We start from the raw sequence: 71,732 nt of genomic DNA, 5'->3' as shown, positions 1-71,732 counted from the left end.
TCTTAAGAAAGATTTTATTTATTTGAGAGAGCGCAAGAGCGAGAGATCACAGAGGCAGAGAGAGCAGCAGACTCCCCGCTGAGCAGAGAGCCGGATGCAGGACTCGATCCCAGGACCCTGAGATCACGACCCAAGCCGAAGGCCGACGCTTAAACAACTGAGCCACCCAGGCGCCCCTGCAGTCTACTTTCATGAAGTCGTCCGACTCTGGGCTGAGATAATCCTGGAAGTCCTGAGTCTTTGGTTTACTGGAACAGTCTGTCAGTTTTATGCACCTGGTAGCAGTATCAGCTTACGGAGAAACAAGCTTCTAGTAGAGCCCTTCCTACCGCGAGCCTCGGAGACTGTTCTTTGTCAATTCCTTCTGGGACTCCCACTCCTTCTACAGTGATGGAAATGTTCCCGGTCCCTGCGCTCTGACACGGTAGGCACCAGCCACAAGTGGCTATTGAGCATTTGACATGTGGCTAGGAGGACTGAGGAAACAAATGTTTTATTTAATTGTAATGCATTTAAACTTAGATTAAATGGCCACATGTGGTTAGCGGCTACTGTATTGGATAGCGCAGCTCTGTTTAAATTATAGCAGGGACCTCATGGAACTTTACGTCAAAAACCAGGGATGTACTGTATGGTGACTAACATAATATAATAAAAATATTATTATTTAAAAAATAAATAGGGGCGGGGCGCCTGGGTGGCACAGCGGTTAAGCGTTTGCCTTCGGCTCAGGGCGTGATCCTGGCGTTTCGGGATCGAGCCCCACGTCAGGCTCTTCTGCTATGAGCCTGCTTCCTTCTCTCCCACTCCCCCTGCTTGTGTTCCCTCTCTCACTGGCTGTCTCTATCTCTGTTGAATAAATAAATAAAATCTTTTAAAAAAAAAAATAAATAAATAAATAGGGGCGCCTGGGTGGCACAGCGGTTAAGCGTCTGCCTTCGGCTCAGGGCGTGATCCCGGCGTTGTGGGATCGAGTCCCACATCGGGCTCCTCCGCTGGGAGCCTGCTTCTTCCTCTCCCACTCCCCCTGCTTGTGTTCCCTCTCTCGCTGGCTGTCTCTATCTCTGTCAAATAAATAAAATCTTTAAATAAATAAATAAATAAATAAATAAATAAATAAATAAATAAATTATAGCAGGGACCTTTGCGCAGAGACCATCTATGGAAAGACCAAGTTTTTCTGTTTGTTCCTTACAGTAATCAAAAGTACCAGAACGGAGGTGAGTGGAATACCTTATGAGGGAACAGTACACAAGCGAATGGACCTGCTTGTAACTAGGAGTGTGCGATAACCCCAAGGCAAGAACATTGCATGAACAGAGAAGGCCTGGGGTAAATCTTCAGGGTGTTAAAATCTGTCCTGTACAACGTGTGCTACAATCATCATCGCACAACGGAACTATTTTAACTGCGCAATAAAATTCGTTAGAAGTCAATTTGTTAACAGTCACTTCATTAGGGCCGCCTGGGTGGCTCGGTTAAGCGTCTGCCTTCAGCTCAGGTCCTGGGATCGAGCCCCGCATCAGGCTCCTTGCTCAGTGGGGAGCCTGCTTCTCCCTCTGCCTGCTGCTCCCCCTGTTTGTGCTCCCTCTCTCCCTCTCTCTCTCTCTGACAAATAAATAACATCTTAAAAACAAAAACAGTCACCTGATTAGCCCTTACACACATGAACGTGAATATATGTCACCACAATCCTTGAAAAGAGATACAATTTCCTATAGTAATAAAAAGTAACCTAAAGTAACTTGAGCTGCTTTCTTTGACTTGACAGCTTTCCCTGCATTGTGAGCCTAAAACATAAGACAGTTTACTGTTGATCTCATGAAAAATATGTGAAGCATACCTATTATACCTAACTATTTCTAACACACACCCCTCCCCACCTTTGCTTGTGAGGCCACGTTGGGAGTCAAGAGAGCAAGCAAGCCTTTGGTGCTAGCGGCCATCCAGGAGAATGCTAAGGATGGTTTTGGGGTGTAAAATACCTCAAGGGTTTTACTATTCTGAATTTGGGGCCTGATCCTAGAAAAGAGCAACAGGGGCGCCTGGGTGGCTCAGTCATTAAGCGTCTGCCTTCGGCTCAGGGCGTGATCCCGGCGTTCTGGAATCAAGCCCCACGTCAGGCTCCTCTGCTGGGAGCCTGCTTCTTCCTCTCCCACTCCCCCTGCTTATGTTCCCTCTGTCACTGGCTGTCTCTATCTCTGTCAAATAAGTAAATGAAATCTTTTTTTTTTTTAAAAAAAGAGCAACATTAGAAAGAGTTGTGGGGTTGGGGGGGAGGTTAATTGGGGGATGGGCATTAAGGAGAGCACTTGTTGTGATGAGAACCGGGTGTTGTATGTAAGTGCTGAATCACTACATTCTATACCTGAAACTAATATTACTCTACATGTTAACTAACTGGACTTTAAATAAAAACTTGGGGAAAAAGATGTCAGCATGTCAGTCTCAGCTGAGCATCCCAAGTAGCCACAGCCTTAGTAAATTAATAACCAGAGTAACAGTGCTTTCTGAAAACCCCAACAGGAGGTAACTTAACCTTGGGGACTTCTGGCTTCTGTAGAAGCAAGGAACCCTTATAAAATCCTGTTTTATTTGATGATTTTTCTACAGTTGTCTATAGCAGAAACACTCAAATGTAACACAGAGGCATGAAAGTTAGCAGACCTTTTTCAGAGTATGCATTAAAGCCGGGTAAGGCAACCGCTCTCCTTTCTGTGTACAAAGTGAGTCAACTTGAAGTTTATGCATAAGGTTCTCCTTCCAAAAAAGAATTCAATATATCTCAATATATACACATTTAAACATATAAATTTAAACATACATATACATACTAAATGATGATAGGTGGCATTACTTAAGCTTTAAACCTTAGTTTTAATTTTTAAAAATTTTCCCCTTTTCTGGTAAGTAATCTCTATGTGGGGCTCAAACTCACATGCTGTGCCAACTGCGCCCACCAGGTGCCCCTAAACCTTAGTTTTTAAAATATAATGACTCTTAAGCTTATTTATACGACACTGTTGCTTTTCACCATCATGATTTAAATGTTACAACCGAATGCCCAGAGCTCGGTTTCTAATACTACTGATACTAATAATTTCTCCTACTTCTAGTACTACTCTCCAATGAAAGGAACCAGGGCTTTTTGGAAAAACAGCCAATTCCAAGGCTAGGACAGGAAAAGTACAGAATGAGCCTGGAGTATCTTGTGGTGCCAGAAATTAAGGAAGTGCAAAGAATGATGGGAAAATAACCACAAAGACACAGGAGCCAACACGAAGGGATTCCCAAGAGCCAAATTTGGGGCAATTGGGGCACAAAAGTAATTAATGCTCCTGAGAGATCATTACCTACAGGACAAAACGCCTGGGTCTGCTGTGATGTAAATAATTTAAAACTAATGAACAGGGAGGAGGGAATTCTGTCTATTACAGTGGCATTCCAAAGAGTAAGCGAAGAAGGAACGATATTAATGGAAAAAGCAACATTCGACAAACACCCCAGTAATAATTGTTGCAGTCAAGAATCACCAATGGATGCCAGAATTAGTCCGTGAAAGTCTGATGAGGAACAGAATATTGACGGATTCTCAAAGTAGCATGCCTCGTGATCCTTATTAATTACAAAGAGGAAAACCGTGTAGTGAAGAAACGCGGCAGACGCCGCCTTAACTGAGTAATCCAAATTAGCATCAGTAATGGGACAGCCTGACAAGCATGCGCCTCCTAATATACAAACACACCATCATGACTGTTGTTTCTGGCCCCAAATGGAACACCTGAAATTCCGTGGTGTGGTAACATCAGACAAACCTGAACTGAGGGAAATTCTACAGAATAACTGGCCAGTGTCCTTCAAAAAACGTGAAGGTCATAACAAAGACAGGAACTGTTCCAGAATAAAGGAGGTCAAGGAGATTGAAGGAAAGGCGACATGTGCTCCCAGATCAGATCTTGGTCCAGGAAAAGAACATTAATGGGACAATTGATGAAATTTAGATAAAGATTCTAGATTAGTTAGTAATGTCATATCAATGTTAATTTCCTGACTTTGATCATTGTACTGGGTGTGGTTGTATGAAATGTTAACGCTGGGGAAGGGTGTACACGCCTTGCTCCACTTACGGTGGGGTTATGCCCTGATAAACCCATTGTAAATTGAAAATACTGTAGATAAAAAATGCATTTACTACACCTAACCTATCAAATAGCTCCGCCTAGCCTACCTTACGCATGCTCAGAACACTCGCGTGAGCCTACGGTTGGGCAAAGTCATCTAACGCAAAGCCTATTTTATAATACAGTGTTGGATATCTCACGTAATGTATTCAATACTGTACCGAAAGTGAAAAACCAGAATGGTCGTATGGGTGCGGAATGGTCGTCAGGGTATGGGGTTGTTTACCCTCGGATCACGTGGCCGACTGGGAGCTCCAGCTTGCTGCCGCTGGCCAGCATCACGAGGGAGGACTGTACCGTATGCTACTAGCCTGGAAAAAGATCCAAGTCCAAAAATCCAAGTACACTTTCTACCGAATGCGTACTGCTTTCGCACCATCATAAAGTCAAAAAATTGTAAGTTGAACCACTGTAAGTCGGGAACCATCTGTACTGAGAAGGTGGAGAGAGAAAACCAGAGTCGGGAGGCAGGACAGTCAGGATGGTGTCCCAGAAGCCAAAGGAATAGAGTCAAAAGAACACAGTGACAAATAACATCAAATGCAATAGGGAGGACGGTTTTAGGCCAAAAATAGCATCCATTGGATTTGGCAAGAGAACAGTCAACGGTGTTGTCCAAGCCAAGCTATTCTGGCACAACTGTGGGTACAGAAGACAGATCGCAGTGAGTGGGGAGGCTAACAGCAAGTGAGCAAGTCTGAACAACTCAAGAAGCTGGGGCTGTGACTGAAAAAGATTTTTTTTTTCTAAAAGATTGTACTTATTTGAGAGAGACAGCAGGGGGAGGAGAAGAGGGGGAAAGAATCTCAGCAGACTCTGTGCTGAGCGCGAAGCCTGATGCAGGGCTTGATCCCACGACCCTGAGATCATGACCTGAGCCAAAACCAAAAGAGTCTGATGCTTAACCCACTGAGCCACCCAGCACCCCCTGAAAGAGAATTTTTTTTATTAAACAGTTTATTTTTAAAAATCCCAGGGAAGCAGAAAGCAACTTCTATAAGCCATGTGGGATTTAGAAAGTTCTAGAAATCGGTCTATATAAAAGATGATTTGCAGTAATACTAGAAGGCTCTAACAGATGTAAGACAAGGACAGTAGGCAGCTAGTAGAAAATTAAGCCCTGCAAATAATAGTTTAACGGCCATTAAGAAGGCCCTGATACAGACATGGAACATTAGCATTGAGATTTAATGAGGGAAACTGATTGGTGGCTGACAATGTTGAGATGAATAGATACAGAATTTTAAAAGAATTCAATAAGAATACATGGTCCTATAATAGTACCTGGCCTTACTTGTTAGAAACTCATTTCCTGGGGCGCCTGGGTGGCACAGTGGTTAAGCGTCTGCCTTTGGCTCAGGGCGTGATCTCAGTGTTCTGGGATCGAGCCCCACATCAGGCTCTTCCGCTATGAGCCTGCTTCTTCCTCTCCCACTCCCCCTGCTTGTGTTCCCTCTCTCGCTGGCTGTCTCTGTCTCTGTCGAATAAATAAATAAAATCTTTAAAAAAAAAAAGAAACTCATTTCTTTGTTCCAACTAGTGACTTCATGACAGCAGTTAACTTGCTATAGACATTCCTGTCCTAAAATGTTTTACAAACTCAGATTTTTCTGAGAACCTCATGGAAATTTTTCTGAGAACATGAGGTATGACATCAAGAGAGGACTTTCTACATGCTCATTCATTCATTCACTCAATTATTCATTTACTTATTTATTTGTAGGATAAGAGAAACTTGAGTCTGTATAGGCCGAAGGGGGAAGATTCGAAGGAAGGACAAAAGCTGTGGGAGAATAAAAGTAGCTATTGGACAGAGGCGCTGGCTTGCAGGGCACAGGTGAATCTGCGGGTCAGAGGAGGGGCTCCTCACCTCTGGGCCTGGAGGAGAGAGAAGACACAATGTCGATGTGGGTGGACGGACTAACGTGCTTCATCCCTTGTTGCCCTCATTCTCTTCATGAGTTAATGGGTCGAGTCTACCCTTCTAGAGTAAGGACCATGAGGTTGAAGGGGGACAGATGTTCAGAACATTACTGAGAGGATCGCTTCTCGGCCTTTTGGCTAAGATCAAGTGTAGAACATTACTGAGAGGAAGAAGAGGGGGTGCTGACCAAGGACTTGTGAAGGATTGTGGAGGGGTGTTTAGGGCCCAGTAGAGACCTGAGCCCATGAATCCATGGAGGAACCGATCTCCACGGTTGTGGGATTTTTCTCCGGCGGCACTCTGCAGCCTAGTAGGGGGAGATAGGACGCCGTGGGGCTGAGCCACGGTGTGGCTTTGCCATCTTGGCAAAGAATAATTAAGAAGGGTACGAAGGACTTCCAGCAGTTGGCAAGAGAGTGGTTTAGGTGGGATCCAAACTGGAGAGGGAAGTAACAGAAGCCAGGGGCAGCGTGGTACCCAGGGAGCTGGAGGTCGCCCGTGAGTCTGAAGCACGATTCCGCTAGGCAGGGTGGCCAGGGACAGGTGGAGAGGAAGAAAACTGTGGTCAGAGATTGGACCACAGCAGTGAAGAGCTGCTGTCAACAGTATTGGAAGGCAACCCCAGCCAGGCCCTCTAGCACTGCAGGGGGACTCTACGTTCCGGTTTGCCCGGGACTGTCATCCCGGCAACCTGTCCAATTTAGCATTTGTCCCAGACTTCTCATTTTCCCACCAGGTGGAAGTATGAATCACTGAATCGACCTGAGCCAGGATGGGTCTGGGGGAGCACCACTTTCTAATTCCAGCTTCTGCCTTGGTCTCGTCTGCTAGCTTGCGTGGTGCATGTAGAGAAGCAAATTCTCCCGTTAACACAGAGTTAAACCTAGATGGCAACCACTGATAACCCTTCCCCCTTTTTCTAATCTTTTCCAAATGCAATGTAACCCTCTCAAGGACAGCATGCTGGGTGTTCACAGGTAACAAAGCAAAAGCGCTCAGACGTTAGAGTTCCAGACAACCGACTCATTCTTGTCCCGGGCGGGGATGAGAGGAAGGATTCACCATTGTGCCCCTTGCTGGACACTTGGGTGTCCTGGTAGGGTACGCCGGCCAGTTGTGCCCATGCCAAAGCCAACGAGATAGCAGGAAGCTGCCCGGCCACGAGTGTGCAGGCCAGTGGATGTAGTAAATTACATCTTTACACGTACGTAAAATATATTTAGGGAATAGAGGCTGAGGGGTCCTGCCGTAGAACACTGTAAGTCATCTGAAGGCTCTTGGTACGATGGTCATATCATTCATTATATGGTGCAAAACTACGACCCGTTACTTTTTTAAAAAATTTGCAATCCACCCTTTGAGCATGGGAGTTCAAAAAATAAAGTGAAAAACTAATGAAAAATTAAACACCATATTTGTTACTCTAGAAAATTGATCCTGACTGTGTAACACAAACAGAACACCTGTCAACACTTGTCATCTGCGCACACGCGACACTAACACCACTGACCACATGAAAACCGGAAAACCCAAATCTGCAGAGACGGCGTCAGCACCCCCCTCAAAGGTAGTTGTTTTGAGAAGACTGTGCCCAAAGAAGATGATTTAAGGATTTTTTTTTTTTAAGAAATTGGCTCACGATTGTGGAGGCTTGACGAGTCCAGAATCTGATGGGAGAGGCCGGCAGGCTGGACGCTCAGGGAGGAGTTGTCCAAAGGCAGTCTGCGGGCAGAATTCCTTCTGGCTCAGGGGAGGTCAGCCTTTGCGCTATTCAGGCCTTCAGGTGATTGGATGAGGCCCACCCACATTGTGGAAGGTAATCTGCTTTAGTCAAAGTCCACTGATTTAAATGTTAATCTCATCCAAAAAAAAAAAAAAAAAAACACCTTCACAGAAACATCCAGAATGATGTTTGTCCAAATTATCTGGGCACTGTGGCCCAGCCAAGGTGACACAGAAAATTAACCATCACATTAGTTAATTCCAATACTAGTTCAGTTTTCATCCAGTTCGTGGAGTCTCAAAGCAAAGTTTATAGACATTTATTCTGATGAAGATGGAAATAATCCAAGATTATTGGGAAAGCTACTCTAAATTCAATTTAAAAATTCAACATTTAGGATAAGTACTTTTGTGGTGATTTTTTTTTTCACAGAAATACAAGTTTTGGTGGAGCATAGCACCATGATAAAAACCAGGTTCTTACTAAATGAAGAAACATGCGGAGCAGAAATATAGTCAAACTTGGTTGTGGTACATAAATAATTCCTCATTATGTCCAAGCAAGTAGACTACAAAATTGTTTCTGGAAAGGCAGGAGCGAGGAAGGGAATCTTGGGTTACACCCATGCTTTCCTTATCTCTTCCTGCATGCAAATATTCTAGTAAAAAAACAGTGGCATACCTAGCATATTTGACACCCAGAGCAGATAATTTTTTTATTTAAAGATTGCATTTACTCATTTGACAGAGATAGAGCACAAGCAAGGGAAACAGCAGAGGGAGAGGGAGAAGCAGGCTCCCCGCCGAGCAGGGAGCCCGATGCGGGGGGTGGCGGGGGGGGGGGGGGGTGGGGGGAGTGGGGTGTGATCCCAGGACCCTGGGTTCATGACCTGAGCTGAAGGCAGACACTTAACTAGCTGAGGCATCCAGGCACCCCAGAGTAGATAATTCTTAATAAAAAAAAATGACAAAGTTGGGGTGCTTGGGTGGCTCAGTCGGTTAAGTGTCCTAGTCTTGATTCCGGCTCAGGTCATGATTTCAGGGTTGTGAGTTCAAGCCCCAAGTTGGGCTCTCTGCCAGGCGTGGAGCCTGCTTGAGATTCTCTCTCCCTATCCCTCTGCCCCCCGCCCCTACTGGCATGTGCCTGCAGCCTTTCTCTCCCTCTCAAAAAAAAATGGCAATTATTTTGTCTATATGAAAATTTTATTTTCTGTAATGATGAGTAATAATTATTTTCTTGATTTCTTTTTTGGATTTAAGATGATTATAGCTTTAATTTTCCAATTTTTTTAAAGTAGGCTACACACCCAGTGTGAGGCTTGAACTTACGACCCTGAGATCAAGAGTCACAGGCTTTACTGATTGAGCCAGCCAGATGCCCAACTGTTATAATTTTAAAATAACACATTTCAATTTTAAATATATTGTCCAAATTCAGGAAAGTATTGCATATGTGAACCAGATTTCCACTTGCCAAATACAAGTATTACATCTTGCAAGTTGCTGTTTTAAATTATAAACACAAACAAAAGGTCCAAGTTGTCATAGAATGACAGGATTAAAATAATAGTACTGTTTGTCTTACAATCACCAGGCTATCACTGTTTATTTCAAACCTCTGTGAGAATACAAGAGTATGTGCTACCACAGGGGTGGGAGAAAGATACCGCAAGTCACAGACAATCCCAAAAGGGCTCTGGAAGTATTGGATACCTAATTTAGAAACAAACACGGAGGGTGGGGGGCGCCTGGTGGCTCAGCTGGCCCGGCTCTTGATCTTGGCTCAGGTCTTGATCTCAGTGTCTTGAGTTCAAGCCACACATTGGGCTCCGGCCGGGCTGGGCGTGGAGCTTACTTAACGATAAAAAAACAAAGAAACAAATGTAGCTGAGTCCACATGTGCTGGGGGCCCAATGTATACACTGGAAGTGCTCTGAATTAACTCCTGGTGGAACACAATGTTTGCTGAAAGGAGAAGTAATAAAAACGTGCTGATAATGAACCTCAACGTCTATATCCAAGAGAAATACATTCATGTGTTTATGGACAAAATATGTATAAAATGTTCATAGCAGCACTATTTGCAATAAACCAAACCTAGAAACTGCCCAAATGTCCATCAACAGGAGATTGGGTAAGAGGTCTTAGATGCTAGAAGGATAAATAGAGTGAAGAATTGTTTAAGACAAAAATATGGAACACACTGCATTGATATTAACATTTTTTGAAGCAAGGACTATACTAGGCACTCTTGCATTGTTTTAATCCTCGCCATGCCCTATGATGGAGATATTATCTTCATTTGACATATAAGGAAACTGAGGCACACGGAGGTCAAGAATCCTGCTCAAGGTATAACCCTGGTTAGTGGTGAACTCGGGATTTAAACTTAGATCTTTGTCAATCCAAAGCCCGCATGTACCTTTTCCATTATAGTCTTATCGCTCCACGATAGATAGGGGCAGAGAAACTCGGACACTATGGCGTTCACACACTCATACACGCTAAAATTGTAACTGCTACTATTTCTTGAGCACCTACCACAAGGCAAGTAGTATGCTAGGTGCTTTACATAAATGATTTTTACAATTCTCGTAATAACCCTTCACGGCAAGAATTATTCTCATTTTTTTGATGAAGGCTCAGAGGAGGTCAATAACTTGCCCAGTTTCATAATCTCTTACCATCGCATATCCCTCAGTGGCCCTAATAGAGAACACCTACAATGTGGGGGCACTGTGGTGGGGGCGGGAGCTGTAGGAACGTCAAGAATGGCACAACCGTTTATTGGCTTACCTGACCTTATGTGAGACTAGGGGAAGATCCCCCGCCCAGTTCCATGCAGGGAGTGGTGGAGGCAAAAATAAAGATCGGTAATAGCAAGTTCCCATTTACTGATTAGATACTGTACCACCTCTATACGTATGCACACACAGACGCCACGTCTAATCCTCCCAACGATCCTGTTAATATCCTCCCTTTACTGAGACGAAAAGAGAGGCACAGTGAGTCTGATTCGCACAAGGTCACACAGCAGTTAGGTGTCCGCCGCCGGATTTGTACCCTGACCTGCTGACTCTAGGGCTCTAGGTCTCAACTCGCACACCCAGTTAAAGTGTTTTGGTAGAACTGGGCCACCAGTCGGGAAAACGGAATCCGCAATGCGGTCCAAGGTCTCAGGAAGGGGAGGCCGGGCGAGATAAGCGCGCGGTGACTGCAAAGGGAAGAGCCGGCGCCCAGTTTAGGGCCACCAGGAAGAAGCGAGGCGGCGGCAGGTTTGGGAAATCGGGGGCCCTCCGGCCGGGAGACGCAGGGAAAGCGGGACACAGGCTGCGCCGGAGAAGTCACGCTTCTTCCGGAGGAAAATTCCCACCTCTGGAGCGTGGCAACCCGCAGGCGCCGGCCCAGGCGTCCGGGCGGAGCCGGGCGGGACCGGGGCGGGGCCGGGGCGGGGCCTGTTCTGCCTCTGCTCCCGCGGCGGCCTAGAGCGCTACAGCGAGCACATCGCTCGGCTTTCCCGCGTGTGGCCACCTCCTGCGGAACCTCCGCCTCCCGAGCTGCGCCGCCGGCTTCCTCCTCTCCAGGCTGCCGTCAGCCCGCGCGCCCGCCGGCTCCGTCATGGCGACCCGCAGCTCCAGCGTGGTGGTGAGCAGCTTGGCCCGCCGGGCCGTGGCCGTGGTGGCGGCGGCGGGCGGCCCGCGAAGCGCGCGACCCGCAGTGCGGCCGCCGGCCGGGGTGGCTCGGGGAAGCCCGGAGGGGCGGGGGGCGGCCGCCGCGTCCCGGCTCGGGCTGTACGTCAGGCGGGGCGGCGTGGGGGACGGCTGGCGAGGTGCGGGCTGGGTGCCCCTGGACGGCCCTGGCAAGGAGGGCCGCGTGAGGGAGGAGAGGGTGGAAATGGCGTTTTGGTTGACTTGTGCCGCTGGGGAGTGTGCTGCGGGGAATGGGCCGCGCGGGCCAGTTCGGGAATGATCTGGCGCGCCGCGGGTCGGTGGCGGGGGGGCTGGAGGGCTTTCTCCGGAGAGGCCCTTCTCTAAACTGGGGGTATGCTGCCCGGGTCGTCAGGGTTCCGGTGTGGAGGGCCCAGGCACGGGAACGACCACATGGGAGGGCACGCGGGGACTGGCATTTGTACCTAGTTCCGCAAATACCATAATGACTGTGCGAATGCGCATTGCCTGATGGACTCCTCACTGCAGCCTTGGTAGCGGTAACCATGCCTGCAATTTTACACACGAGGAAAATAGTGAGACGATATTAGGTAATTTTCCCACGGCCCAGAGGTAGCCAGGCCTCGAATTCAGATATGCTTCCACCTGGATCCTATGCTCTTTGATCCTGCAGGGACAAAAAAAATGCGAATCTGGTCCTTACCTTCAAGGACATTCATACCATCATCAGCCTCCCGTATCCTGTCTCCAACCTCATTGGTGCTTTTTGTTTCTCGAACAAGCTAAGCTGCATTCCCCTCCCACCTTTCGGATCACGCTTGCTAAAATGGCCAACGCCCCTCCCAAACAGTTACATGCCTTAGTCTGCTGCATCATCGTCGTCGTCGTCATCGTATTTTCACAGTTACCGATTACCTGTTGATTGTCTCTCCCACTAAACGATAAACTTTATAAGGTGAGGCATCACCACCCTAACCCCAGCACATAAGACAGTGCCTGGCATGGAAGGAATTATCAGTAATGGTTTGTTGAATTAATTAATAATTAGCCACTTGAGCCCTAAAAAAGGAAGGATTCTGTTGATGTGAGGCACTATGGCTTAAGGTAAAGACCAATGTTCTTAATGGAGTCTGGCCTGGAATCCTGCTTGGTTGGGATGTTTACCAGCTGTGTGGCCTTGGGTAACTTACTTCACCTTTCTGGGCTTAAGTGTCCTTAATGTATTCTTGAGGTGCTATTGAAAAGATTGTAAGACTGTCCACAGTCTAACTGACTGAACAACCTTTCTGTGGTCCTTGACTGGGAATAGTAATAGCTATCATTGTGTTTACCTATATAGTCCTATTTAGTCCTCAAAACAACCCTGTAACAATAGCATGATTATTTTTTAAAAGATTTATTTATTTGAAAGAGAGAGAGAGAAAGAGAATCCTCAAGCAGACTCCTGCTGAGCACGGAGCCTGATGTGGGACTCCATCCGAGTACCCCGAGGTCAATTAGCATGATTATTACCATTTTACAGAGGAGGAATCTTTGAAGCCTCTGAGAGGTTACCTCTCACCATACCCATATGACACAGTTACTAAGAGGAACTCAAACTCAAACCTAGGTCTCTCTCCAGAGCCCGCTCTTAAAGCGGCACACTAATAGTAGGTACTCAAAAAATGGTGGGGGCTGTTGTTTTTATTCAGTTGCTGAGGAAGTTAGAGACTTTCAGCTTTGGGGTATGATGCCCCGCCCCAGCATGCAGTGAATTATTATTGCTAGAACTGGCTGTTAGTTTTGTTTGAACATTAAGATCTTCATTGTGTTTGCAATGTTTGCAAATTCCTGTTCCTTTTTTTATTTCCTTCCCAGAAATTGTCTGCATGTTAGTAATAACAAACACTCACGTAGTGCTTACGATGTGCTGATTTCTTTTCTAAGAAAAGGACAAAAGGACCAACCAGATCAGCAAAGAAGAGGGGTTTTGGAGTTTTCGTTTAGTTTTCTTGTAGTTCATGAGGTAGTAACTGGGCCTTGTCATGTGAGGAGAGGCTAAAGATGCACTCGTGTAGCCTTCTTTCTTTCTGTAGTTTTTTTTTTTTTAAGATTTTATTTATTTGACAGGGAGACAGCCAGCGAGAGAGGGAACACAAGCAGGGCGAGTGGGAGAGGAAGAAGCAGGCTCCCAGCGGAGGAGCCTGACGTGGGGCTCAATCCCAGAACACCGGGATCACGCCCTGAGCCGAAGGCAGACGCTTAACGACCGAGCCACCCAGGCGCCCCTCTTTGTGTAGTTTTATCCTGTGTGGATTCAGTAAGATTCACATGCTGTGAGAGTGTCAACCACCTTTGTTAATATCAATAGTGAGATTCCATTGTTACTGTGCCACCAAATTACTAACATTTAGAATAATTTGCTACTGATAAGAATTCATACACACTTTAAATTGCTGTGGACCTACTCTCTCTAACAGTGTGCTTCTGATAATTGATAGGTGTATATATTTGTGCACACTGCACACTAATGAAAGATCATAGTGTAGGGTAAATTCATGTACTTGCACATGTAGTAGTTTTGGGCCAACTTACCTGGGAGTAGCTACTAATTTACCCCTGGGCTGAATAGTCAAGAAAGCTGATTTTAGGGGTGCCTGGGTGGCTAAGTCAGTTGAGCGTCCAACTCTTGATTTCTGCTCAGGTCATGATCTCAGGGTCCTGGGATCAAGCCCGGCATCGGGCTCCCCACTCAGTGGGGGAGTCTGGGAATTGATTCTCTCTCCTCTTCTTCCCTCCCCTAAAATAAATTTAAAAATCTTAAAAAAAGAATCCTGATTTTAATTCTTATAATCCTTACATTCTTATAAACCTTTTAATTCTTTAACCCCAGAAGGGAGGGCAAGCAATTTATATATGTAATTTATCTGTAAGACTATATAAAATTGGAAGATGAACATACTTACTGCTAGCTTAAATTATTTTCACATTAAGAATTATGTGCATCAATGACTCATAATTTTAGTTTTGTGATACCCTGGGTTATCACAAATTATCCCAAGGGGGTGGCACAGTCTCTGCTTTGGTGTTTTTTAAGAATTTTAATATTTTTTTCAAGTTTTTTAAGAGTTTTAAAGTGTCTGAATATAAAAGGTAGAAATATGCTACCTAGCAATTTCTGCCCGTTTTAGAAGCTTGGAATTGTTGTTGATTACTAGGAATAAAATAAAATGTATTTTATCTATTATTGTGCATCTTCTAATTCACATTTTAAGCTCATTTTAAGACTCACTTCCATTTGGTCTTGTCTGGACCCCTGAACATTGCTGTATTTTGACCACAAAGAGACTTAAGCAGTCATAGTCACAGATGATGAATTGATGTTGCTAGTGTTACCTTAGGTTGAGTTAATTTCCTTGCCTGCTGTAATTTTAGATAACACATTTTTGTAATTAGAAATTTTATGTGTAAGCCACAAAAATTTCCCTGTAAAAATCATTATCACAGATGAGACACACATAATATTAAGAATTTGTGATGCCAGTTTTACTGGGAAGTAAAGTTGTTTTGGTAATCTGTGATAGCAAAAGTATTGACTATGATTCTAGACAAATGGTAGATGCTAATGTTACATTTTCCAGTAACCTTACATAGTATTGAAAGTACCCGTGTAGAGTTTACCATTAACAAGTATATTACAGATAGGCTAGAATTTGAGAGCTGTGTTCTAAAGCTGAGGAGATGCAGTCAGATTTCTGAACTGTCTGAGTACATGGTAAGTGACTCAGAGCTGTGAGTGACCTGTTCTTTGATTTCCAGTTCAGCCAGTAATGGCCGTAGTGGGAACGGTGGATCCGGAGACAAACCATTTTCATCTGTTTACCGCTTCCTGTGCTCACTTCTGGCGGCACATATACCAGCACTCGTTACCACGACTTGCCCCTCCAAAGTGCTCCCCAAATATTTTTGGGTTGGGCTCTCCCCAGAGCCATCTAGAACCATCTTTGTGATCTTCCTTAGCCATTTTATGTCAGCTTCTTGTTATGGACTGAATAATAGCCACTCCTGCCCAAATTCATATGTTGAAACCCTAACTGCCAGTGTGTGGTATTTGGTGATGGGCCGTTTGGGAGGTAATTAGGAGTAGATGAGGTCATGAGGTTGGGTCCCTGGTCTTTTAAGAAAAGACACCAAAGAGCACCCTCCCCACCCTCCACTGTGCACGTAGCTAGGCGAAAGCAGCTGCCTACAAGCCAAGAGGAGAGGCTGCAGAATGAAACCTGCTTTGCCGGCATCTTGATCTTGGACTTCCCAGCCTCCCAGCCTCCAGAACTGTAAGAAATAAATTACTGCTGTTGAAGGCCCCCAGGCAGTGGTGTTCCGGTGTGGCAGCTTCAGCAGACGAATACAGTTGTTTCAGAAGGTGTCGGTGATAACCGGGTGCTTAGACATGCAACACCACGTCACCAACAATAATAAAACAGACGTGGTTTACATTCCTACAGAAATGTTACACATTCGTAATCGGCTGTTGCCTAGTTGATGTAGAGGCTGTGCTAATTCAGTACCGGACATGTGCCAGTGGACTTGACTCAATTGGCAACAGAGTATAATGACTAAGCTCCATACTGCTTTAGGGGGAGTCATTGGTGCTGGCTTCTGGGTTTGCCTGTAGTGCGTATGTAACTGCTTTTGATAACCACAGGTTTGCGGGCTTGTCAAATTCGATTCAGGTACAAATGACAAGCTCTATTGTGCTGTAGAGTGTGTGTGTGTGTGTGTGTGTGTGTGTGTGTACGCGCGTGCATGTATGTATGTCTTTTCCACTAGATGATCAGCTCTTTGAGGGCCCTAAATTTAAAACCATCTTTCTATCACCCTACAAAATTGATTGCACGGTGCCTTAATCAATGTGGATGTTAAATGCATTTTTATGTAATTTAATATACTGCGATCCCTTCCTATCAAAGCAGCCACTGGATTGTAAAGTAATCCGTATCAGATGAGGGTAATAGCAGATATTAACCAGTGTCAGATGGGGTACCTAAGGGCTAATAAGGTGAAAGGCCACCAGGTATATTTCTGTCTTGTGGAGATTGAGGTTATTGGACCTGTTTAATGGGCAGCTTTGGTGTTGGGATGATTAAAAACAAGTTCCTGTTCATTGAGTTGTATCTTATTTCTTACCAGTGATCCAGGTGCAGGCGAGGCTTCTGAGAATTTGAGTGCTCTTCTAAACTCCCACAGTACTTCACCTGTTTCTTTTTCATAGAACCTTACCACCGTCTTACGGTTATTCGTGTACATGTCATGTCTTCTATACTGTAAGCTCTTCGGGGGTAGCTGTGTCAGCTTTATCTAATCCTCTGGTACGTACAACACAGTAGGCTCTCACTAAGTATTTGAGTATTAGTAACAAGAATACAGGTTCTGGATAAGGTCATCACCATTTGAAAATTAGTATTCTAATATTTGGTCATTATACATGGGATTTAAAAGACTTGGACTTTTCATTAAATGTAAAATTGGGAAAAGTGATGTTGGTGCCTTGTCATCATTTAAATAAATTGCTCTGTATTTAACTGTATATTTGAAATATCTGTAAGTAGACATAATAGCATAACAAACCCTCATATATCCATTGCCCAGTTCTGACAACAGACTGCCTGTGGCCAGTCATCTATTTCTTTAATTATGACCCCCATGAATATACCCCATTTATTTATAGTGAATTATAACAAACTTGTGAATTCATGCCTAAAGTACCTCGCAGTGCAAGGTGTGTGTGTGTGTGTGTGTGTGTGTGTGTGTGTGTAAAGCGATTGAAGTTAAGTGAAGATACAGAAAAAACTCTCAGGAGAGGGGTCCCGAGAGGGTTGCCTACAAGCGCCTTTAGGGTTGGTCTTTTATAGAAAGCTAACCGGGGAACTTAAATCCTTTTAACATCTCTTTTGCTAACACCTTCTGTGGCTTACTTCCTTTTTAGGGGCTGGTTGGTCTTTGTGGGTCACAGGTGATTATCATAAAGACACCCGCCTCACACGACCCACCCCGCAGGCCTAGGGCAGGGTAGTCAGATTTGTCCCCTTATCTCTGGTTTTCCCACACCTCCACATTTTTGGGATGTCTGTGAGCCTGATCACTTAGCCCGCCATCTATCTCTCCCTGCCTAGCCCCCCACACCTGCCCCTTACTCATTACTCCCCCTGGATTAGTAATGCTAACCGCCGTTAGGGAATGGCACGATGACTGCTCTAGCTGCTTCCTGCTGAAACGGGGCAGTGGGCTGTATGGCAGTTGGACTCTATCCAGGGGTTGGTCCAGGGGCTTGTAGTATGGCTCCAGGGGGTCATGATAGACAGCAAACGGTACATGCATCAGCAGCTGGAAAAGGATGAACATGAAAGGGGATCCCTCCTACACTGTTGGTGGGAGTGCAAGCTGGTGCAGCCACTCTGGAAAACAGTATGGAGGTTCCTCACAAAGTTGAAAATAGAGCTACCCTACTACCCAGCAATTGCACTACTGGATATTTACCCCAAAGATACAAATGTAGTGATCCGAAGGGGCACCTGCACCCCAGTGTTCATAGCAGCAATGTCCGCAATAGCCAAACTATGGAAAGAGCCCAGATGTCCATCAACAGATGAATGGATAAAGAAGATGTGGTACACACACACACATATATACACACAGTGGAATATTACGCAGCCATCAAAAATGAAATCTTGAATTTTGCATCAACGTGGATGGGACTGGAGGGTATTATGCTAAGTGAAATAAGTCAGTGAGAAAAACAGCTATCATATGATCTCGCTGATATGTGGAATTTGAGAAACAAGGCAGAGGATCATAGAGGAAGAGAGGAAAAAATGAAACAAGATGAAACCAGAGAGGGAGACAAACCATAAGAGACTCTTTTTTTTTTAAGATTTTATTTATTTATTTGACAGAGAGACAGCCAGGGAGGGAGGGAACACAAGCAGGGCGAGTGGGAGAGGAAGAAGCAGGCTCTCAGTGGAGGAGCCTGACATGGGGCTCGATCCCAGAACGCCGGGATCACGCCCTGAGCCAAAGGCAGACGCTTAACGACTGCGCCACCCAGGTGCCCCAAACCGTAGGAGACTCTTAATCTCAGGAAGCAAACCGAGGGTTGCTGGAGGGGAGGGGGGTGGGGAATGGGGTGGCTGCGTGATGGACATTGGGGAGGGTATGTGTTGTGACTGCTGTGCATTGTGTAAGACTGATGACTCACAGACCTGTACCCCTGAAACAAATAATACATTATATGTTAATAATAAAAAAAAGAACTACAAAGGAAAATTTCAATAAAGGTTCATTTGACAACCAAAAAAAAAGTATTAGGCCCCAAATTATGATCACATCCCTTAGATAAGATCTCCCATTACCAATTATGTCAAATAGATCAGTGGATATCTTGATCTTAATTGATCACAAATGTCCCCTATTAATTGAGACACCTTCAAGCAATGCAAGTTTTAAGAATTTTTCTTTTTGCCTTTTGGGAAGAGTTACATTAACCTGTTTTTTTATGCTTGAAAGAACAAATCAACCCTTTTTAAAAATGTTATTTAAACTTTTTAAATTTTAATTCCAGTATAGGGGCGCCTGGGTGGCTTAGTAGGTTAAGTGTCTGCCTTCAGCTCGGGTCATGTTCCCGGAGTCCTGGGACTGAGCCTGACATCCGGCTCCCTGGTTAGTGGGGAGCCTGCTTCTCCCTCTGCCCCTCCCCCCACTCATGCTCTCTCACTGGCGTGCTCTCTCTCAAATAAATAAAAATCTTAAAAAAAATTAATTCCAGTATAGTTAACATAGTGTTATAATTAGTTTCAGGTGTACAATATAGTGATTCAGCAATTCTGTACATGGGCCAGTGCTCATCACCGTAAGTGTACTCTCAGTCCCCATCACCTGTTTCACCCGTGCTCCCTCCCCCCTCCCTCCCCTCTGGTAACCAGTTTGTTCTCTATAGCAAACAGTCTGTTTCTTGGTTTGTCTCTCTTTTTTCCTTTGTTTTCTTAAATTCCACATATGAGTGAAATCATATGACATTTGTCTTTCTCTGACTTATTTCACTTAGTATATACTCTCTGGATCCATCCATGTTGTTGCACATGGCAAGATTTCATTCTTTTATTTTTTTTTAATTATGTTACGTTAGTCACCCTACAGGACATCCTTAGTTTTTGATGTAATGTTCCATGATTCATTACTTGCATATAACACCCAGTGCTCCATGCAATACGTGCCCTCCTTAATACCCATCACCGACCTATCCCAATCCCCCGCCCCCCTTCCCCTCTGAAGCCCTCAGTTTGTTTCCCAGAGTCCACAGTCTCTCGTGGTTCATCCCCCTTCTGTTTACCCCCCTTCATTCTTCCCTTCCTTCTCCTACCGATCTTCCTATTTCTTATGTTCCGTAAATGAGTGAAACAGATTTCATTCTTTTTTATGGCTGAATAATATTCCATTGTGTATATATACACATCTTCTTCATCCGTTCATCTGCTGCTTCCATAATTTGGCTATAAGTAATCCTGCTGTAAACATAGGGGTGCATGTATCCCTTTGAATTAGTGTTTTATATTTTTTGGATAAGTACCCAGGGGTATGATAATTAGATAATAGAGTAGCTCTATTTTTAACTTTTTGAGGACCCTCTGTACTGTTTTCCACAGTGGCTGCAGCAGTTTGCATTCCCACCAACAGTGCAAGAGGGATCCTTTTTTTCTACAACCTTGCCAATACTTGTTGTTTCTTGTATTGTTGATTTTAGCCATTCTGACAGGTGTGAGGTGGTATCTCGTAATTTTGACTTGCATTTCCCTGATGATCAGCGATGGTGAGCATCTTTTCATGTGTCTTTTGGCCATTTCTATGTCTTCTTTGGAGAGATGTCTGTTTGTGTCTTCTGCCCATTTTTAAATTGGATTATTTGGTTTTTGGGTGTTGAGTTTGGTAAGTTCTTTATACATTTTGGATACTGTCCTTTATTGGATATGTCATTTGCAAATATCTTCTCCTGTTGGGTAGGTTTTCTTTTAGTTTTGCTGATTGTTTCCTTTGCTGAGCAGAAGCTTTTTATTTTGATGTAGTCCCAATAGTTTATTTTTGCTTTTCCTTCCCTTGCCTCAGGACACATAACTAGAAAAATGTTGCTATGGCCGATGTTAATTATTGCCTGTGCTCTCTTCTAGGATTTTTATGGTTTCAGGTCTCACATTTAGGTCTTTAATCCATTTTGACTTTATTTTTGTGAATGGTGTAGGAAAGTGGTCCAGTTTCATTCTTTTGCATGTTGCTGTCTAGTTTTCCCAGCACCATTTGTTGAAGACGCTGTCTTTTTCCCATTGGATATCCTTTCCTGCTTTGTTGAAGATTAATTGACCTATAGTTGTGGGTTTGTTTCTGGGCTTTCTATCCCGTTCCGTTGATTTGTCTATTTTTGTGCCAGTACCATACTGTTTTGATTACTACAGCTTCATAGCATAATTTGAAATCTGGACTTGTGATACCTCCAGCGTTTTTTTTTTTTTTTTTTTTTTCTTTTTTGAGGGGAGGGAGGGACAGAGGGAGAGAGAGATCTTAAGTAGGCTCCACACTCAGCATGGAGCCCCATGTGGGGCTCAGTCTCACAACCCTGAGATCATGACCTGAGCCAAAATCAAGAGACAGATGCTTAACTGACTGAGCCACCCAGGCGCCCCTGTTTTTCTTTTTCAAAATTATTTTGGCTCTTCGGGGTCTTCAGTGGTTCCATACAGATTTTAGGATTATTTGTTCTGGTTCTGTGAAAAATGCTGTTTGTATTTCGGTAGGGATTGCATTAAATCTGTAGGTTGCATTGGACATTTTAACAATATGTGTTCTTACAGTCCATGAGCATGGACTGTCTTTCCGTTTGTTTGTATTGTCTTCAGTTTCTTTTGTCAGTGTTTTATGGTTTTCCGAGTACAGACCTTTTCACCTCCTTGGCTAAGGTTATTCCTAGGTATTTTATTATTTTTGGTGCACTTTTAAATGGGATTGCTTTTTTGATTTCTCTTTCTGTTGCTTCATTATTAGTGTATAAAAATGCAGCGGATTTCTGTACATTGATTTTGTATCCTGCAACCTTACTAAAGGTAAGGTCAGTTCTAGTTGTTTTTTGGTGGAGTCTTTATTGTGTCATCTGCAGATAATGAAAGTTTTACTTCTTCCTTACCAATTTGGATCCTTTTATTCCTTTTTCTTGTCTGGTTGCTGTGGCTAAGACTCCAGTGGCAAGAGTGGACATCCTTGTCTTGTTCATGATCTTAAGGGGGAAAGTTCTCAGTTTTTCACCGTTGAGTGTGATGTTAGCTGTGGGTTTTTCATATGTGGCCTTTATTATGTTGATGTATGTTCCCTCTAAACCTATTTTGTTGAGGAATTTTATCATGAATGGATGTTGTACTTCGTCAAATGCTTTTTTTGCATCTGTTGAAATTATCATATGGTTTTTATCCTTTCTCTTGCTGATGTGATCTATTACATTGATTTGCAAATATTGAACCACTGTTGCATCCCAGGAATAATCTTGCCTGATCGTGGTGAATGATTTCTTTAATGTATTGTTGGATTTGGCTTGCTAATATTTTGTTGGGGCTTTTTGCATATATGTTCATTAGAGATACTGGCCCGTAGTTCTCTTTTTATGTAGTCTCTTTGTCTGGTTTTGGTATCAGGGTGATGCCGGCCTCATAGAATGAATGTGGGTTTTCCTTCCTCGTTTATTTTTTGGAATAGTTTGAGAAAAATAGGTATTAACTCTTCTTTTTTTTTATTTTTTAAAGATTTTATTTATTTATTCAACAGAGATAGAGACAGGCAGCGAGAGAGGGAACACAAGCAGGGGGAGTGGGAGAGGAAGAAGCAGGCTCATAGCGGAGGAGCCTGATGTGAGGCTCGATCCCAGAACGCCGGGATCATGCCCTGAGCCGAAGGCAGACGCTCAACCGCTGTGCCACCCAGGCGCCCCGGTATTAACTCTTCTTTAAATGTTTGGTAGAATTCACCTGTGAAGGCATTCGGGCCTAGACTTTGTTGGGAGTTTTTTGGTTACTGATTCAATTTCATTGCTGATCATCGGTCTGTTCAAATTTTCTATTACTTCCTGATGAGTTTTGGGAGGTTATAGGTATCTAGAAATTTATCCATTTCTTCTAGGTTGTCCAGTTTTTTGGCACAGAATGTTTCATAATACTCTCTTATAATCACAAGTCACCCTCCTCCCCCCTTTTTTTAAAGTAGGCTTCATGCTGGGTGGAGCTTGAACTCATGACCCTGAGATCAAGAGGGGCTTGAACTCACAACCTGAGCTGAGGTCAAGAGTTGGATACTTAGGGGCGCCTGAGTGACTCAGTTGGTTAAGCGTCTGCCTTTGGCTCGGGTCATGATCTCAGGGTCCTGGGATTGAGCCCCACGTCGGGCTCCCTGCTCAGCAGGGAGTCTGCTTCTCCCTCTCCCTCTGCCTGCTGCTCCCCCTGCTTGTGCTCTCTCTCTCTCTTTCTCTCTGTGAATTAAATAAATAAAATCTTAACAAATAAGTAAATAGTTTAAAAAAAAGAGTTGACACTTAACCTTCTGAGTCACCCAGGCGCCCCACAAGTCAGCCCTTTGACATTAAATGTGATACATAAATCTAATAGTATTGATTGAAAATAAAAACTTTTGAATTAGAGATTAATTTGGTGTTTTAACAGAGGTGGAATTCCTGTGTTGGTGTCCGTCCCAGCTGTTCTGTGTATAGCAGACTGCACATCTGGGCAGAAGTCACATTGGCTTTGACCGAGACAGTCCAGACTCTTGAAGTTCTTAGGCTGCCTGCAAAGCCCGTAACCAGGCTCTGAGCCACTTGCGCAGAAGCTGTAGTCTTTCCAAGTGTTACAGAATTTCGAAGAGTCCTGGGTGGGTCCTGGTTTATGCTTGTGCAGAAGCAGTGAGTAACTGGGAGGAAGTGGTGAGTAAGCTTCAGGAAAGCCATTTTGGTGCTCTGGGTGTTTTTAGTGCTGAAACACAGCGAAATGGTACATTTTCATTCTTGTCAGGTAATAGCAGATATATTCTGATGAGCCAGACTTGAAGGTTTATCCTCTTATCCTACAGGATCTAGCAAGGTCTGTCTTTTCCCAAAACTGGAACTAAATTTCAGTTTATAAAATTTATAAAAGTAATACTTGCTTGTTATAGAGTATTCTTGAAAAACTCCTGTGGGTGACACCAATGTCCCATTTCCATTCTTTTTGTAGTGACCGTGTTCTGAAACGTGCATGATGTGAATGTTTAGCAGACAGGTTAGCACTTCCTCTTCAAGGACCTGGCATAATCTTTTTTATTCCCCCCAAAATAGAATTTTTCTTGCGGTGTATGGAAGTAATGCATGTGGTTTAAAAACAAGTCAATAATGACTTCCACCCGCCCTCAGACCGGCTGCCGAGTGAGTGCCTTTGCCCTGCCCTGCCGCAGGGCCGTGCCCCTCCCTGGATCGCTGCCAGCTTCCTGGCGGCCCCTGCACAGGCGGAAGTGGGCCGAAGGTACTAGAAGCCGGACAAGACAATACCTACAATTCCACCTGCGCCTGGAGAGCTCAAAAGAGCTTTTGGGACTGAAAAAGTGACAGCGTGAAGCTCACATTTTTCAGAATATAATTATGAATTCTGTGAATAATATTGTAAATCTTAAATATGTACTTTTAAAATTCATTGAAAGCCAAGCCACCTATCCTTAAGCACCTAACACAGTGCTGACTAGAAGGTGCTCAGTAGATACTAGCTGATGCATCGAGACCTAATTATGGTTTGACCAATATTTCTTGAAAACTGCCAAAACACTCCTATCATCAGCTTCTTGAATGTGATTTGGAAGATAGTTTAGTCTTGAATATCATGTGAGGTAGAGTATTAAAATTCTGGTTTATTTCTTTGAATGGATTTTAAATATAATGGCAAGTGGGAATTATAAATCAACTATGATTTAGAAAAAAGGTGAAATTGACAGTGAACAAAAAGGCCAAGTCAGTATTAAAGCGCATGCGGTGCATGGGGCACCTGGCTGGCTCATTCGGTGAAGCGCCTGCCTTCAGCTCAGGTCATGATCCCAGGACCCTGGGATGGAGCCCGCATCAGGCTCCCTGCTCAACAGGGAGCCTGCTTCTCCCTCTGCCCCTCCCCCTGCTGGTACTCTCTCACTCTCTCTTTCTCAAATAAATAAATAAAATCTTTAAAAAAAAAAGTGTGCAGTGCAGCAAGTATCCCCTTATAGTTGACCACTCTTTGGTATATTCTCCTCCATACCCACCCTTCCTTCCTCCTTTCACTCCTTCCTTTCCTCCTCCTTTTCCTTCCTTTTCCCTTCCCCTCCTCACTTCTTTAATTCTGTTGAATTACGATTTTTGTTTGTAGATTTTAATACATCTATAACAATTTCCCCATACTTTTATAACACACGTAATACCACAAATAATTTCTTTTTCTTTCTTTTTTCTTTTTTGGAGACAGAGTGTGTGAGTGGGGGAGGGGCACAGAGAAATGGAGAGGGAATCTTTTTTTTTTTTTTTTAAAGATTTTGTTCATTTATTTGAGAGAGAGCGAGTGCGCGCAAGCGGGGGGGGGCAGCAAGCAGAGGGAGAGGGAGAAGCAGGCTCTCCACTGAGCATGGAGCCCCATGTAGGGCTCGATCCTAGGGCCCCGGGATCATGACCTGAGCCGAAGGCAGACGCTTAACCAACTGAGCCACCCAGGAGCCCCCACAAATAATTTCTAAGAAAGACTACTGAATTTTTTAAAGAGCAATATATACTCAATGAAGAAAATTTGGAATATACAATATAAAGAAAGAAAATCATTGTAACTCTTCTCCTCGAGCTAATACTATGATTTTATTATATTTTTTCTGTATGCTTAGGTATATAAAGGATTTATAAAACTAATCACAATACATCTTACCACCACGGGTGCCACATCATCAGTATTACTAAATATTTTGTACGCTGGGTACTTGATGTACAAAGACAACCAATACAGGGTTCAATTCGAATAACCTTGGAGTAGCTGCTATGAAGGCACGAGTTTGGGTTTTTAAGAAATCGCGTAGCTTTTTGGGTGATTCCCCCCTACTGTGAGGTGCTTTGGGGTGGGGACCGCGGCTTTTGTTCAGGGTGACGTTTTAGCTTGTTAGACTACAGTGTGTTAACTTTTTTTTTCTACAGTGTATTAAAATCTTTTTTTACTAAAAATTCAAACACATTCAGAAGTGGAGAGAATAATATAATGAACCCCCATATGCTCATCACCCACGTTTAAAATGTTATCAGGATTTTGCCACATTTGTCTTAATTCTTCAAAGTGTTTTGTTTTGTCTTTGCTGAACTAAAGGACATTTCCTATGTCATTTTATGTCTACAGTCTTAACTATTCATCTCTAAGGCATACAGTTGATTTCTTACATAACTCTAATTCATAATCATACCTACAAAGTTACAGAAAGTTCTCGATGTGTCATACCTAACTTTCTCTCATAAGCTAAGGTTTTTTAACATCTAAAGTCAATCCTGTAATGCCGTCTCTGAAATAGTCATATTTCTTTTTCAGATTAGTGATGATGAACCAGGTTATGACCTAGATTTATTCTGTATACCTCATCATTATGCTGAGGATTTGGAAAAGGTGTTTATTCCTCACGGACTGATTATGGACAGGTTAGTAAGATCTTCAATCTTTTGTTTTTGTTTTTTTCTTATATTAATTTCAAGTGTCAGCAGCTGTTTTAAGTAGCTGATATCTAAACATAAACTAGGCCAGCTTGTGAAATAATAGATGTTTTCTATTTTAGAGCCCTCTTTACAAACAAGGTGCTGGGAGAGCTTACTAATTACCCAGCATAAGTCATGGTATACTGGGAATCTGTAGGGAGTAGAATAAAATAAACATTGGAGGGAGACTGCAGGAATGAACTCTAGTCAGTCTTTGATTACTCAACCCTGAACAGGGTAATGGGCTGGGGCTAAATCACATGAAGGGAAGGTTATATTTTCATTAGTATGCGCATCTAGCCTGAAAATTTCCCCTTAACTGAATCGCGGTGAAATACCTAACTTGGTATTTAAATGCTTGCCTTGTGTGTCTGGCTGTTTTGTTTTTGATTTTCAGGTTATAGTACCAGTACATGTGTGTATTCTAAGGATTGAGGCTGTAAATGAGAAGAGTAGGGTTCTCTCCTCTCACCCTCCTGTGTACAGTCCTTCCCTACACACTGATTATGCACATACATTGTATGCAAATGTCCGTACAGTTTACTCTGGACTCTCCCCAGAACGTAACTACTAATAGACTACTGTTGACCAGAAGGCTCACCGATAACATAAACAGTCGATTAACACATACTTTGTATGTTATGTGTATTCTATACTGTGTTCTTACAATGCAGTAAGCTAGAGAAAAGAATGTTTTTCAGGGGCGCCTGGGTGGCACAGCGGTTAAGCGTCTGCCTTCGGCTCAGGGCGTGATCCCGGCGTTATGGGATCGAGCCCCACATCAGGCTCCTCCGCTATGAGCCTGCTTCTTCCTCTCCCACTCCCTCTGCTTGTGTTCCCTCTCTCGCTGGCTGTCTCTATCTCTGTTGAATAAATAAATAAAATCTTTTTTTTAAAAAAAAGAATGTTTTTCAAAAAATCATAAGGAAGAGAAAATACATTTATAGTACTGTATTTTTTAAAAATCCCTTTATAAGGGGACTTGTGCAGTTCAAACCTGTGTTGTTCAAGTAGCTACTGTATTTTATTTTAACACATAGGTATGTAGTATCGTATAGGTCTGAAATTTATTGGACATTTTTTCATATTCGTTTATTTAGAGCTATCTCATGTATTTTGAAGCTTGCATAACATTCCATTTTCTGACTGTACCGTAATTGATTTAAGCAGTCCTTTATTGATGGGCATGCAAGATACCTCCATTATTTTGCTTTTACAGACCGTACTAGAAGGAAACATCGCCTCATACATGTTTGGGCATTTGCTTCAACTTGATTCGTGGGGAAATTCTGGGTTAAGGGGAAGGTATTTATTGAATGTTTTGATACTGCCCGATTATCCCAAAAAGTTACTGTAATTTTTACTCCCAGTGGCATAAGAGAGTGTTCTTTTTTTTTTTAACAATCTCTTACAATATTGTATATGATCAGGAAAATTTCATTTAATCAGAATTTGTCAATACGATAGGTAGAAATGAGATTTTTTACTTTGCATTTTTAAACATTTATGTTAGGTGTTACAGGGTACATGTTTTTTTGAAGATTTTTAAGTTTTTATTTTCACTTTCTGAAGCAAGGATATAATTCTTGGGGGGCAAAGGATATGTTTTGTGGAAGGTTAATGCCTCAGGGGGGACGTTTGTTATAAAGTTAAATATATTTCTATTGTATTGTATTAAATTCCTGATTGTGTGTCTGTAGGACCGAGCGGCTTGCGCGAGATGTGATGAAGGAGATGGGAGGCCATCACATCGTAGCGCTCTGTGTGCTCAAAGGAGGCTATAAGTTCTTTGCTGACCTGCTGGATTATATCAAAGCACTGAACAGAAACAGTGACGGGTCCATTCCCATGACCGTAGATTTCATCAGACTGAAGAGCTACTGCGTAAGTGTATCTACTCCTGAAAACCAGTATCTCACTGTACGGCAACTAAAATTTAAAACTTAAAAAAATGTATCTATATATGTTTAAAAACACCCATGGCAACTGTAGGTTTTCCTGTATGTTTTTGAAGCTCTGCAAACTATACTTATTTCATGTTCATTTCAGTTGGTTACAGTGTGATTTTCTAGTATCTTCTCTCCTACTTTATATCCAAGTGACTATTACCTTTTTCAGACTAGGCACCTTGGAGGCTGTACACGTATTTGGAAGGATTTTTGGTTTGTTTTTGTTTCTTGGATTTTTTTAAACACCTTTTAGGAGTTGCCGTTGGGACATGGGGGATATTTTTTGACTATATTTAGCGTTGGCAGATACCCTCCGTGGAGCTAGATTGGTTTGGCGGGGAGTGGTAAGACGTTTGCAGCCGAGTCTGATAAAGAGGGTGGGTCCGCAGTTGTTTCGCAGAAAGCCCACTTCTGATTCGGTTACTGTGCCCGTGTCACACCGTCTCAGATGCTTCACGATACTGACACAATAAGCAATATTGACACTGGAATGAGCCAGAATCAGGGGTCATCTGTACACATGGATTTCATCATCTGTAGTTTCCTTTGGTCATGTGAATGTTTGCTTTTTGTGAGTTCACGCTGTTGTTTGTGTCTGGTCGCATGTTACCATTGTAGTTCCTGGGAGTTACTATTTTCCTTAAAAGTGGGGCTTCTCATCAGGCAAATTCAAATCGAAACCACATTGAGATACCACCTTACACCAGTTAGAATGGCAAAAATTGACAAGGCAGGAAACAAATGTTGGAGAGGATGTGGAGAAAGGGGATCCCTCTTACACTGTTGGTGGGAATGCAAGTTGGTACAGCCATTCTGGAAAACAGTGTGGAGGTCCCTTAAAAAGTTAAAAATTGAGCTACCCTGTGATCCAGCCATTGCACTACTGGGTATTTGCCCCAAAGATACAGACGTAGTGAAGAGAAGGGCCATATGCACCCCAATGTTCATAGCAGCATCGTCCACAATAGCTAAATCGTGGAAGGAGCCGAAATGCCCTTCAACAGATGACTGGATTAAGAAGATGTGGTCCAGGCACTGGAGGAGATAATGCTTAGTGAAATAAGTCAAGCAGAGAAAGACAACTATCATATGATTTCTCTCATCTATGGAACATAAGAACTAGAATGATCAGTAGGGGAAGAAAGGGATAAAGGAAGGGGGGTAATCAGAAGGGGGAATGAAACATGAAAGACTATGGACTATGAGAAACAAACTGAGGGCTACAGAGGGGAGGGGGGTGGGGGAATGGGATAGACCGGTGATGGGTAGTAAGGAGGGCACATATTGCATGGTGCACTGGGTGTTATACACAACTAATGAATCATCGAGCCTTACATCGAAAACCGGGGATGTACTGTATGGTGACTAACATAATATAATAAAAAATCATTATTAATAAAAAAAAAAAAAAAAGAAGATGTGGTCCATATATAGAATGGAATATTACTCAGCCATTAAAAAGAACGATTACCCAACATTTGCTGCAACATGGACGGGACTGGAGGAAATTATGCTAAGTGAAATAAGTCAAGCAGAGAAAGACAATTATCATATGGTTTCACTCATTTATGGAACATAAGAAATAGCAGTCAGATTGGTAGGAGAAGAAAGGGAAGTAGAAAGGGGGGGTTAAACAGAAGGGAGAATGAACCATGAGAGACTGTGGACTCTGGGAAACAAACTGAGGGCTTCAGAGGGGAGAGGGCGGGGGATTGGGATAGGCCCGTGATGGGTAGTAAGGAGGGCACGTATTGCATGGTGCACTGGGTGTTATATGCAAGTAATGAATCATGGAACATTGCATCAAAAACTGGGGATGTACTGTATGGTGACTAATATAACAAAATAAAAAAACTATTATAAAAAAAGTGGGGCTTCTCTTAGCTTCTTCAAAGATCAGAATAAATGTCTGCTCTTTGCTGTTTCATGAATCTGCATCGTGCATCCCTGTAGAATCTGGCCTTATGTTTATATTTTCATTGAGAATAAGACCACTTATCTTACATTAACTTTCAGCCTCATTCTCCCAGTTAATCATCTATTTGACCCAAGTTTTTGACCTTTTCGGCATTTTCATCAGTCCTACGGGTGATTGGAGAACCATTTAAGACATTTTCCTAGCCCTTGAAAAGCCTTTGTGCTCATATACCATGGCATTGCTTCATACTCACAAGCTCCTTGTAACTTGTCAGAGTCTTACATGAATTAGGGAATTGTTTAAATACAGAGATTGGATTTTCACTCACCAGAAGTGAGTGAGTGAGCGAGTTAGCTGGTCTACACTAAGATTTAATTCTGGTCAGTATCACTGCTAGCAGTATAGCTACCCAGCCTTTCATGTCTTGGCTTAGAGTCAAAACATGTACTTACCGTCCATGGTATGGTTTCTTTTTTTGATCTTCTGAAGTGCCCCCCTCCACACACATATGCATAAAAAACAGTCTTGTTACTTTATGTCTTAGATTTCATTTCTTTTGGGATTTCCATACAATGTTCTTCCTTTGAAAGGAAAACTTGTAAAAAAAAATGAGGGGAGTTTAACTTTAATATTTTCTTCTTAAAAGTATTTTATAGTTATAAGAACAATTTGAAGCCATAGAAACAGTTTGACCCTTTAATGCCATTTTCTACTTCTAGCTTTTTTCCTGTCAGTTTTAGATCTTAGAGGATTATTAAGCTGAACTCCTCAAGTGATAAAAAGAGTGAAATCTTAAACGTAAGCAAAGCAAGTTTTTAGGTTAGTTTTTACATAGAGAAAAATATTATCTGTTCTGTTTTACGTGAAATTCTGTGGATTTACTACTAAACGATAGAAATTAATTCGTATGCTTACTGTTGATTTGAAGTAACATTTCTGCCCTATTTAATAATTCATCAGCTTGTCATGGAAGATATTCCCATGTACATATAAAAAACCAGACAGCTTAATTTGATAGAATCATAAGATGGAAATTTAAAATTGTTGCCGCATCAGTAACATTGATGTTAGTGTAGTTTCACATGCTGATTTTCCCCAGTTTGAAATAGTGAATTAAACATTAACTGATCTGTACTAATCCTCAAGAAATGCTCCATGAACTATTAAATGTTTCTGGAATATATAAAGAGCCCTAACAATATCAATATGCCCCATCTAGTTTTCCTTCAAAATAAAAATTGCATTTTTTGATTAAAGAATACATGTTTATTATGAAAAGCATACAGCCACAGGGAGTAAAGAAATGAAGGAATGAAGTCACCCTAAATTCCACTACCACTTTTATTTCTAATATCTTAAAGAATTTTCTAAGCATACACACACACATATCGTAGTTTACATACTCTTTTTTTTTTTTTTAAGATTTTATTTATTTATTTATTTGACAGAGAGAGAGAGAGAAGGAACAGGGCAGAGTGGCTGAGGGAGAGGGAAAAGCAGGCTCTCTGCTGAGCAGGGAACCTGATGAGGGGCTCGATCCCAGGACCCTGAGATCATGACCTGAGCCGAAGGCAGACGCTTAACCAGCTGAGCCACCCAGGTGCCCCTCATAGTTTACATACTCTTAATCAGAGTAGCTGATTTTATTTGCTTCGTGCCTTGATGGGAAAGTGCTGGGGATTCCAACCACCATGTTTCGTTCCATCTAAGATATCACTGATGTTAAGACTTACCCTTGTTTTTTGTACTGCTAAGAAAGAAGACACTGTCGGTTATATTGTAAGTTGCTGTCAGCTGCAATATGTTGATTTCAGGGGTATTAAAATGTGAGTGCGTCTTAGAATAATGAAATGTAGTACTTTATATTCAAAGACCTTTTCTGTCTCTAAGGCTCTGTGATACTCAGAAAAATGAAATAATCGATAAATATGCAAATTATTTTCTTCTGAGTTCAGTTTTGTAGTAAATTTTTTCTTACTAATTTTTTAATTATAAAAAGATGAAGCCTCAGCACAGCGGTTAAGCGTCTGCCTTTGGCTCAGGGCGTGATCCCGGCGATCTGGGATCGAGCCCCACATCAGGCTCTTCTGCTATGAGCCTGCTTCTTCCTCTCCCACTCCCCCTGCTTGTGTTCCCTCTCTCGCTGGCTGTCTCTCTCTCTGTCAAATAAATAAATAAAATCTTTGAAAAAAAAAAAAAAGATGAAGCCTCAGGAGGAAAAGTTATCAGACAAGTAAATGTTTTGTGGCAATATTTTTATGTGGGCCTTAAGCAAAGGGAAAATGAGCCTGCTTTACTGTGTGTCCAGACAGAGTGGCTTACATTAAAATGGAGTTGTTCTTAGGGTTTGAAATCTTGCAGAAAACTTTTGTTTTGAGTTCTGGATTATTATCTCCACATACATTTGAGAACAGGGAGGCACAGGGGGATGAAGTGACTTGCCTAAGATCGTACAGGTCTTCGATTTGAACCCACGCCTTTAACTGCAGAACTGGGTCTTATTTGGGAAAACTTTTAACTGACTTGAATCCTTTAATATGGGCTTCCTTTTATTTCTTCATTTTCTACTAGTCAGAAGTGGTTTTTTGTTTTTGTTTGTTTGTTTTTGAGAGGAAGGGTTGGGGTGGGGCAGAGTAGAGAGAGAGAGAATCTCAAGCAGGCTCCATGCTCAGCATGGAGCCCAAGGCAGGGCTCGATCTCACAACGGGAGATGGTGACCTGAGCCGAAACCAAGAGTCAGAGGCTTAACGAACTCTACCATCCAGGTGACCCTCCTAGTCAGAAGTTCTGTATGCAAACAATTCATCTTGCCAGTTGTGGGATGGTTTTTTTCCCCTCAGTTGCAGTCGGGGTCCATAAAGCTGTAACTGAGTCTTATGTTGCAAGCTGCTTGGTTAGTAGCTTGATTAAGCTGTTGAATATATCAGAGATGTCAATTGCCTAATAGTAATTTGTAAGAAGGTGGCTATTTGAGTGAACTTGTTAAAGAAAAATGCAGAAAATACTGGAGTAGTTTATTCAAGTGTCTTTTATAAGAAAAGGTTGGTAGCTTTCAGTCTGACCTCCTTTGTATGGATTTAGTCATTGCTTTAAGGTATGCTTTTTCCTCCAGAACGTTTGAAGTTAAATGTAAATGTGCCGCTTTGATATTGACACTAGATAGTCTAAAGCTTATCTTCTGTAAAGCTAATCTCTGTCCTTCTCTCTCTCCTATAGGGAGAGAGCAAGTAGAATGATTTATGTCTCTTTCCTGCTCAGTGAATTAAGACCATAGACAGGTGTGGGGGAAATATTTGTTAGGTTTAAATCGGAGGGAACAGGGCTATGTACCATCTCTGGTATAAGGAAACTTTAACAGAACTGGTGTCAAAAGTATACTTTGTAGCCATTTCGTGCGGCCACATCGTTTTCACTTTGATGTAGGCTGAGGAATTATATAAACACCCTGTTTCTTAGAACCTGAAGGTAGTATTCAGGTTTGGTCTTGTGAACCACAAGTTTTGTATTAAAAAATTAAGGAAACTGATTAATTCACTCAGCAAACACATACTGATTATGTGTTGTACACCAGGCCATGCAAAGTGGTTCTGTTGAACGTGTTAATTTTTCAGATCCCAGTCCCAAACCAGTCCTGGAGCGAAGAGCATAAAGATCGGATGCAATAACTTCTGAAGCGGACCTCTAGATATTAAATATCAGCACTGATTCATTTTTTCTAGTATTACGTTGTGCTAGGTGGTGTCTTTGATTTGGTTAGAACAGCACTGACCAATAGAACGTTCTGTGGTGATAGAAATGTTCTATGTCTGTGCAACAAAGGGCCTGAATTTTTTATTTTATTCCATTTTAAGAACAGTCAACCCTTGAACAATCCAGGGGTTAGGGGCACCAACCCCCTGCACAGTTGACAATTCTTGTATAACTTCTGACTCCCCCCAAACTTAACTGTTAATAGTCTACTGTTGACCAGAAGCCTGAGACTATAAGCAGTGAACACGTATTTTATATGTTTTATGTATTATATACTGTATTTTTACAAGAAAGTAAGCTTGAGAAAAGAAAATATTATTAAGGAAACCACAAGGAAGAGAAAATACATTGACCGTGCTGTTCTGTATTTATCCAAAAAAAAAAAAAAAATCCATGTATAAGTGGGCCTGCGCAGTTCAGACCCGTGACGTTGAAGGGTCACCTGTAATTGGCACATGCGCTTAATGGCTGCTGTAGTGGATGGTGCTTGGGAGAGATGATCTAAGGGCCCTGCCTCATTAGCATCATTTAAAAATTTTTTATTTTTATTTTTTTTATTGTTACGTTTAATTAGCCAATGTATAGTACATCATTAGTTTTTGATGTAGTGTTCACCAATTCATTAGTTGCGAATAACACCCAGTGCTCATCAGCACACGTGCCCTGCTTAATACCCATCACCTGGTTACCCCATCCCCCCACCCCCTCCCTTCTGTAACCCTCAGTTTGGTTCCCAGAGTCCACAGTCTCTCATGGTTTGTCTCCCTCTCTGATTCCCCCCCCCTTCATTCTTCCCTTCGTTCTTCTACCAATCTCCCTGCTATTCCTTATGTTCCACATATAAGTGAAACCATATGATAATTGTCTTTCTCTGCTTGACTTATTTCACTCAGCATAATCCCCTCCAGTTCCATCCATGTTGATGCAAATGGTAGGTATTCATCCTTTCTGGCTGAGTAATATTCCATTGTATATATGGACCACATCTTCTTTATCCATTCATCTGTTGAAGGGCATCTCGGCTCCTTCCACAGTTTGGCTATTGTGGACAATGCTGCTGTGAACATTGGGGTGCATGTGCCCCTTCTTTTCACTACATCTGTATCTTTTGGGTATTAAGATACAGATGTACTTTTATTTTTTAAGCTCTAGGCCCAACGCGGGGCTTGAACTCACAACCCCAAGATCAAGAGTCACACATTCTCCCCACCGAGCCAACCAGGCACCCCTCACTATTACCATCATTTTTTAAACTGGTGATAATAGGTTTTTTTTTTTTTTTAAGCAACATGTTCTTTTCAAAAAACTCATAAAATACAAGTAAATAAATTACTCCCTGGGTGTCTATCCTTCCAGACTTCATTTTTTCTGCATCCATTTTTAGAAAATGGGGTATCTGCCATTTTTCATCTGAGGTGCAGTCTACCTCTTAAAGCATATGATTGTAATATTCTCACTGCTGTTGATATTTGATCAGGGTACAGGAAAACAGCAACAGGACAGAGGACAGTCGCGATTAGGATGTGCAGAGAAAGCATGCTTGAGTGTGGCGGCCAGGGGCCTAGCTGGAGGGAGAAGGGATGACTTTCCCAGTAACTCCATTCTGGGGCTCTGAAAGAAGGGCCTCAAGTTCACTGCAACAAGCAAGCTGCGAGGGGCTAAGCCCAGACTTCCTACTCAGTATGACTCCTAGTCTTGCCCTCTTGCGAGCTCAGCTTTGGGGCTTGGACTGCACATCCCTTTCACACAGGACGAGGTCTGTCTGTCCCAAGCCCCCTCATGGTGTGTTTGCCCCGCAGCTTTCCTTCCCCTTTTCCAACACCACGCTGCAGTTCTCCTTGCTGCCTGGAGGGTCACAGAACCCCTCGGGATATACAGATAGGAATAAACAAAGTTCCTTCCTATTTCTCTTCTCATCTTTTCACCCACACTCAAGAAAGGTAATTGAGGGCACCTGGGTGGCTCAGTCAGTTGGCGTCTGACTTTGGCTCGGGTCATGATCTCGGGGTCCTGGGATGGAGCCCCGCGTTGTCTTGCTCTCCACCTGGCGGGAAGTCAGCTTCTCCCTCTCCTTATGCGCCTCCCCCCGCTTGTGCTCGCTCTGTCTCTCTCTCGGATAAATATAAATAAAATCTTTAAAAAATAAAAAAGAAAGGTATTGTACATATGGAACTAATATAACATTGTATGTTAATTTACTTGACTTAAAAAACCCAGAAATCATCACTGCCCATCTTAACACTTAAAAAGGTAGACAAAATGGAAACACAGATGCTAAGAGTAGAGTTGTAGACCCAGAGAGCTTCTTTGGGAATTTTATGTAGTTGACGATGGCATTCTGAGTTAAGGACAGATTGGGCTCTCTGGCTGGCTGGGAAGAATGAGGGAGATGGATGGTAGAGAAGAGAGAAGAACAATGGGGGGCGGGAACTCTGCCCTCTCCTGTGCCAGCCCCATCCTCTCCTTCAAGATGAGGCATACAAGAGTCACTCAGTAATGTAACGAAGCAGGAATACAGTGGGAAGCTTGTTCCACCCGGGAAAGGAGGGAGGGAAGGAAGTGCCTCTGGTGGGGTCATTGATCCATGGATGCCGTTTCTATACGTTTGGGGCGCTTATAACCTGGATGCTAGCACAGTGCACTGTAGCAGTTTTCTCGAATGAGTCTTCTTTGTTAGCCTCCATTGCAAAGGTGGCTGTTCACGTGGAAGAAAAGCCTCAGAAGAGGGGCGCCTGGGTGGCTCAGTCAGTGAAGCGTCTGCCTTCGGCTCAGGTCATGATCTTGGGGTTCTGGGATCAAGCCCCATGTCGGGCTCCCTGCTCAGTGGGGAGCCTGCTTCTCCCTCTGCCTGCCGCTCCACCTACTTGTGCTCTCTCTCTCTCTCTGACAAATAAATAAAATCTTTTTAAAAAAATAAAAGCCTCAAAAAGAGATTCAGCTAAAAACCTCGGAGGAAAACAGGAATATGGAGATTTGGATGTTAGAAGAGCAACAGTGTCCTGTATGCTTGGAGTTCTCTTTTTTCTTCCCTGTCACCATAGTCTTTGGATCAAGGGTTTTTTTTCCCATGACTCCATACTTTTTAGTGCTGTCCTCTGTTAAAAAAAAAAAAAAAAAAAGTCAATTGGAATTGGACTGTAATACCAAACTTCAACAGAAGGTGTCACTATCTACTTTGATACACAGTGTAAATGATTCCCTATGACTCACTCTGCTGGAAAGCTTCAGGTCTTGTGCAGCGGTTTTTGTGTGTGTTTTTGTTGTTGTTGTTGTTGTTGTTGTTGTTGTTTTGTTTTGCTATTATTAATCACTTCTCTGTGTTTGAAACTGGGTTTTAAGTTAGTTGAAATGAAGGGTGTCTGTAATTTCCTTAAGATGAGAAGTCATATGCTAGATTTTTTTCATATCAGAAGACATACTTAGATCTGTTTAGTTTGCAGCACTGAGTAGTTTCGGCCCAATTGTGTTTTTCAAAAATGACACTCCACAAAAAATGAACATGTATATAGAAGCATATGTTGAGAATGGAAGTATATGTAAGTAAAAAGCCTTGTTATCCCCATTCTCACCGCTCATAGGTAATTGATGTTATAAATTTGTCTAAAATGCTGAACAAAAGTGGTTTCATAGGCAGCGCCTCGCTCTACTACTTGGTGTTTTTAATTCCCATTGCTCATGTCCATGTGTATAGATTTTCAGATTCTTTTTAGTAGCTGCACGGTCTGACCTTGTGCAGTGCGGATGAACTTAATTTAAATAGGTCCCTGTTCATAGACTCGTTGGTTGTCTCCATTTTTTCTTTATTTTTTTTTAAAGATTTTATTTATTTATTTGACAGAGAGCTAGAGAGAGAGAGAGCGCGTGCACGTATAAGCAGGGGGAGCGGCAGGCAGGGGGAGAAGCAGGCTTCCCACTGAGCAACAAGCCATGCAAGGCTCCATGTGGGGCTTGATCCCAGGACTCTGGGATCACAACCTGAGCCGAAAGCAGACGTTTCACTGACTGAGCCACCCAGGCGCCCCTCCAGTTCTTCTTTTTTATAAATAGTTGGTACAGTGAACCTCCTTGTATGTACCTTCACATATTTGTGAGTGTTTTTATAGCATTGATTCCTGGAAGTGGGATTGCAGGGGTGAGTGGCACACATGCTCACAATTTTAATAGGTATTCCTGTACCATTTTCAAAAGAGGTTGTACCAGTTTATTCTCTCACCGAGAGTGCTTGTTTCCCCTCACTTTTGTCAACGTATGTCATCAGGCTTAAGTTTTGCCGGTGTGAATGGGTGAATGGTAGAATCACATGGTTTTAGTGTTTGTTTCTTAGATACCATTTCATGTGTTCTGGCCTTCTCTTCTGTGAATTGCCTATTTGTGTTTGTTCTTCATTTTCCTATTGGCTTCTTAGTCTTTGAACCCAACATATAATAGGAATATTTGTTACAATTCTTTTCTTTTGGTTTGGGTTCATGATATGCCGAGGTTTTTACCCTTTCTAAGAATGTGAAAATATTTCTTCTACATTTTCTTCCAGTCTGCTTATGGCTTTATTTTTTACATTTAGATTTTAATCCATCTGGAATTTATTTTTGTATATGCTGTGAGGTAGGGATCGTACTTTATTTTTTCCCCAAAATGAGTAACTACTTCGTTGAATAATTGATCTTTTCCTTACTGACTTAAAATACCATCTTTCTCGTATACTAAATCCTCATATATTTCTAAGTGTGTTTCTGGGCTCTATTCTGTTCCTTGGTCTCTGTCTGTTCCTGGGCTGGCACAACATTGTTGTAATTGTTGTAGCATTGGTATGGTATGCTCTCTGGTAGGGCAAGTCTCAGCTCTTTTGTTCACCTGCTCTTTGGCTCCAGTACAGCCAAGTAATGATCATTATCACCACCAGCTACAATAGATATGGAGGATTTCCCTTTGAAACTCCTGTAAGGGTTTCTGCTGGATTCTGTGATAACAGAAAACTGGGAGCCTAAGAGGTAGGCCTCAAAAGACTGCTCATCAGACCTGGTTTTCCAGACTGTGCCGAAGATGACATGGGCCTGGGCTAGACTTTTGAGGACAGTAGTTTTGGGGTTGAGTATGCTACAGACCAGAGCCTACAACTTGCTTGATTCATGGGAATGGTCCAGGGCCAGAACCGGGCATCTGTCATGCTAATAACTTCCTTCATGGTGAAATTACCGTGACCGAAGATGGGTAGCCGCTAGGATACTGCCCACTCGAAAATGTGTGTGCCCTACTTTTAGGACTTAAGTTTTAACTAATCTCTAGTTGGAAGTTACCTAGTTCATTTCTTGAAATATAATTCTTATAATTTGTATCATTTAGCATATCATAATGTGGCGACATTAGATAGCTAACTTCTTAAATCTTCTAGTTCCCATTCGATAATTTGAAATGTGCGTGTGTACACAAAAGAATAGACATAGGTATTTATATCTTTTTTTTTTTAAACTAGAATGACCAGTCAACAGGGGACATCAAAGTCATTGGTGGAGATGATCTCTCAACTTTGACTGGAAAGGTATGTGTCTTGAAGGGGAACAAGAGAGTTCTTTTGACTTCATGCCAAGAGTCAATTAGTAACACTGTGCTTTATCACTAAGAGGCAGTTTACACAGTTATTTATGCACTTAAACAAGGGCTGTTTAACCCTCGGAAGCAATCTAAGTTAGCTGTCTTTCCCTAGGTCACATAGCAAAGAGGCAGCAGAAGCCAACGTTAAACTTAAAGTCCATATTGCAAAATACTCTTGTCTTTCTCTGTGCTGATCTAATTTGGAGTTCTTCAAAAGTATATCTATTTTTTGGGGGAAAAGACAGTCTTCTTTTTAAAAATAGACTCACACAGCAGGACATGTAGGGTAGTATCACGTAGTAGCTATAAAGTGTGGGTTCTAGAGATGGGCGCTTTTTATTTTTCCCTTATGTAAATTCTACACCCAACATGGGCTCAAACTCATGACCCCAAGATCAAGAATTGCATGCTCCACTGACTGAGCCGGCCAGGCACCCCAAGATGGGCAGCGTTGATTCAAAGCCTGGCTCAGTACTTCATCTGTGTGACCTTGGGCAGATTGTTTCATCTCTTTCTCTCCTCTGTGTAAGGTGAGGACAATAATGGCAGTCCCCTCACAGAGTTCAGAGCATTAAGTGAGATAATGCATGTAGACCTCTTACAACGGTTTTTCTGGTAGTTCGAATACTCCGTAAATTCCAACATACTACTATTTTAAGAGTTCTCAAAAAGAGTTTTCTGAATACATCAAGATTGTTCCAGTATAGACAGTTGGCAGAAATGATAGAGATATTAAGATATTTGAATATTATTCTTGTGATACATTGAAATGATTTTCGAGTCAACGATCGGTGCTAGATGGATTTTTTTTTCAGTTGCCAGTTAGTTTTTTATTTATAAACACTGCCAGATATAAAGGTATAATCTTATAAAAGTTTCACAGTAATCCCACGAGGTAGCTACTATTAGCCCTATTTTATGGATGAGGAAACTAAGACTCCGCAAACTTAAAGGACTTGTCCAGTCACGCTGCCAGTAAGTGGTAGAGCTTGAATTTAAATGCGGATCTTTCTGGCCTCAAGGCTCTTTTCCTCCTCTGGCTTTTAAATGTTTACAGCTTGACTGAGGACCTAGTAGGAAACTTCAGCATACAACACTTGGGTCAAAACCTCTTACCCATATCAGGGTCCTGCCAAACTAATCTTGTCCTCCTCAGCATCTTTTGAAAACTTCAAAAGAGAAATTATAATCTGTTGACTCTTTCCCCTTCCTGCCCATCCTGTATACCACGGCCAGGCCTGTTTTTCCCTTTCAGCGTGCTTTGCCCATATTTAGAAGTCATTTAAAGCCCTTACTCCTATAATCAGTTTTTAGTGCTGGAAGGGGCCTGGCCTGTACAGCCTCCTGGGATTCCATTTGACCTTGCCTTTCCCACCTAATGGCTATATCCTCCTACATACATGGCTTTGTGATCTTAAAAGGTCTCTTTCTAAAATAATTTTCTTTTCTTGATAGTCACAGTAGAGCACATTTATTGTGGCAAAAAAATCAAGACATCGAAGTTGGGTGAAGTTATTTCTTGGTGGTGAGATTGTGGGTTATTCAGACTTTCTACTTCAGTCTGTTTTGGGGGGACACTGCATGCAGATACATATGTATATAAATATTTCCCCCCTTTTTTCCATTTAGTGGTGGAGAATATGGGCTTTGGACCCTGAAAATACCTCTACCACTTGGCTAGTTTTATGACTTTAGGCAAATCGTTTGACCTCTGAGCCTCATTCTTTTCCTTTATGAAGTAAGAACGTAGCTGTTTGACATAAAATAAGCTCTCAATAACGGTAGAAATTCTCATTCTTACTTTTAAAATAGTATTGAGATCATAGTCTAGATTCTGCAGTTTCATCTTGGATAAATATTTCATCTCTCTGGATTGTGATTGATTTGTACAAACCGTCTGATATTACTAGAAGTCTGTGATTATGACATAATCACGATTGTGGGGCTACTTAGCGTTAGAGTCAAGACTAGAATCCAGTTTCTCTGTCTCATAATTCAGTGCTCTTTTCAGACTGTAACTCCGTCCCATGGTGCACATGGCTGCAGCAGTGAGCCACAGGTAGGGTGGGAGAGTGTTATCCTTCCGACGTGCTAGCTAGGGTAAAGAAAATGTTGAGAAAGAATCATATAGTAAGTAGGTGGTGAAACGACTATTGGTCCATTAATTGATTATATTCAATTTTACTAAAGATTGAGATTGCAGTGTCTTGGAAAGAGACCGAGTAGTTGTCGGAGGAGGGAGGGGTAAATGATAATACAAACTGTGGTAGTAATATCATGTATATTATAATATACACGCAAAATTATACCTCACGCAGGATGAGGTTTAGAAAAGGTCCAATATTTCTTTCTTGCAACCCTGTGGATCTTGTGTGCCCTACCTTGGTAACCACTGACTTGGGAGAATATAATAGAACATTAAAATTCGCATGCAATAGGTATGTGACCAAGAAGTGAGAACTAGAAATACACGATAGAGCATGAATCTTTCCTGTGACGGTGATCATAAGCAGTATACTGAATGCTGCCTTGTTCCTACAGCTTGAGAGCAGATAGGACTCTTCTCTGCCTCGGAGGTAGTTGGTAGATGGTTCCTCCTGTAAGGGCTCTTCCAGCTATACCATTCTGAGAGGCAGAAATTGGGGTGAGGGTTTGTGGTGGAAGGAAGCATTGGTACCTTTCTTCAGTTGAGTCCAAGAATATGAACACATCCAGAAAATACAGATCGGTTTCAGCCTAATGAGGGAGTGGGTTTTGAATTGGGTTCCGTATGATAAATCAAAGGCATGATTTTGGAGTTCTGGTACAAATTATAGTTCTTGACTATTGGAGTTGGAAGATATATACTAGTTCATGTCCCTTATTTTACACATAGTAAACTGAGGCCCAGAGAAATTTCATGATTTGCCCAAGATTAGACTTCTGTTTAAAGTAACGAGACTTTTAAAAAAATGAACATACAGGTCAAATTTTATTTTTAAAAATTTCACTGCAGTGAAAATTTCACATTAAAGAGTTCCAAATCCCAGCAGATGGCCCATTGTTTAAATCAGGGTTTGAGATAGGAAAGTATCTTAAAAACAAGAACTTGGATGGGTTTGTTACGATGTGATTTGAGTTATAATTGGGAACACTGTGTGATTCACTGTACTGATTTTCATTTCTTTTTCTTCTAGAATGTTTTGATTGTTGAGGTAAGTTCTACATACTTTCAATATAGTGTTTATGATTTTCTAACTCAGTGTGCACAATCCTAAAGGTAATGGGATTTCCAGGGGAAGAAATTCCTCGTCATCAATTTTAACAGTGTGCTTGTGTTACAAGGCAGTAAGGTTGGTTTTTTGTAAAAAATACTTCGTAATATGTTTTTATTGGATAATGGGAAAATGTTGGTATATTTCTTCCCCCTCTCTTCTGGGCTTCAAGGTTTTTCCTTTGTTTTAAAGTTGATACACATCATTCCTATGCGTGTTTTTTTATGGTTCTATTGCATGTGTGTATCCATATGCAAAACATTTTGCGATTCTCTCTTATATCTTGTTATTTTCACTCATAATAAGTTTTGAGGTTATGCATGTTGAGACGTACAGTCAGTTGGCCTAAAATGCAAAATTGCAGTGTATGAATCCACCAATTTATTGCCCTATGAATAGGGGAGTCTCCCAGTTGTCGTGCTATAACAGGGCTGCTAGGAGCACCCCTTTGCGGTACTTGGCGTGCACTCGTGTAAGTTCCCTCTGGATGCAGACAGTGACTGGATCGTAGAGTTGATACATTTTCAGTTTTACTGTTATTGCCCAGTGACTCAACAGAGTGGTTATATGCTTTATACCCTTACCAGTAGAATGAGTTTTCACTCTTTTATGTAAAATGTTCAAGGCTTAAGAGCACCAGTAACCCCCAATTCATTTTTGTTGTTATTAATAGAAACTTCAGCTTATGGATCAAAAACTAACCAGATGACACTGTTTTCAAAGGATTCGTGTACATGAATATCCCTGGGAACTGGTTGCTTGGTTTTTTTGTTTTGTTTTGTTTTTTTAAGTGGGCTTCACGCCCATCATGAGTCGGTCGCAGGACTCAAACTCTCAACCCTGAGATCAAGACCTGAGCTGAGATCAAGAGTTGGACGCTTAACTGACTGAGCCACCCAGGCGGCCCTGGTTGCTTGTTTTTTTTTTTTTTTTAAAGATTTTATTTATTTATTCGACAGAGATAGAGACAGCCAGCGAGAGAGGGAACACAAGCAGGGGGAGTGGGAGAGGAAGAAGCAGGCTCCTAGCAGAGGAGCCCGATGTGGGGCTCGATCCCAGAACTCCAGGATCACGCCCTGAGCCGAAGGCAGACGTCCAACGACTGCGCCACCCAGGCGCCCCCCTGGTTGCTTGTTTTTAAATGTAGATTGATCACTTCCACTTCAGATTGATTTTGTCTGGGGTAATGCCACCTAACAAATGACTACAAATTGAGCAGCTGAAAACAACACGTGTTCAGTGTCTCCGCTTTCATGGGTCAGGAGCCTGAGTACAGGGTAGCTGGGTCCTCTGCTCAGTCTCATCAGGCTGAAGCAAGGCTGGGGCTCCTGTCTCTCCCAGGGCTCCTCTTCCAAGTTCACGTAGGTTGTTAGCAGAATTTAGTTCTTGTGGTTGCGGGCCTGAGGCCCCGCTTTCTTGCTGGCTGCTGGCCAAGGGTCACTCACAGCTCCTAGAGGCCAACCTCATGTCCTTGCACGTAGCCCTCTCACGTGGCAGCTGACTTCTTCAAAACCAGCCGGAGGTCCTCTCTCCAGTGTGCTACAACCACCTGAGAGAACATAACTAATCACAGGAATGACCGTCCCAGAGTTTTCCTGGGTTGTGCTCACGCTGGGGGTGGGGGGTTACTTGGGTGTGTACACTAGGGGACAGGGGTCTTGGGGCCCTCCGAATTCAAGCCACCACAGCCCGGAACTCGGCGTTTTTCACAAGTCTCCAGCCCTGATGTTCCCGATGACTCAGACCCCGCTTCGTGAAGCACCGCTTTATACCGTCCACGGGGCATTTTCACTGAAGAACATCGGGTTACGGTTCAAGAAGTATTTTCCCAATTAGAGATGGATTTGTTTTGAATAATGTCCTACTTTTGACTAAATAGCTAAGATTCACTTTCATATTAAGTCATTTGATGTAGTAAAACCATATTACTTTGGATACTTTCAAGATGGCGTAAAGAAAGCGGTGTTTCTCAGAGTGTGGTCTGTTGACCACCTGCATCCCAGAGCTGGCTACACGGAAAAACACAGCATTATTCTGTTTACACGTGGGGCTTTGGTATTTCATGTTTATATGACTCAGTTTTATTTGCTATTTAAATGTCTTGTCTTTTTTTTAAAGGATATAATTGACACTGGCAAAACAATGCAGACCTTGCTTTCCTTGGTCAAGGAGCATAATCCAAAGATGGTCAAGGTCGCAAGGTACGTAGATAACATTTTGACAGGATATTTTCTTCTTTTGAAACAGGATTAAGTAATTAATTGCTTCTTTGTAAGGGTAAACGTTCTCAACTTGTTTTGTCTTCAAAAAGTAATGTGATCTCAAAGAAGACTCAGTAAATATCCTTTGTAAATAATTGTGTCATGTGTCAACGAAGCCCTTCATTGCAGTCATCTTTTCCTTAATATTATTAACATTTGGCTTCTCAGCATGCTAATGATGATATCGACTTGCCCTGGGTAGCATGGTAGAAGATTTGGGACTTTCCTTGAAGAACTTAGACCAAGGATCCCACATCGGGTTTAGGAGGTGGTAGGAAGGGGGGCGGTGCTTCTGAGGATCCGGAGCTCCTGAAATTGAGTGATGTCACGGCGGCCTGTGCCAGCCTCACCCCCGGGCCCTACCTGTGCTGTTTGGCTTTTGCTTTATTAGTTCTACCTTTGTTTCTAGTTTAATTATATTTAATTATAATTACAGCTTACTCCCTAACAACTCCAAGGGAGCACTGCTACTCCTGCTTTACAGATAGGGATACCAAGCCCTGGGGAATTGTCCAGAGGCACAGTGCCTGGCACACTAGAGGGGTGAGATTTGAACCCAGGCAACCCGGCTCACAGTTCTTGCTTTATTTACCACCCTAAGTTTTCTATAAGGTAACACCTGGGGTGGTTTTGGGGTGGTTTTGGTTTTTTTTTTTAAACTTTTACAATTGTATCTTTTATTTTTAAATCTTTTACCACTCTATAATTTTGGTGTAGGAGTCAGATAGTAATCTAATTTTTTTTCTGAAATGATTAACTGGTTTCGACAAACCCTTTTAAAGAACCCGAGTATCCCATATGGAGCGTCTTGAATCAGAGTAAGCCTTCTAATGAATCATCTCTCAGTGGTTTGTCCTTTGGGGCTTCTCTGATTGCTGGTGCCCGTGTGGCTCAGTCCCTTTCCGTGGATTTGGGACGGGTGTGACGAGAGGGTATCTATCCGCGATGCATTCTAGGGCACTAAGTAACTTCCTGTAAGCCAGTCCGTGCACTTGCTTATTTCTGTCCTGTGGCATGGGATGTTCTGGAGCCTTGGAATATTCTTTTGTCCCTCTTTCCTGGAGTATGCTGTGGAGTTGAGATAGACTGCCTCATGAAAGAGGGATTTCGTGTTGCTGCAGGTGTGGAGGGCTCAAAGAGTACGTAGGTCATTCATTTCTTGGTGACAGAGTTGGCCTAAGTCGGTGTTTCTTAACCTTGTTTTTCTTTTTTTTTTTATAAGGTAACCTTATTTTTTTAAGAGATTTTATTTATTTATTTGACAGAGAGAGAGAGAGAGAGACAGCCAGCAAGAGAGGGAACACAAACAGGGGGAGTGGGAGAGGAAGAAGCAGGCTTCCCGCTGAGCAAGGAGCCTGATGCAGGGCTCGATCCCAGGACCCTGGGATCACGCCCTGAGCCGAAGGCAGACGCTTAAGGACTGAGCCACCCAGGCGCCCCTTAACCTTCTTTGTCTTAATTCCTCCCTCACCATAGGATTTTAGTATCACAGATATATATAGCTAAGCATTTTAACTTAAAGACTGTTAACTGATAGGAATGGCACATAGCAAGCAGCTTGTCAGTTTTGTGAGAAATGAAACGTGTAGCTGCCGTACGACTCCAGCACTTGCATTTATCCCAGAGAAATGAAAACTTGGGTCCTCATAGAAATTCACCTGTGAAAGGTTATGGCCCCAAACCGGAAACAACCAAAATGCCCCCCCAGTGGGTGAATGGCTAAACAAACTGTGGAGTACCCTTCCATGGAACCCTCCTCAGCTCTGCGAGGGAACATGTTGTGGGTCCACACGACAGCCTAGGCGAGCCTCGAGGGAATGGTGCCGATAAAAGCCAATGTCGAGGGGCGTGGAGGGGGGGCTTAGTTGGTTAAGTGTCCGACTCCTGATCTCAGCTCAGGTCTTGATCGCGGGGTCATGGGTTCAAGCCCCAGGCTGGGCTCCTCGCTGGGTGTGGAGCCTACTTAAAAAAAAAAAGCCAGTCTCAAAAGGTTACCTACTATATGATTCCATTTATGCAACCTTCTTGAAGTGACAAAATGATAGAAATGGAGAGTAGATGAGTGATTGCCAGGGGTGAGGGAGGCGATGGCGGTGTGTGACTATAAATAGGCAGCAAGAGGGAGCCTTGTGTGATGGAAAGTTCTGTGTGTCGAGTGTGGTGGTGGTTAAACAAATCCACACATGTGATAAAATTGCTTAGAAGTACACACACACACACACACACACACACACACGAATATGTGTGTGTAAGACTGGTGGAATCAGGATAAGGTCAGTTCCCCAAAGTCCATGTCTCAGTTGTGGTGATGTACTGGTGAGCTGTTTGTATTGGAGGAAACTGGGCAGAGGACACATGGGACCTCCCTGTGCATTTTCCTGACTTCCTGGGAGTTTATAATTATTTCAAAATGAAAAATTTGAGTAAGCTGTGAACATTGGACTTTATAACTATATCTGCTTACTAACTTTTAATATAGGCACAGCTCGGTTTGCTGTCTGTCCTTTGCTTTATTGCACTTTGCAGATACTGTGCTTTTTACAGATCGAAGGCTCGTGGCATCCCAGCATCGAGCAAGTCTGTAGGCGCCAGTTTTCCAACAGCATTTGCCCACTTCATGTCCCTGTCACACTTTTTTAAAAGATTATTTGTTTACTTGAGAGAGTGAGAGAGAGCACAAGCAGGGGGAACAGCAGGCAGAGGGAGAAGCAGGCTCCCCGCTGAGCAAGGAGCCCCATGTGGGGCTCCATCCCAGGACCCTGGGATCATGGCCCAAGCCGAAGGCAGACGCCTAACTGACTGAGCCACCCAGGTGCCCCTCTCTGTCACATTTTGATAATTCTTAGAATATTTCAAACTTTCTCATTATTATTATATTTGCTGTGGTGATCTGTGAGCAGTGATTATGACTCCTGAAAGCTCAGATGATGGTTAGCCTTTTTTTTAGCAATGAAATATTAAGGTATGTACGTTTTTTAGACGTGATGCTATTGCACTTAATAGACTGCAGTGTAGCAGAAATGTAATTTTTGTGCACTGGGAGACCAGAACATTCACTTGACTCCCTTTACTGTGATATTTGCTTTATTGCAGTGGTCTGAAACCATGCCCGCAAGATCTCTGAAGTATGCCTGTATAGTTTATTTACTTACACAAACTGTTTTTAAAAAAGAAAGAAAGAAAGAAAGACCTGTGTTTGTGTCCCATCCCCAGCAGTTCTGATGTAATCGGTCAGGGGTGTGGCCCGGGTATCTGAGTTTTATTTTGTTAAAGTTCCCAGGTGAGTCTCATGTGTAGCTGAGGTTGAAAATCACTTTATGTCCTTCCCAGCTTTTTTTTTTTTAAGATTTTATTTATTTCTTTATTTGACAGAGAGAGAGAGACAGCCAGCAAGAGAGGGAACCCAGGCAGGGGGAGTGGGAGAGGAAGAAGCAGGCTCCCAGCAGAGGAGCCTGATGCGGGGCTCGATCCCACAACTCCGGGATCACGCCCTGAGCCGAAGGCAGACGCTTAATGACTGAGCCACCCAGGCGCCCCCAGCTTTTTTTTTTTAAGATTTTATTTAATTATTTGAGAGAGAGACCAGAGTGAGGAGTGAGCACGAGTGGGGGGAGGGAGAAGCAGGCTCCCTACTGAGCATTTAGCCCAGTGATGTTCCAGGGGGCTCGATCCCAGGACCCCAGGATCACGACCTGAGCCGAAGACAGAGACTTAACCGACTGAGCCACCCAGGCGCCCCTGTCCTTTCCAGCTTTTTAAATATATTTAAGTGGGTATAAAATCATACATTTTATTGGGACTGCCCTTAACATATGTAAAGGCTATCAAAACACTGTCAGTAGCTTTTCTTAATAGCTGAAAGATTTCAGCAGGTAGTACACACTTGGGTTACGAAAGTAGCTTATGTTAGAAGTGGCTTATCCCAATTGCGGTTTTTGCTCTCAAAAATAAGTACTAAGTCCTCGAGCATGCTAGTTAGTTTTTAGCCTCACGATCTTCGTAAGCCATGTCGGAAGAGTCCCGAAGGGTGATGCTCACACCTCCCGCACCCCTTTGCAGCTTCAGGATCGGATTTCCAGGCATTCTGAAACTGCTCGCTGGTGCTCCCCATCCATTCATCCTTCTGATTCGCTGCCGTTTGGTGGCTGCAGCTCTTAGAACTGTCAGTCGTGTTCGGGGTGGGCATCAGGCGAGGGCCTCGTCTGCGGCGGGGACCTCCCTGCTGCCTCGCCCGGTCCCTGTGAGCTAGCTCCCCGTTTCATAGTCTTTCTACGTAGAAAGTGTTCTGGGTGCGGGGGAGACCATGTCTCAGAGCATGAATGTTCTCTTTTGTAATGCCCTGTCATGACTCCGTGCGTCACATGTTACGTGTTGTAATTAACAGCTTGCTGGTGAAGAGGACCCCTCGAAGCGTTGGCTATAAACCAGACTGTAAGTGAATTACTTTCTGTCGATTATGTAACCATCTTTAACCCGAACGAGTTTTATATTGAAATGGTTGAGAGTTACTTTAGAGGGTATTTGGGTTTTTTTTTTTTTTACGATTTTAGTATTTGTAGAGAAGGCACATTCATAAGCATTTGATTTGAAAATGCTGTTTTCTGTATCTAAATGATGACTTACGATTCTTTTTAGTTGTTGGATTTGAAATTCCAGACAAGTTTGTTGTAGGATATGCCCTTGACTATAATGAATACTTCAGGGATTTGAATGTAAGTAATGCCTCTTTTTCTCACTCTCATTTTTCAGACCCCATATAAAAATTTACGAAAGAGAAGAATTGTTTTCTCTTTCCAGCACCTCATAATTTGAACAGACTGATGGTTCCCATTAGTCACATAAAGCTGTAGTCAAGTACAGCCGTCCTTAGAGCTGGGACTTGGCCAGGCTGGGGCGACACTTCTTGCTGGCTGCAACAGTTGAACAGCCTTTATAGACAATAACTGTCCCATTATGATTACAGATGATAGATGTGGTCATAAGTAAGAAATAAATGAACTGGCTTAAGTCTTTTCACTCGCTCTCCTTCAGACACCCCCTTCTGCTCTGTGGGCAGGAGGCCCGAGCGTGTGTTTTCGCACAGGGGTGAGGAAGATGAGGAAGACCCCACCAACCTCTGTCTGTCCGGTGAAACCCCCACAGCACCGTTTGCCCGAGCCGTGCGGAATGCTCTTCTTCTTGCCTTTCATTTCGGGATACGCTTTTCTAATGTGAATTTCTGGATTTTTATTTTGTAGCATGTTTGTGTCATTAGTGAAACTGGAAAAGCCAAATACAAAGCCTAAGACGAGAGTCGAAGTTGAGTTTGGAAGCATCTGGAGTCCCATTGAAATCATCGGTAGAATGTTCTAGTTCTGTGGCCAGCTGCTTAGTAGAGCTTTATTGCATGTATCCTCAGAATTTTATCCATTTTGTATTTTAGAACTGTCCGTTGCCGCGTTCCTGAAGTCTTATTTGCAATATGAGCCTGTACGCTATCCGTTCTCTTGGCGTGGAGTGTTGTTTGACTCGCAAATGAGAAAAATCTCTTAAACCACACCACTATTGAGTGAAAATACTGAAATTGTATCTGTAAGAAACATTTAAAGAGAAGATATATTAGTTTTTTAATTGGTATTTTAATTTTTATATATTCAGGAAAGAACAGAGGTGATCGAATATTGTTAATTATATACCACTGTGTGTTTAGAAGAGTAAGGAGCAGTCAGTTTTCGTATCAGTGACAACATCGACAGGATTGTTTTGTTGGCTAGACCATACGTCTTGGAATTATTTTACTGTGTCGGTAGTAGTTAACTGTTTCCTCGAGCTTGTTCAGATGATTTCCGGTGAATCAGTGTCAGCAGTTCCTTTTAAATACAAATCAGATTCCAAAAAACTGTTACCACATTTTGAATTCTTCAGTGTAAAAATCCTCACAATAAAGGCTGTCTCTTTAAAAGAAACCATGCATACCTATCATTTCTCTGCAAATTAACCTAGTGTCGTCTTCCCTCGGTTACCTTTTCCTTGTCTGTGAAGCTTTAGCGGCTATTTGAGTTGTGATCTTGACCGAGCCCAGCGAGCAGTGACGATCGGGTGGAATGCGCTGGTGAAGCTGATGGATTCCTACCGACGTGAAGTTTCAGACACACAGTACACTTCAGGACGTGTCACGGTGCTAAGCACTGGGGCTTTCTCTTGGGACCCTGGTTCGGCTCGCCGCCGGCTCGTGTAGGTAATACGTCACTGGGGAACGGCACCAACGAAACTTCTTGTTTTCTGGGAGCAGGAAGACAGGTGTTCAACCCAAACTCTCTCAAGGCCCTCTCGGCTCCAGGTGAGAGAGGAACCAGCGGCCGCGGGAGCCATCTAGCCACATCGATGCCCTAAAAACAAGTGGGCTGTCCTTCCCAGGAACAGCGTAGGGAACTTGAAGTAATACCGAGTAATGATGTGTTACGGTCCTGGAACTTCCTAGTTCCTTTCACTTTCGTTATCTCATTTGAGCTTCATAACCCGGGGACTTTGGGGTTGGTGCTGACACCCATGGGCGTAGCATGCGCCGTAACTCCCGATAACTGGCCTCACGGGGGGCTACCGGTTTGCTAGGCACACGGCCTCCCGCTGCCCATCCCCTTCCCCTCCCCTTTGCAGGGGCACTTCCCACCTTCTGTGAGATGGCAGTTTCGAGTGGTGTGACCGAAACACGTGCTGTGTGGTTCACATTTGTATGTCTGGCTTGCTGTTTGTCTCCACTCTCCACGTCTTCTGGAATGCAAGCTCCATAAGGAAGACAAGAAGTTTTATCTGTCTTGTTCACTGATGCATACTGAGTGTCTCGAAAGTACTAGAAGCTCAGATGACCATTGTTGAATGAATGAGTAGCTAAGAGCTCTGGGTTAGACTGTCCTAACCTTATTAGCTCTGTGACATCGGGTACTGAACTTCGGGACCTGTTTTCTCAGCTGATAGTGGGGACAGTGGTGTCTCTTCACAGGCACGTGGTGAGGAGTAATGATGCGACTGCAGGTGAAACAGGACCGTGGCCTGGGACCCAGCCAGTGCTCCATAAGCTCTGGTTGATGCTGAAAGAAATGAATGTTTTGAGAAGAGGGGTGCGCGGCTAGTAAGCGGCAGGGATTTCAGCACATCTGTCTGCTGCTTGCCTCCATAGCATGAGGAGACAGCTGTTTCTCCCGACCCGGCCGAGCTCTAGCTTCTGGTTAGCTCATGTTTTCACTGCTTGGCACACCCGTCAGCTAACAGCCGGGAGCGAAAGGCCTGGGAAGCACAGCCACTTATATCCTAAGAAGACGCCACAGACCTTACTTCACCTGCCATCGGGGCGCACGTTTCCAGTGATTTTATTTCCTCACCCCGACTTGCAGCAGATTCAACGTCCACATATAGGATGATGGAAGGGGCACGCTGACGGGAGCAGCAGTAATTTCTGGAATAACAGTCTGTCAAGGGAGAGGAAAAGTACTAAAAAAAAAAAAAAAAAACAAAAGCCTCCTGGGGTCCTTGAGTCATTCAGCCTGGGAGCAGCTGGTCACAAATGTCACACGTCCCTAATCCTCGGGCCTGTGCTTTCATCACAGCCTCCCATCCTAGGGAAGTTCATGAGGAAAGGAAAATGAAATTTCATTTGCTCGATTTTAAGAGAGAGGGAAACATGGAATCTTACCATCCAAGGCAATGTGGGTGCTTCAAGACCTGGAAAGTTCGAGTGTGCCAATCCCTCCACGTGTTCCCCTGTTGTGAATGCTTATATGTGACTGCTGTATGCATTGTGCCTACACACATAGGTAGGTCCCTATTTTAATTCCGGGTGTAAAGATGGCCTTGTGCTCTAATTCATTAGCTTGGAGGGTTAGTTAATGTCCTTCCCTGCATTTGAGATTCTAGAAACACACTGGGTGCCTTCTGGGTGCCAGGTACTGGGGAAGACAGGCAAGGTTCCTGGTCTTCTTGTGGGTGTGGGTGTGTGTGTGTTTGTGTGTGTGAGAGAGAGAGAGGGAGGGAGGGCAGGAGGGAGGGAGGAAAGAGCGGGGTGGGGCCTGAGACTGGGGAGGACGGCCCGGGCCAGACCCTGGGCGGTCTGCTGGGCTGGGGCGAGGAGCCGGGGTGTCCTGCACTCTGCAGGGGGTGGCCCCTGAGGGCTCTTACGTAGGGAGTCGTGATTACGATTTTATTTGCAGTTTTAAAGGCCTGAGAACCTCCAGGAGCAGTCCCGAAAGTAGGCGCAGGGGCTTCGGGAGTCAAACCAGCACGGTCTGGGTTACGGCTGACTCCTGGGTGTCCCACGTGGCGCCGAGTGCTTTATATACGGTTACTTTTACTTAACGGCACATGTCACAGGAGAGACCGTCTCGGAGGTTCCGTTGGCGGGTTAGCGGAGGGGAGGCTGCCAGGGACAGATTGGCTGCCGTTTCTCCCCCGGATGATTCAGTCACATCCCCAGTTCCCATCCTTGTCCCCCGTCCCCCCGTCCCCGCGCTGTAGGTGGGCCCCTCTTTTCTTACTCTTGGTGTCTGCTTGCTTTTTTTGGATGATAATCTTTTAAAAATAGAAATCAGGGGTGCCTGGGTGGCTCAGTCGGTGAAGCGTCTGCCTTCGGCTCAGGTCATGATCTCAGGGTCCTGGGATCGAGTCGCGTGTCGAGCTCCCTGAATTCACTCCCAGCCACCTCCGTCCTCTGTCCTTGCTCACTTCACTTCAGCCACACTGCTCTTCTTTTAGTTCCTCAGACCGGCCAGTCCGCCCCCCCCCCTTACCTCAGGGCCTCCGTCCCTACTGTTCCTTCTGCCTGTCACTCAGTTCCCCAGGTCAGCCAGGCTGGCTCATGGATCACCCCAGTGAACCCTTCCCTGATCTCCTCCAACAGCCTCAAAGTCGCCCTCCGTGACGTGACCTGTTTCCGTTTCCTCGTCCAGCTTCTCGCACCCCCAGGCCCACGGGATGACAGCAAACCAGGGAGGACGGAGGACACTAGTGCAGTCGTCCTGTCACCCCCTACTCCAGCTAAGTGACCGTAGGGCCTGCAGCTGTAGGCTAATCCGGGAGGTGAGGTCAAAGGTCCCACGGCTCAGCCCCAGCTGGGGAGGCGGCTGCGAACCTGCCTCGTGGCAGACCCCGTGAGACAAGGAGAGGGACGACAGACAGCCTTGCGACAGCTTCTCACACGGCTGCTCGCCTCTCCTTGTTCCTGGCAGGGTCACGGGGTGTCTGAGACCTGGGTCAAATGGCAGTCGACTCCGTTTACGCGGCCTCTGCGGTGATGATATCCGTGGCAGAGCCGTTCCCTTATAAGCACCTGCCCAATGGATCCTTTGTTTCCCTGTTTCTTGCCTGGCTTCCCTCCTAGACCCCCAGCCCCGCGCCGGCAGGACCTGGCCCCTCTTCCCTGCTACGTCCCCACGCCTGGCTGAGGGCCTGGCAGACTACAGTGCGCAAGAAGGATTTGTTGGGTAAATGATGGGAAGTTAGAAAGCAAATAAAACATTTAAAATGACATCAGAATTACCTAGAATTAGAAGCAAAATGTTTTCTCAGGGTGAGCAAAACCAACAACAAAACACACCAACAGAATTTTATTTCTTGTAAATACCAGCTAACATTTATTGGATTATTACCATATGCACTGTTAAATCTTTGCGATACCCCTGGGAGGTAGATGATTTTTACTCATCCCGATTTTGCAAATAAAGAAATGCAGGCCCAGAGAGGTTGTGCAATGTGCCCGGGATCCCACAGCTAGACATGGCAGATGAGGACTTTGAACCCAGGCAGTCTTATTCCAGAACCTGCCCTCTGAGTCCATTACCACTTAACCTTCAGTGCCCAGCTCTTCTGTGCAAACTAATACACTGAGGGCACAGAGAAAAATATTAAGCTCGTTGAAGGGAATAATTCCAAATGACTTGTGCATTAAACAGCTTTTTGAGGTCACAGCTGATCTTTAAGAATGCACACTGCCTTCCTCCAGCACTGGAACCATTTTCAGAGACAATTATGGGGTTCCTTCAATGTGATCTCTGAATTTTTCTGCTGGCTTATTTTACAATCCCGCGGGCAGCTTCAGACAAAACAACTCTCTGGCATGAAGGATTGTGCGTGTGCTCTTTGCCATTTTTAAATGTGAATTTTATAGATCCTTCAAACCACTTGAAAGAGTAATGATTTTTTAATGGTTTTTCATTATTATTTGTAACTTCAAGCATTACTGATAAAAACTGCCAAATTCTTTCAAGTTTTCTCTTTACACAGCATGGGTGTACTTCGCAATGAGCCTCCTCATTATGATTCATGACTGAAGCCACTTTCAAACTCAGTAGCTTTACAGTAGGACCTCCCTTCCTGACATGATTCCCCCTCTTGCCTTCGTCGGGAAAGCTCTGCGCATGAAGCAGGTCAGTTCTCCTGCCCATGGCTCCCTGTGCTGCGCTCCTCCCGCATCTGCCCGCTGGCCCCCGTGTCCTCGTCTCAAGTGCTTCCCTATCTCCTGGCTCCCCAAGACCCGACGGCTTCACCCTGTCCTATCCCTGCCCTGGGCCCGAAGGAGCCGGCCCTTCCAGGAGCCCTGCTTTGTTTTGAGGACCGGTATTAGGAACCAGGATGCGGCAGCTGGCTGCCCTCATCACTGTCGGGGTGCCCTTGCTTCCAGGGGCTCCCGGTGGCCGGAGCCAGAAGAGGGAGCGCGTGCACCCGCACGCGTGCACGCACGTCCGTGTCTATTTCCGCACCTGTATACGCAGGAAGAGAAAGCGTTCACGCTGGGGGCTGCTCTCACCCACTTTGAGAATCTGGCTCCATTCACTTCCTTGTTGAACCCTCGTACCATAAAGGACTTAGGGTGCCCGTGACAGGTCTGCCTAACTAGAGCCCAGTGTCTCTGGGCCGATCTTTTTGTCGTAAGCCTTACGGTAGCCCGTCGAAATACTGTTTTGCAGAATTACTTTCCTCTCCCTCCCCGTGGTATTCGCCGGTCGCGCCGTTGGATTTCCTTGTTAGTGTATTTTATTTAGGCTCTCGTATCCTAGTTGTAATTGATTATTATGGTGGAACATAATAGAGCAATACGAAAAGGTCTGCTCGGAGGTATCCTGTCCCCTCCCCCTCCCTGCTGTCCTGTTCCCATGACCCCCGCTTTCCACTCCTTCTCGCACCCACTCCACAATCATCCCCTTCCTGCTCGCTCCTGGCCACCTGTCTGTGCCGAGCCCAGACTACAGGTAGGCACTTGGCACGCATCGCCGCTTTCCTGTTCACGACAGCCCCTCGAGGTAGGTACTAGTAGCCCCGCCTTTTTCTTCAGTGAGGGGATCGAGCCCCACAGATGTAAGGACGTTGTCCAAGGTGACATCCTGAGACATAACCAGTACTTCCAACTGGGGTCTGACTCCAGGACCAACATTGGTACCACCTTCTTCTTAAAATTGTCCGGTGCCTCCTCATTCTTAGTCTCCCTGACGCTCGGCAAGTCTGAAGTCACCTTCCTGAAAACGTTCTGTGACCTGTTGGAAGCCTTGTTCTGCTCAGGCCTGGTTAGACAAGGGCCACGAGGGGCCGCCTGGCCTTTGCTTGGGACCCGACGGAAGACATTGCCCTCACTCGATTCCACCCTCCCCACTTTCAAAATGTGTTGACACGTCTTACTTGTAAATGTGGCAACAGCATTTTCTGTAAGAGGTCACTGAGGCTTCATAGAAAACGCTTGTCTGGGAGCACAGGTTCAAGGAGCAGCCACATTTGGCACGATGGGGCCTTCCTGTGTCTCGGGCTGTGTGCTAGGCATTTCAGGGATAGCGCGGAATGTGAACGGTCCGTGTCCTCGAAGGGCTCAAGGTCTAGGAGAGGAGAGGGGGCAAGGCTCGGTTCAGTGCTGAAGGAGAGGGCACACCTAACGTAATGGGAATCCAAAGAAAACTCAGAATGAGGAGGGGGCGGCAGGGGGGCCTTCTGAAAGAAGCTTCAGGGAGAAGCAGCGTTTAAAATATGACTTTGGAGGGGACGCCTGGGTGGCTCAGTCGGTGAAGCGTCTGCCTTCGGCTCAGGTCATGATCCCGGGGTCCTGGGATCAAGTCCCACATCGGGCTCCTTGCTCAGCGGGGAGTCTGCTTCTCCCTCTCCCACTGCCCCTCCCCGCCTTGTGCGTACTCTCTCTCTCTCAAATAAATAAAATCTTAAAAAATTAAAAAAAATAAATAAAATACGACTTTGGAGAACGGGAAAGGTTTGGATAGGCAGACAGAGAGGAAGGAAGGCTGGGGAAAACGTTCTGCCTGGGCAGAGGCATGGGTTAAAAATAAATCACAGGGTAGTGTGGGAAATGGTGAGGAGTCTATTTCGGCCGTGGCAGAGGGGATGTCGAGGGGAGCGATAAGAGAGAAAGCGGAGTCGACTGGGGTCATTCGAAGGGCTTCCGTATCTGTTAGGATGATCTAGGCTTCCCGTCAGATGGCCCCGCTCACACTGGCTTATGCAGTAAAGGGCACTGGCTATAGCACTGGGGAGCCCAGGGGGAGCCCCAGCCCGCTGGGTGTGATCCCCCACTCCACAACGATGCCAGGCTCCCATGTGCCTGCCCTGGACCAGCTTCACGCTAAGGCCACTCCTCCTGTGGTCCGGTGAGGGCCGCCAGGAGTCGTCGGGGGGCAAGCTTCGCTGAGAACGGCCTTCTGTGTCAACTTGCTTCTAGAAGTGGTGAAAAATCCCTCCTGGTGTCTCCCTGGCCAAACGTCCATTTTGTAGCCAGTCACTGGCAATGGGGGGTGGCCTTGCCCTCTGCCCCATCAGGCCCACTTCTGGAGCTAAGATGAGAGTCCCTTTCCCTTGGGACACAGACCACAAACACGGAACTTGGTGAAGAGGATGGAGCCGGGACTTGATGCTAGGGGAGCAACCAGCAACCTCTCTGCTCTCAGGTGCCAAGAAAGTGGGGTCTTGAGCTTGGTAAGTGAAAAATGGGGAACGTGGAAAAAATGTGAAGTTGGATAAACCAAAAATATTCCTGGTTTTCATTGAGTCTAAGATGCTATCAACTGTTTATCTATCGGGCAAACAACCTAGTTTCTTCAACAAATAAATTGCAAGGAGGAACAGGAAGGAAGAAACCGATAGAGGAAGAGAGACCGAAAGAAATCTCAACCAGGAGCAATGTACGGACTTCCTTTCGATCCCAGTCCAAGTCAACTTTAAAATATACGTTTATGACATGAAACAGTTGGAAATGTGAACCCTGATTCGAATATACATTGGTACCGAGGAATTATTGTGGTTTTTAAAATGTGGAATTATATATTGTGGTTACGCTTTTAAAAAAAAGAGTTCTATCTTTTAGAAAATGCAGACTAAATTATTTACAGATGAAAACGACTTGATGTCTGGGATTTGTTTCAAAAAAATACAGGAGTCAGGGGAAATAGGTCATGGGCTGGTGATCACTGAAGCTGGGAGATGGTGTATGCAGAGTTCGGGTACTATTCTGCCCTTTTATATATGTTTGAAATTTTCCAGGATAAGTTGTTTTTAAGAAAATGGGGTGCCTGGGACGCCTGGGTGGCTCAGTCGTTAAGCGTCTGCCTTCAGCTCAGGGTCATGAGCCCAGGGTCCTGGGACGGAGTCCCGGGTGGGGCTCCCTGCTCAGCGGGGAGTCTGCTTCTCCCTCTGCCTCTGCCTGCTGCTCCCCCTGCTCGTGCTCTCTCTGTCTCTCAAATAAATTTAAAAAAAGAAAGAAAGAAAGAAAATGGGGTGCCTGGCTGGCTCAGTCGGCGAGGCATATGATCTCGGGGTGGTGAGTTTGAGCCCCACGTTGGGTGTAGCGATCACTTACAAATAAAATCTTTAAAAAAAAAAAGGAAGAAAAACAGGTTACCGGGATAAGCCTAATTGAGAAGGTGACATTTGCTGTGGAATGCTCAGCATGTACAGGGCCCCTGCCACCATCTGGCATTACGAGTACTAAAAAATATATTATCCAGGGGCTGTGAAAGATTAGAGATGGCCAAAAATTCTTTTCTAATCTTCCCATTACGAGGTCCCCTCCCCTGGAATCCTGGCTGGCCTTTAAGGGTTGCTTGACAATTGACCGCAGTGGAAGTAACGTTTTAGTTTAGGCTAAGTCGCAAGAGGCCTTCTAGCCTTGTTTGGCTCTCTTGGGACACTCTGGAAGTCCCGAGCTACCATATGAGAAATTCGACTACTCGGAGTTGGTCGTTCTAGAAGCTCCCAATAAACAGCCCCAGCTGAACTCAGTCTTCTACCCAGCCCCACCAAGCCTCCAGACTTGAGTGGAGCCTGCACGGAACCTTCCAGACCAGCCCATCTGCTATGAGAAATAAAAGAATCACCCCCCTGAACCCTGCCTGAATTCCTGACCCATAAAATCATGAGATGTAATTAAATGGTTGATGCTTTAAGTCATTAAGTTTAGAGGTAGTTTCTTAGGCAGCAAAAGGTGGCCAGAATAGAGCTATATATCTAAGTGACAAGTTCTTTAAACGAGGGAATAATAAACCCAGAAGTCAGGATCGTGTTTCTTGGGGGAGGGAGGTGCAGGTAGGAAGAGGTGGGATGAGAGGGGGAGGAACACAGATAGATTCAAAGGTACCCTTAAGGGCCTAATGCTGAGGTTGGGTGTTGTGGGTTCTCAAGTATGCATTTTTTAAAATTTTTTATTTTTATTTTATTTTTTGATGTAAAGTTCAATGATTCATTAGTTGCGTATAACACCCAGTGCACCATGCAATACGTGCCCTCCTTACTACCCGTCACCGGTCTATCAAGTACGCTTTTTTATTTTACGGGCACATTCCCTATATAATATTGTAGGTCCTAAATATCACCTCATCAAAAAGACTTTTATGAAAGATCGCAAGCAAGCGTGGGAAATGTTAAAATTTGTCAAGGCTGAGTGGTGGGTACACAGGTGGGAACACCTGATTCTCTACACCTTATATTTGAAATATTCTCTAGACACTTGAAATCTAATAAACCTATCCTAAAATCAGTAGGACTTCTACAAGGACGAAAATGAAAACAACAACAACAACACGTGATATGTGTGAATGTAAGCGTAGAAAAAGAGGCATGAAAAGTTGAGTTCCCCAAATGTTAATGATTATCATCTCCGGGTGGGGGGGTGGTCTTGTGCTTCTGGTGTGCTAACATATACATAACATAATGTTTACCATTTTAAACATTTTTAAGTATACAATTCAGTGGATTTAAGCACATTCGCATTGCTGTGCAACAACCACCATGATCTGTCTCTAGAATTTTGCCATCTTCCAAAATCGACGCTTAGTCGATTCCAAGTAATCATTCTCCAGTCCTCTTCCCCGTCCTCAGCCCCTGGCAACCACCACTCTACTTTCTGTCTCTACACATGTGACTACTCTAGGAACTTAAATGGAAGTGGAATCATACAATGTTTGTCCCCTTGTGACCGACATTTCACTTCACGTAATGTCTGCAAGATTCACCCGTGTTGTCACGTGTGTCAGAATTTCATGTGTCTATGACATTTCCTTTTATCCATTCATCCACCGATGAACACTTGGTGCTAGGGACTGAATTGTGCCCCCCCGCAATTCATGTTGAAGCTCAAACCGCCAATGTGACTGTAGTTGAGATAGGACTTTGAAGAGGTAATTAAGGTTAAGTGAGGCCATAAGGGTGGGGCCCTAGCCCAATAGGACTGGTGTCCTTATAAGAAAAGGAAGCAACACCAAGGATGTGTGAAAAGGCCATGTGAGGACACAATAAGAAGGCAGCCATCTTTGAGCCACCGAGAGAAGTCTCAGGAGAAATCAACCCTGCTGACGCCTTGGTCTTGGACTTCCAGCCTCCACAACTGTAAGGAAATAAATTTCTCTTGTTTAAGCCACCCAATCCGTAGTCTTGTTATGGCAGCCCTAGCAAATTAATACACTTGGGTCACTTCCACATTTTGGCTACTGTGAATCAGGCTGCTGTGAACAAGGTCATATGAATATCTATTTGAGTCTGCTTTCAATTATCTTGGGTATCTATTCAGAAGTGAAATTGCTGGATCATATGATAATTCAACATTTAATTTTTTTGAAGAACTGCCATGCTGTTTTCCACAGTGACTACACCATTTTTCATGCCCACCAGCAAAGCACAAGGGTTCCATTCTCTCCACATCCTCACCAACACTTGCTATTGTCTGTTTTCTTTGTTTTTTAAGATTTTAATTTTTTTTAAAGTAAACTCTATCACCAGCATGGGGCTCAAACTCACAACCCTGAGATCAACAGTCGCGGGCTCTATGGACTGCGCCAGCCAGGTGCCCCCTGTTTTCTTGTTAATGGCCATCCGGATGGGTATGAAATGGTCTCTCGTCGTGGTTTTGATTTGCATTTCTCTAATGATTAGTGATGCTGGGCCTCTTTTCCTGTGCTTATTGGCTATTTAAATGTATATCTTCTTTGAAGACTTGTCTATTCAACTCCTTTGCCCATTTTTTAATCAGGTTGTTTGTTTGGTTCTTGAACTTTTATGTATATATCTAAATGTATATCATCAGAAAAAATGAAACTAGTTTTTTTGCAGCTGAAACAGAGAAAGGGAGTAATTTTAAAAAGGAAGCTTATGCTCTCTCATTTCCCCCCCTCTTTTCAATCATTCTTTTTCAATCATTCTGATTATATCAAGAAGAAAGGCTCGATGTGTGCTCTTATAGTTTTTAATGCTGATTTTTTTTTTAAAGATTTTTTTATTTATTTGACAGAGATAGAGACAGCCAGCGAGAGAAGGAACACAAGCAGGGGGAGTGGGAGAGGAAGAAGCAGGCTCATAGTGGAGGAGCCCGATGTGGGGCTCGATCCCATAACACCGGGATCACGCCCTGAGCCGAAGGCAGACGCTTAACTGCTGTGCCACCCAGGCGCCCCTAATGCTGATTTTTTAAAATGTGGGAAATACAGAAAACTAGGAAGTAAATCATCCGAATGCGATCAGAAGTGCGGTGTTTTTTATCCTAATTGTAATCACATTTTATATGACCATGAGTTTTTGTTTTGTTTTGTTTTTTTGCTTAGCTTTGTGTGTCATACACATTTCCAGGCTACTGCATGAGAAGACCAACATGTGTCTACTGACAGATTTAGCTTCCTATGCTCACCCTCACTTCCTCTCAGCCTCTCTGAACCTCACTTTCCACTGAGGGTCCACTTCCAATAACACGGGGTAGGTAGTCAGTAAATGGCGATTCTTTAAAAAAAAAGATTCATTTATTTTATTTTAGGCAGAGAGAGAGAGAGATGGGGGTGGGGAGGAGGGCCAGAGAGAGAGGGAGCGAGAAAATCTCAAGCAGACTCCCTGCTAAGCGCAGAGCCCAACGAAGAGCCCCATCTCACCACCCCGAGATCGTGACCACGAAGACCAAGATCCACCCAAAACGATCCTTCGCAAATGAGTGACAGGATTTCAGATAAACCAAAGGGGAGAAAATGTGTCACCAGCAGACCTTCATTACAAGAAACCATTAAAGGGGGGCGCCTGGGTGGCTCAGTCGGTTAGGTGTCTGCCTTTGGCTCAGGTCATGATCCCAAGGTCCTGGGATCAAGTCCCGCATCAGGCTCCTTGCTCAGTGGGGAGTCTGCTTCTCCCTCTGCCTGCTGCTCCCCCTGTTTGTGTGGTCTCTCTCTCTCTCTCTGACAAATAAATACATACATAAATAAAAATCTTTAAAAAAGAAACCATTAAGAGCAATGGCTCCGGAAGGAAACCCAGACGTACGAGAAGGAATGAACACTGGGAATAGCAAGTCAGTGAGTAAACAGAAGACACTCTGCTTTCTTACTGTAGCTGACTTAAGAGGCAAACCGCTCTCTAACGGAAAGAACAAAACTCTACACTGGGGTTTACAACGGTTGTGGAAGTGCAAGATACGACAGAGTGGCACCAGGAATGGGAGGGCGGGCACATGGAAGTAACTCTTGTGTTGGAAGGTTAGCAGATCCGTGAAGCGCCACACGTAAACGGGGAAGGGAAAGTTGGCAGTTTGATGTTTCAGGCGCGAAGTCTGACTCTAAAGACACTAAGTGAAGATGCGTCTTGTTAACCTAGAGCGGCCACGGAAAATAGCGACAAGAGGTACAGCTAAGAAGACATAGCGTGTATCACAAAGACATATTTTATGAACCCCAAAGAGGGCAGGAAATGCTCCAATTTTAGTAAATCAGCACACTTCTAAATAATCCACAGGCCAAAGAAGAGATTATGTGAGAAATTAGATTTATGAGCAAATAAAATCCTGGGCTGCTGCTCTTTCCTGATTTGACAACTTTAAGTATTTTCTATGGACTGCCCCCCCACCTCGGCCCCTCTCTCTCTCTCTCTCTGTCTCATTTCTTCAAATCCTTGGCTAAGTGCTCTCATAATATCCAATCACTTTGTAAAACAGCTTTCAGCCCAGTTGATAACCCGTCAGTTTCACTTTTTTTCCTCTTGGAAAACAACCTTCTGGAGGCCTGCCGTGCCCTGCTCGCATCTGAATTTGGAGCTCTCAAGGTTTCACGCTCGGCTGTCGCGCTGGCACCCTCCTCCCGTCACCTCGGGGATTCCCTTTGTACCTCTGTGCTGTGGCCCCTGTTTGATGGACCCCCTATCTCTGTCTGAACTGGTTTAGTCTCATGCTTTGGTTTCTTTCATTTTTAATCTACGTCTCATTTTACAGTTTTCAGATTCCCGCCACATTCGGAAAGCTTGGCATTTTCTTCTTGAACAAAACATGCATCGTTGTTTTACGATCATGCCCGCAAATTCTGGTACTTGAAACTCTTCTGCATTTATTTCTATTCGCTGTGATTTTCCACTGGCTCTCGCTTGTAGTGTCTTAAATTTTTATGTGTCTTTGTGTTGGACATTCGATTTTAGGTTAAAGAAATCATCTGAAGCCAAAGATATTGTTGTTCCTCCAAAGAAGCCTTTGATTTGTTTTCTGTAGGTGCCTGGGGCTCCTGGCTATTTGAAGTAAACTCAACCTGGTTTTGGGGTGTGAGATTTTTCTGGGTTACACCGATGGATGGAAGACAGGTTGCAAGGCGTGTGAGATACGATTTGCCTCCCATTCCTTCTTACTGCTAGGGTACAGCTTTTCAGGATATCAGTCCAAGGTTACTTGGGCCTGACCCTGGACTCTGACTTGTGTTCGCTGTCCCTGGGAGGCCACCAGAAGCACTTGATCTCTCAGCTGCTTCTTCCTGATTGGAAAAGTCTCTCTGAGCCAAAGTGACCCGAAGAGCTGTTCTCATCTCCCTGGGTTCTTGCCCTCTCCCGGATCTCGGCTCACTACTCTCTCACTAAAATTATTTTGTCTACCTTCTCTGATGTCTCCAGCGGGAGTGTTGGTCCACATTACCGAGTCTGCCATTTACAGAAGCTGAAGTCTCTCTTCTTTGTCTTGGTGGCATACATTTAATTATTTTTTTGAGGGGGCGCCTGGGTGGCCCAGTCGGTTAAGTGTCAGACTCTTGGTTTCGGCTCAGGTCATGATCTCAGGATCCTGAGATCGAGCCTGGTGTTGGGCTCTTTGCTCAGTGCGAAGTCTGCTTGTCCCTCTCCCTCTGCTCCTACCCCCCTTTTTTTTTAAAGTAAATACATTAAATCTTTAAAAAACGAATTAATTTTTCGAGGCCTTGCATGTTTGAAACTTCTATTCTCATAATTGTTGGTTTGGCTGGACTTGGAATTCTAGTTGGATAATAATTTTCATATTGAAGGCATTGCTTTCTTGTCTTCTAGCTGCTGGTATTTCTCTTGAAAAATCCAAAGCCATTCTAATTTCTGATCCTTTTTAGCTAACCTATTTTTTTTTCTTGGAAGGTTTTAAATCTTCTCTTTATCCTTGTGTTTGAAATTTTCATGATGAAGTGCCTTGATTTGGGCTCTTTTCACTCAACTATGCTGGGCACACTGTATTCTTCCAAACCGGAAACCCCTGTCCTTCAGCTCTATGTATTTTCATGTATTATTTCTTCAATAATCTCCTCTCCACCTTCCCCCCACCCCTGCTCTCTTTCTCGAATGTCTACAATTTGTCTCCTGGAACAACTCTCTAATGTCCTTTTTCTTTTCGGCCCTATTTCCCCCCTCTTTGCCTTTTTGTTTTACTCTCTGAGAGCTGTCCTAAACTTTTAATTTGCAAGAGCTCTTTCCTGTTCTCTACATGCTCCTTCTTGATGAATTACGTCTCCGAGGACATTATGGATTTTTAAAAGTTGTTTTCTGCTGTGTCCATGATGTCCTTTTTATTTGAGTTTCTTTTTCCTATTTGTCTGCTTTAATCTTAGAGGCTTTTTACTAGTGTCTTGGCCACAGCCAGGTCCTGGTGAGACAAACAGGACACCGAGGGTGCAAACTTTAGGGAGGCACTCCCTTCTCAGGCTCGTGCAAATGCAGGGTCAGCACATGAGCAAGAGCTCCTCCTTAAATTGGGCGCTCTGGGCATCTATTCTAGTCCCGGCTCTGGACCCTGATCCATATTTAGGGATGAGATATGAACATGTTGACCAGAAGCTCTGCCGCACGGATCAGGCCTGTCCACTGGCTTCATTCTAGAATGCCTGGACCAGGACACAGACATTTCATTATGGCATCTCCAAATGGAGAGCATCTTAATTTGGGTTTTCGGAAAAGTGGAGGCTGAGAAAAGGATTTGAGAGCAGACAATTTATTTAGGAGTTGGTCTCAGGAGTTTGGAGTGAAGGAGCTGAGAGAGTGACACAGGGAAAGAGAGAAAGCCAATATAAACGTGCACGCCTGAGGTCACCCCTGTGGGAAACATGGGTCTCATTCCCCCCAGCACCTCCTTAAAAGCCCTCAGAGGCCTCCCGGAATTGACCACGGAGAACAGGAAGCTACAGCATTTAAACACCGGCTCCCATCTCCTCATCGGTGGAGAGTTAATCCTGGGGTGATAATTGACCACACTTCAAGTGAGCCAGGGGCGCCTGGGTGGCTCAGTCGGTGAAGCGTCTGCCTTCAGCTCAGGTTGTGATCTCAGGGTCCTGGGACGGAGCCCTGCATCGGGCTCCCTGCTTGGCTGGGAGTCTGCTTCTCCCTCTCCCTCTCCCTCTGTGCTCTCTCTCTCTCTGGCTATCTCTCCCTCAAATGCATAAATAAAAATTTAAAAAAAATTTTTTTAAGTGAGCCAGGTAGGCACCTTCAATGTCTTAGTCCATCGGGGCTGCTGTAACAAAATCCCACACATGGAGTGGTGTGTTCACACAGACGTTTCTTTCTCACAGTCCTGGAGGCTGGGAAGTCCAGGGTCATGGCACCAGCAGTCTGGTGTCTGGTGAGGACTGGCTTCCTGTTCATGGACAGCCATCTTTTTGATGCGTTCTCCCATGGTAGAGGAGGCAAGAGAACTTTCTGGAGCCTCTTTCGTAAGGGCACTACTCCCATTCATGAGGGCTCCACCCTCAGGACCTAATCACCTCCCAAAGGCGCCACCTGATCTTGTACAAAACGGTGCATGGATGTGGCTGAAATCAGACGTGGCCCACAGGCAGGGACAAGACGTGCTAGAAGAGTCCACCACATGGAGTAAAATCCATTCTCCAGACTGGCGGACGTATGCCAGGTGGCCAGCATACTGGGCACTCCGGGGAAAGGACGCTAGGGGTGAGGGGGCTGGACTTACTCATTTAGACTTTTCTTTTTTTTTTTTAATTTTTAAAGATTTTATTTATTTATTTGACAGAGAGAGACAGCCAGCGAGAGAAGGAACACGAGGGGGAGTGGAAGAGGAAGAAGCAGGCTCCCAGCAGAGGAGCCTGATGTGGGACTCGATCCCGGAGCGCCAGGATCACGCCCTGAGCCGAAGGCAGACGCTTAAGGACTGCGCTACCCAGGCGCCCCTACTCATTTAGACTTTTCATGAATTGTTCTGCTTTTGCCTTAGTCAATAACTCCCATCCTCAGCTGTGTTAAGTGTTACCAAGAACAGATCTTCTATAATTCACACCCCCGTACCGATGCCTTCCTGAATTCACTTGGGCCAAGACACCCCATGCCAGGCCCCCGTCCACATGTGCACGTCATCACTGGTCTGAGGCACTGAGGTTTGTGTCCCGCGGGTTGGTCACAGGCAGAGTCGACATTGGGGTGGTGGGGGCGGTGATGGGGGTGGGAGTGGGGGCTCAGAATGAGCTGGAGCAGTCGGGAGGCCTGGATCTTCTCCAACAGACTCCACCCACCCACCAGGCCTGCGAAATATGGCAGGTGGTCCCTGGGAGGGGGCTCCCGGGGGTCATGGGCCCTGCACACCTGCTCGCTGCATGCTTGGGGAGGCAGGAACCCTGGGCGCCCGTGGCGGGTCCCAGCTCACCAGTGTGGGGCGCTGCTGTGCTCATGGAGGCGCGGTCACTCACCTAAGCTGAATCCTACGGTATTTTCTGCATGCATTCATCCGTCCGTGGACACCGGGCTTGTTTCTACGTTGTGGCTACCTCGAACGATGCTGCTGTGAACACCGGTGCACAAACACCCGTTTGAATCTGCTTCCCGTGTTTTTGTGTAGAGACTCAGAAGTGGGAGCGCTGGATCCGACACTCCTTCTGTGTTTAATTTTTGAGGACCTGCCACGCTATGATCCACAGCAGCTGCACCATTTAAGAAAAGCACAAGGGTTCCAATTTCTCCATCTCCTGGCCAACACTTATTCTTTTCTGTTTTTTTTTTCCTTAGTAGCCATCTTCATGAGTGTGACATAAATTTATTTTTAAGTATAATTTCATTTCGCTATGGTAAACAAAACCCATTTTCACTTGCCATAAATAGAAAGTAAAAAAATAAACACAGAGCGCTAGAGATGTCTGAAAGTTGTCGCCTTCCCTGTCTAACCTACCGCTCGTGGTGGTCGTGCTCTCTGACCTCGGAGCACCGCAGTTCCGGATTCTCTGTTCCCTCCACATGCTCTGTCCTTCCCCTGCTTCCCTCTGCGTCGCAGAGCTTAACTAGCACAGCGGGCTGATGTTATGCGAAGTCATAAACCGGCACTGGCAACGGGGCCAGTCCTGCTTATCAACCGCTGTGTAACAAACCACCCCAAAACTTCGGCCCTTCAAACAACCACAATCATTTCTTTGGCTCAGGAATCTGTGGGTGGGCCGGGACGTCTCGTGAAATCCGAGGACTCAGCAGGGATGACCTGATCGCGGGGGGTTTGGCATCGTAAGGGGCTGCCCGGGCCTCTCTTTCCCCCCTTCGTGAAATCTCGGGGGCTTTTCCGTGGCATCTCTCCACGTGGCTTCTCCAGCACAAGGTCCTCAGCGTGGCTGGACTTCCGCGCGAAAGCTCAGGGCTCTGAGAGGCCCAGCCACAAGCTGCGAGGCCACGTCTGCCGCACTGGGCAGTAGGTCACTGAGGCCAGCCCAGACTGGAGGGGAGGGGACACAGACCCCACATCCCAGGGGGAGGAGTGTCGGGGAATCTGCAGCCGGCGTTCACCCGCCCGGGGGGGGGGGGGCTTCTGGAGACGGGCGCTCTGCTCCGCAGACCATGAGCGTCCTGGGCACCGGGAGCTTGCCAGCGCAGCAGCTGGCTGCGGCCGGGACTCTGGGGACACAGGTAGCCCATCTGTTGGGCTTCCGACTCACTCACGACTGCCTTTGAATTCCTTCTGCTCCTGCACCAGCCCGCGTGCCTCTCCAGTCTCTGTGGGCGTCACGGTGCTGTTTTCCACGCCTGGGGCATGACGGCAGTGGGGGCAACACCGGGATCCTGCGACCGGCTGTGCTGGGGCTTTCACGCTTCGTGTGCCCGGCGGTGCGTGGGAGCCGGGGCAGGACCCGGGCGGGCGGGACCTTCCAGAGCTCCGCAAGGAGCATGCTCAGTTCCAAGTGACAGAGCACGGAATTGCCATAGGATGCTGTTTGGACTTGATAAATATTTTGTCCTATATCGGGAGCCACTCCACCTTGGTTGTGAGGAGAGGACAGTCCCTCTGGGACTCCCCCAATAAGCAGGTGACAGTCTACTTTATCATAAGGCACTTCTGAGAGTGAAAGAGGATTCTACTAACGATTATGACAATAAAACTGGCCTAAACCAGGACTGTCCCAGGAAAAGGACTTCAGATCACCATTTATCCCTGAGCTGTCTCCCCAACTGGTCCCTCCTGCAGCCTGAGTTGAGCACCCGCCCTGCCGGGTCAGGCCCAGGGCGAGGCTCCACGGGGGAGGCGGTGAAAGGGGGCCCCGGTTCTTGCCCTCAGGCGGCTTCCTACTGAATTGCAGGAGACACGCCTGCAAAAATCCACAGCTACTATGAGCAAATGCTTGGACATGGGTGTGGCTGGAGTTCGAAGGAGGTTCACCCTGGGGAGGGGGGGCAGTCAAGGAAGCCCTCTGGAGAAGGAAGCGCTTGCAATAGCCCTTAGAGGTGCAGTGGGTCCGGGCAGGGAGAGGGCGGCCTGGATGGGAGTTCCCATGGGCCTTCCCTTGAGCTGACCTGGTCTGGTCAGTGGCGTGCGCACTGCACATGCAGGTGGACGTCCGGGCAGCACATGGACAAAAGGCCGGAAAAGTCTGAAGTGAATGACCCCGCCCGACAAAGGTGACAGTGGGAGCTGGGCCTGGAGCACTTCCTGGGAGCACTTTCTTTTCCTCCGAAGTTGAGTTTCATCCCGGGAGCCTTGATTCGAGTATGACATCCTCTTCAGGAAGGTATTTTAAAAATGGAACAAATCCAAGCCCTGGCCACTCCAGCCTTTGCAAAAGTCACTGCTTCCAACCCGGTCTGCCTCAAATCCGGAAGGCTGGGACAGAGCACGTGATTCCTCTGCTCCAGAAATTTCAGACTTTCCCTTGTTTATAGTATAGACTCTCTCTCTCTGATCCTTATCCTAGCTTGTAAATTCTTCCTTGATCTGGCAGCAGCATTGTTTTCAGTTGCAAATGACAGAAGCACAACTCAACCTACAATGTTAAGTCCATGGGAGCAGGGTCTTTGTCTCCTGTTTACTGCTCTAGTTCCAGACCCTAGAATAGTGCCCGGTACCAAGGTGGCACTCAGGAAGTACTTGTTGAATGAATAAATGAAACCAGCTTTTTTTTTTTTTAAGGGACAATATGTGCTCCAGACCTGGGTCCAGGGACTCAAGCAATGTCCTTTCTCTCTCTTTCTCTCTGTCTCTCCTGTGTTTCTGTGTGCATGTCTTTCTCATTCTCTTCCACTGAAGGTGGGTTTCCTCCCAGTGATGAACATGGTAAAGCAGAGCAAGTGGGGGCATAGCCACATAGAGCTCCAGGCTTCTAGGCTTCCAGGCTTAGAAACTGCAGAAGAGGGGCGCCTGGGTGGTACAGTGGTTAAAGCGTCTGCCTTCGGCTCAGGGCGTGATCCCAGCGTTACGGGATCGAGCCCCACATCAGGCTCTTCCGCTATGAGCCTGTTTCTTCCTCTCCCACTCCCCCTGCTTGTGTTCCCTCTCTCGCTGGCTGTCTCTCTCTGTTAAATAAATAAATAAAATCTTTAAAAAAAAAAAAAACTGCAGAAGAGACTCTCTCCATTTCAGGAGGAAAAAAAAATCCCAGGGAAGTACTCTCATTGGTTAGGCTGGGGTCACATAAGCTTTCTCTCGCGAGGTCAGCGTGGAAAGGGGCATGAGACTCTGGGATTGGCCTGACTTGGCTCACATGCTGGGCAGGAGGCTGGGGAGGAGCCCTTCATCCAAGGAAAGAGCAGAACTGCTCTTACCAGAAGTGGAGGATCCTGGTACTGGCAAGAAAGACAAAAAGCCAAAATATCTAGAGACCAGTACACAGATGCTCCCTTGGAATGGGACTGGGGGAGCTGCCACACTGCAATGAACTTGAAACGCTTCTCAGGCCTCAGTGTTATCTTTTGGGATCTGTGCTGGTTTTAACAGGAAGACAGCGCTTTAAATGACTCACTGTTGAATCCAGCGTGTGCTCTAGGAAGTTGTGCCATATGTATTCTGTGGCTTTTTGCCCCCCTTGGGACACTGGCTTATCTCCTCAATGGTCTGAGGAGCTCACTTCGAGAAGCCAGACTTGACCTTAACAATTTCCTCCAGACCTATTTCCTGAGTGCCCTGGTGCCACGCCATCGTCCGTCCCTGCCTGCACCCGTGCAGGGGGGCGCGGGGGAGGCTGCTCCCCCGCGGGCACGCCCTCCCCTGCCCTGCCTGCCTCTCCTGGCCCTGCCCACCTTCAGAGGCACTCACGGAGCCCCACAGCCTTCAGAGTGCTTTCTGGGTGGCTCCGTCTGGCCTTCACGCACAGCGTGAAGAGCCCTGTGGCCAGAGCCCTGACGAGCAAGGTTCCAGTCCTAACGTGGCCACCGGGTCTCGGCACGACCCCTCCACCACGTATTTCCTCTCGGCAACTCGGTTTCCTCTTCCGTAAAATGAGGGATTGCACTGACCCTGTTAGCAAAGGGCAGCTCCCAGCTCCTTCGGCGCCTGCTCCTGCCCCCGGCCCAGCCCTTCTTGGCGGACTCCCAACTAGGAGTGCTCTCTGCACTGGCCAGATCCTAGGACCGTTTATTGGTTCAGAAATTCAGGGGCTAGAGCTTTTCTCACTGGTAAATGAGAAGAGTTAAGGTCAGTGTTTATATTAAGGATCTCTCTCTCTCTCTCTCTCTCTCTCTCTCTCTCTCTCTCGGCTGGGCAGGAGACCTTCCATTTAGGAAGGGGGCCCTCCCACACTCTTCCCGTATTTTACACTCTGTTCTAGTAGGGACTAGAATGGAGCCCAGGGGAAAGGAG

The 71,732-nt window shown here is 44.8% G+C and overlaps 1 protein-coding gene across 2 annotated transcripts; it reads left to right on the top strand.

Annotated features, from left to right (window-relative positions):
• The first annotated feature begins 11,277 nt into the window (after positions 1–11,277).
• Positions 11,278–50,931, top strand: HPRT1 (hypoxanthine phosphoribosyltransferase 1). Of its 2 annotated transcripts, none has more exons than XM_045789529.2 (9): positions 11,278–11,472; positions 26,105–26,211; positions 27,966–28,149; positions 39,353–39,418; positions 42,648–42,665; positions 44,844–44,926; positions 49,371–49,417; positions 49,622–49,698; positions 50,224–50,931. In XM_045789529.2, the coding sequence occupies exons 1-9, from the start codon at positions 11,446–11,448 to the stop codon at positions 50,269–50,271; spliced, it is 657 nt and encodes a 218-aa protein (XP_045645485.1). In that variant the 5' UTR covers positions 11,278–11,445; the 3' UTR covers positions 50,272–50,931. The 2 variants fall into 2 exon arrangements, with proteins under 2 accessions (XP_045645485.1, XP_087716251.1); XM_087860125.1 differs by lacking the exon at positions 50,224–50,931 and adding an exon at positions 50,018–50,217 and having other exon boundaries at positions 11,292–11,472.
• The last annotated feature ends 20,801 nt before the right edge of the window (positions 50,932–71,732 follow it).

This window comes from Ursus americanus, chromosome X, assembly GCF_024610735.1.
Source record: "Ursus americanus isolate L20-20 chromosome X, mUrsAme1.1.p, whole genome shotgun sequence".
In the NCBI taxonomy this organism is placed as follows: Eukaryota; Metazoa; Chordata; class Mammalia; order Carnivora; family Ursidae; genus Ursus; species Ursus americanus.
This window is presented reverse-complemented; position numbering and strand designations above follow the sequence as displayed.

Bases quoted from the DNA above. Each gene is read 5' to 3' on its own strand.
- HPRT1 (XM_087860125.1), top strand. From the start codon at position 11,446: ATGGCGACCCGCAGCTCCAGCGTGGTG. The intron at 26,212-27,965 runs GTTAGTAAGATC...GTGTGTCTGTAG, and splicing joins CACGGACTGATTATGGACAG to GACCGAGCGGCTTGCGCGAG. The intron at 44,927-49,370 runs GTACGTAGATAA...TGTAATTAACAG, and splicing joins AAGATGGTCAAGGTCGCAAG to CTTGCTGGTGAAGAGGACCC.